Raw genomic sequence first — 72,089 nt, 5'->3', positions numbered from 1 at the left:
GCCAGCGAACCCCGGGCCGCCAAAGCGGAACACATGTCCTTAACCACTATGCCACCGGGCCAGCCCCACTTTTTGCATTTTTTTAAGACACTGCAAGTGGTACGACAGCAGTGAGCTGTATTTCTTTCAAGATAACATTATGAGAGGAAAGGCAGCACTGCCTTTTAAAGCCCTGAAATAGCAGTGTCTGTGCATCCTTGTTCCTGAGACTTGAGAGAAAAGTCCATTCAGCTGGGATCCCCAGGACACATCCATAATTTCACTGAATCTATCAGAGTTCAGAATACTGTTTCTGAGTAGAATATAAAAGGCTTTGCTCCTGAAGCAACAAGTAGGAAAAGAAAAACAAAAAAAATAACAAAAACATCATTTTTTTCTGTAAGCACTTCTTAGAAGTTTTACTATTTAAATGTTTAATTAATTTTCCCCAGTTTTATTGAGATATAATTGACGTATAACATTGTAGCAGTGGTAGGGGTGTAACAGAGTGATTTGGTAAATGTTTACACCGCAAAATGATAACCAGCACAAGCTTAGTCAACATGCATCATCTCACAAACCTCCAGTCTTTTTCTCGTGATGAGAACTTTTAAGATTTACTATCTTAGCAACTTTCAAATATACAATGCAGTACCGTTAACTACAGTCCCCTACTGTGTATGACGTCCTTGTGATTTATAACTGGAAATTTGTACTTTTGACCTCTTTCACCTATTCCCCCATTCCCCACACCCCCGCCTCTAGCAATCACCAATCTGTTCTCTGGATCTATGAGTTTGTTTTTTGTAAATTCCACGTATAACTGAGATCATACAGTATTTGTCTTTCTCTGTCTGGCTTATTTCACTTAGCCTAATGCCCTCAAGTTTCATCCATATTGCCGCAGACGCCAGGATTTCCTTCTTTTTTATGGCTGATAATAATCCATTGTGTATATATGCCACATTTTCTTATTCATTCATCCATCAATGGACACTTAGTTTGTTCCTTGTCTTGCCTTTGTGAATAATGCTACAGTAAACATGAGGGTGTAGATATCTTTCCAAGACAGCAATTTTGAAAAATGTCAAATTTTTAAAGAGATCAGATTGTTGTAGAAGCAAAGAGGACTAGATGAATTAAAATTCTAGGGCCAGCTCAGTGGTGCAGCAGTTAAGTGCGCACGTTCCACTTCAGCGGCCCCGGGTTCGCCGGTTCGGATCCCGGGTGCGGACATGGCACCACTCAGCAAGCCATGCTGTGGCAGGCGTCCCACGTATAAAGTAGAGGAAGATGGGCATGGATGTTAGCTCAGGGCCAGGCTTCCTCAGCAAAAAGAGGAGGATTGGCAGAAGATGTTAGCTCAGGGCTAATCTTCCTCAAAAAAAAAAAAAAATTCAGAGAGGGAAGAGCCTTTCATAAGCGAGCTGAGATCACCAGCCACTTTCTTTGCCACACCCAGGCACAGGCGGAGAGTAGGCTTTCAGACTAGGCAGAAAAAACTCCATATGATAAAAGATATTAGCAGAAATTCTGATGGCCACAGGGGTTGATGTGATGGATTAGAATCTAGAGGAGTCCCAAACACACAGCCAGTTTTCTACCTAGGACATCTGCTTTGTGCTTTTGCTGCACAGGGGCTGGGCATGTCATCTTGAATAACTGAATGGAATCTCCAACAGTCTGCTGTTCTAAGCTGTCCTTGATGGCTTCCTGAAAAGAAGTCTCTAAGACAAAATTGCTGAAGAAAGCAACCAGAAGAAAAGGGGGAGGCTTCCCATGGCCTCGTCTCTATCTGGAGCATGAACTCCTTCCAGAAAGGCTCGAGTCTGTCTTCCTTCGCCATTCCCTCATGTCCCCATCACCCAGGCACTGATGCTCCAACCAACAAAAGTCCGAAAGGGAAAGAGGGGTGGAGGTAATTGAAGATCCACTGATTTCCTTCTCTTTTATTGCTGGGTGTCAAGTGATATCTCTTAAAGATGTTAAGTCTGGTTTACCGGTAAAAGTATTTGAAAATATTAAGAAAGATGCTAAAAATATACACATATCAAAACTGAATTTGAGAGAGAAAGTAGAGAAGTAGGGAAAGTAGAATATGTTACACGCATTATAACTCATAGTCAAGAAGGGACATCCTTTAAAGCAATAATGGATAAAATGTATAATAAAGTCATAGTCAGAAAGATAATCACTAAGGCAAAAATGCAACCTTCAAGTTAATGGGGAGGAACACAACCACAAACTAAGACAACAGTGAAAAATCACACAGGCTAGGGCCCATCTGGTGGCATAGCAGTTAAGTTCCGCCTCGGCGGCCTTGGGTTCGCTGGTTCGGATCCTGGGTGCGGATCTATGCACCACTTGTCAAACCATGGCTGTGGCAGTAGCAGGTGTCCCACATATAAAGTAGAGGAAGATAGGCATGGACATTAGCTCAGGGCTAATCTTCCTCAAAAAAAAAAAATCACACAGACTATATCTTTTAAAATAATAAAAATAGAAACCGTGACATAATGTGATGAGATGACTAAGTTGGGTCATTTTCTTTTCCTCATGTACAAAGATCTGGAGATCCGCTGACCAGCCTGGAACTGTGGCTCCAGGATTGCATCAGGGTCTCAGATCCTTATACATTTCTGCTCAGCCATCTTTAGCCTCTGGTTCTCATCCTTTGAAACCTCATGGTGACAAGATGGCTGCTCAGACAGATGGCATAAAGAGGAGGGGAAAGAGCAAAAGGCATATGCAGTTGTCTGCCCTCTTTCCCTGGAAGAATAACTGGCACATCATAAGTATTATTCATTGAGTGAGCACATTTTTCACGACCCTGCTGACACCAGGTTAGGTGCCACCGTACAGCCCCCCAAGTACCCTATACTTAACCCCACATTGTACATGTAACACATGTTTCTAAATGTCCCATTTATTTGTCTCTCTCCAGAATAAGATTCACCTCTAGATTCCCTAACATCTAGCAGAGCGACTAGCATACAATAAGCACCAAACAAATATTTGTTGAACAGTTGGATAAATTAGTCTAAGCCCTTAACCCCTTATTCATACACGTCATATGATTTTTTGTACTTTATATGCGTCAGGAATTTTTCTGGACATTTGAGCAAAACAGACTCCTTCTCATCCTTTGTAAAATCAAGTCAAAAAAGTTTGTTCAGAAAAATTTTGCTCTGTTTGTAGAATATGACTGAAAGACTATAGATTCTTTTCGAGCTTGGGAGACAGGACCCTCCGAAGCCCTAAGCTTTCAACTATCCATTCGCGTCCTCTCTTCTTCCTTCTAATTTCACAAAAGAAGACAGCGAATCAAAGTAAAGTTTTCACAGTGAAATCAGGTAGCCATCGGCCATCTGTACCTTCAGAAGCCAAGTAAGTTAGGGAAGAATAAAGACAAGAGAGAAGAAAAGGGTTTTGGGGTACAAAATGCCAGGGTTTTAGCAGGAAAGGCAAATTAAACACTGAACTGTGTTTCTGAAAAAAAATAAACAAACTTGGATAATGGCTTGTTTACTATATAATGTTGGGTACAGTTTTAATCATTGATTAATATCAATTATTGCCACCAAGTTAGGCTGCGGTTAAACTAGACTTTAATTTGATGTAATCATGGGGGCACTTTCTAAGAGATCACAACCACCTGTATCAGCATCCTCATCTTGCAGCAGTTCTGCACACGGTGGCACACTGGTAGAGAGCTCCACAGCTGCCCAGACCCTCTTCCTCTGGACTGTCTGATGTTTGATTTGATAGTTGGGTATGGTCTCTGCCAGAAAAAAACCCAACAAACTTCAGCATTTCAAACCTTTTTCATTGTTGGTTCTGAAGTGGTAGATTGTGTAAAACAACTTTTCTCAATTAAAAGGGAAGTGAAATGGTGACCTTCTCCCTGGTATTATACTCCATTGTCTTTGAAACTGTCCCAAATCAGGGGGAATTCTGCATAAAGGGGGAAAATCCTAATTTACCGATCATTTGCAGATCTTCTCAGAAGCTTTTAATTTTCTATGCAGGGTGAATCATGATTCATTTCGAGATGTAAAGGATGAATTATAAAACGTAAGCCTCTACAAGCTACTTGTTTTAAAGGATATGATTTCCTGGATTGACTAGGGTCGTGTAACTCAGGATGCAATTGCCATATTCTAAAGAGGTTTCTGGTTTTTCAGGAATCAATTGCTGTTTCATAGTGAACAGTGGAGTCAGGAGAAGGACTGATCAGTTTCAGAGATCATCATGGACATTGCCAGCCCCACTGTGACATTTCCAATCCTTACCCCATTCTGACCTAGCTTCCCTGCTTTCTTGCACACACCCAGCCTTCTGCTGTAATTTGGTGCAAACATCACTAACCACCTCCCTTCGTTTGTACTGCTTGCTCCCTCTTTCAAACGGGGGAGGCTAAGACACCTCAACCTTGCTTAAGTAAAATGTGAGAAAAGAACCTCCAGGCTAGAAGAATGGAACAAACTCCCACACACAGCAGGCTGCCTTTAAAATTTCTATACACTCTCTTTGGTGTGTTAAGATCTTACTGTCTCAACTAAGAGCCTGGGCAAAACAGAATCACAGGGGAAAAAGCCAAAGACTCATAAACAAGACACCAAATCAAGACGAAGTAGAACTTAAAACCTCTCAATGACCAAAAAAAAAAACACACACACACACACATAAAAATTTCTCAGAGTAAAAGTTACCTGATTTTCACAGAAAATAGTAGCAGTTTATAAGTTTATCTCTCCTGATCTTTCGTATCATCTGAGACAAAAAACAAGATTATGAGCTTCTTCTAACTTTGAGTTCTCACCAAATATATTGCCCAGCTGTTCTGCTTCTAGAAATCTAATTGAAAACAAGACAAAATACACAGGGGAAAAAAACAGCGATAAGAAGAGACTGGAAGAAGGGCTATTTATACTTTAAGAGTCTGCTATCCTTGGAAGTGAGGAATATGAACTTCATTGTAGGTGGCAGCCATGTTTCCTCAATTTGTACCTGTCCCTGGTCCAAAGCAAAGTCATAATTTACAAATATTCTGAGGCCTGGCTGAGGTTCAGCTGACCTTTGAAGGATTAGTTCATTCAACATTTCCTTTTAGTCCTTGAAGTCCCCTCCAGGACATTTCCAGTTATCTTCTTGTTTGTCTAAGCTAGTTATTGCTCAAAATGGGGTTGCTGACACTTGCAACCGTGAAAATTCTATCTTAACAGCAGACCCCACAGCGGAAACTTTCCACCAATCCTAATTCAGACTGATATGACTTAGCTCTTTGCAGTCTCAGAATGGATTGGCTCAGAAACTGGAGCTGGAGAAGGTCTGTGGGCGGGAGTGATCAATATTTCCAGCTATGAGTATCTGTAAAAAGCAGATGGCAAGAAAATTAGATTGGGGTTGGCAGAAATAGGCTGATATTTCCACATCACTAACATGTGAACATACAATTGTACATTTGTTGAACGTGTTAGTTTAGAGAAGTACACTAGCTAAGAGAAAAGGAGATCAGGACAAATAAATATTGGTTGAGAAAGGAACAGTCTGGAAGATTGGCCCAGAGAATGCAGAGCTACAATGCCAGAAAGAGCCCTGCATTTGGAGCAGTTGGGTTGCCAAATTCACTGAGTTTTAGGACAGAGAAGTCTAGGCAAAGGGAGCTAACATAGACATGAAAATGGAAAACATACTACCTATATAACAAATTCTACCGAAATACTCAATTGTTTGGGTCTAGTTCTGATCACTGTAGAACCTCAAAAGGAGCAAAAATCTCTCTACACCACTGCTCTATCTATGAGTTGCTTAATGATTGCCTTTGACTTCTGTACAGAGGAAACCGACAAGAAGTCAGCTGATTTAATCAAACTCACAAGACAGCCCAAAGTTATAGCTTGGTATTGAAGCCACAGACCATGAAACGCAGCCAAATCAACACTTCACTAGGATCCAATGGGCTCGAAGACTTTGGGTTAATTTAAAAAATAGAAGATAAATAGGATAATAAACGAAGGCTATTTGAAAAGGACAGAGCAGACACAGGAAAGAGTGGAACACCACACACCATTTGTACCCACAATAATAGTAGATTCATGCTCAGAGTGGCTGCTCTCTACTGACTTAAAGGTGCTTATGCAAGTGGGAAGAATATGACTTATTTTGAGAGTATGCCATTTATTATGAAATAAACGTCCAGTATGTCTGACATGAATACTTGGTAAAAAAAAAAAAAAAGTAAATAAAAACAAAATATTCAAAAAGACATGGAGGAAGCGCTGATAACGTAGCCACGAGAAATAAATGGTGTGCCTTTGGAAAGAACAGGGCATGTCAGGCAACCTGGATAGATTTTTCTAGGAAAAATCACATAATTAGTGGGGAAGAACAAAGCAAATAAGGCAATGTTGTTGACTTCTTTAATGTGTAGTAAAAGCAAAAGGAAATCACTGGAATGGTGTTATTGGAAATTTGGAAAATTAAAAGTCATTTATTGAAGTGGTTCCCTAATAATTCAAATATACTTTCCTTTACAAATTGTCTCTCCATGCTGACCTTTGAGTATCTTTGTTTTTGCATTTATGTCCTGTGTTATATAACAGAATTTTCCAGTCCAACAGCAAATAATGCGTCAATGTTCTTATAGCATAGTTTTCCATTTATTTGAACTTAGGAATAAGACACCTGCTTCAGTACTTGGTAAATTTTATTTGCAAAGCATAGTCAAATAGAGTCTGACATGACTACTCTCCTTTGTTGAAATGATAATAGAGCCTAGAGCGGTAGTAAAGGAAAATGAGTCCATTGTGGAAGAAGCATAATATTGTCAGAGACAATATTAATCAAAGATTTTTTTAGGATTTTGAAGAATGACTTGGAAGATGGGCCTATTAATGAGAACTTTGCTGTAAGATGAGATCTAGAGTGAGTGAGGTTTATAGAATTCCATGAACTCAGTTCACTGAAGGTCCCACATTCAGTTTTCTTATAATCTCTTAAATTATAGAAAGGAGATGTTCAGTGTTGACTATAAACTGATTAGAACAGAGTGAGAAAAAGAAACTAGATTCTTATCTTGCTCAGTTGGCAGTTACTGAGATCACTGAATTTCACCAAGTTGCAAATATCTCCTCTTTAAAATCTATCAGCTGATTTCTTCATTTAGAAAATAAAATCATAAGTAAGGCTAAAATGTTTAATCCTCATTCATAAACAATATAACATTAGGTATCAATGTCCCCACCAACATTCTATCTGGACATAGAGAAAAATCCTTCCAAATTCATCTTTGTTGAAGCTTTTCCAACAAACTCTGAAATGGAGCTGAAACACTGTTGGTGGCCCTACCTATAAGCCTGGAGGCTGTCAGAGCCAAAAAAAGACCCAGTAGTGAGCTTTGTCTTAATTCCCTAACCATTGAGTGGTTATGCTAATTCAACAGTCTTTCAGAGCCCCTTTTAAACTCTGCAAAGCTTTGTGTTTACTTATAGGATCCATTCTTCCATGATCTTTCTACATGTGCGAGATGTCTACTTGCTGAAGACCAGTTTCTCCATTGTAGTCCTTTGTACTTTCCAAGGGATGTTGATCTTGAATGCAGAAATGGGCAGAGAATAGACACGGGCTGATTGTGTAGTAAGTGGCAACAGCACTTTTCTTCTGTCTCAACTTCCGGAGTTAATCACTCCTCTGTACGTTCCTCTCCGATGGCATTTTTCACTTTGATTACTTGCTTAAATACTTTCTGCCCTACTATACTGTGAACTCTTTAGGAGAGAGATTCATTCATCTCTCTATTTGCAGTAACTAAGTCTGACACATTGTAGGCCTGCAATTAAACTTTGTTCAATCAAGACATCTTGTTTCAATGGATCCAAATTGCTGTTCATGTCACTGACTCAACAGTATAGATACATTTTTACTTTTAAGACACAATCTTGTACTCATTATTGTCCTTTTCCTCATAATTCCTAATGTCCACAACAAAATTTCAGCAATCTTATAAAGGCTTAACATCAGTTTAATCAATATTAAGTTGGAAAAAGTCATTCAACCAAGTGCTCTCTACTAGGATTCAGGCAGTTGGAGTAATTGGAACCAAAATGTAAAATCAAGTTAGCAAAGAGTAAAATTTTCCCTATTGAAATTGATAGACACAGTCTGAACCATTTTATTGAACCAATCTCCTAGACACTTTAAAATATAACACTGGGATTTCTAGGGCAGGGAAACTATTCTGTATGATACTATAATGGATACACGTCATTATACATTTGTCAAAACTCATAGAATGTACATCACCACCAGTGAACCATAATGTTAACTAAGGACTTTGGATGATAATGATGTTTCAATATATGTTCGTCATCGATATATACCACAAATATACCACACTGATGTGGGATGTGGATGGTGGCAAAGGCCATGGGAGGTAGAGGGAGTATGTGGAACTCTCTGTACTTTCCACTCAACTTCAAATTGCTCTAAAAATAAAGTCTATTAATTAAAAAATAAAGATGACATGAAGACTGCATGAAGTATTCCTTTTCTTAAGACTCCAACCTAGTTATTTAAGCACAGTTTCACAGAGGAAATACACAAACAAGACTATGTTTGGGAGAGCCACTCTTTCTTCTATTGGCTTTTATCAAATCCTCTACAATTTCAGCCAAAGTCCTTGATTCAGTAAAGTTACCATTTGATCATTCATCTTTTCTTAATGAGTTTTACAAAGAAGGGCCAGACAGAGACACTATGCACAAGTGAAGGGAACTTCCAGTGCCCAGTCACAGGTTTATCAGCCCTTGCTGATGCAGCTTCACCAAATTTGCCTACCTCTGGCACATAGAGGCTTCGGATGTGCTAGCGAGCAGCTCTGAGAGAGCAGCTCCATTACTGTGCCCTTGAGGTGGCTTCAACAGCCAACTGTGATATGGGAAGTTCGGCTGGACCCTCTCTATCAGGAATTTAGCTCTCTGTTTAGGCTTGGAAGAATGCAATTATAATTGTTTGCAAATACTTAAGCTTGAAAGTCTATATTGAGGTAGCAGAAGGTTGGAGATTTAAAGGAATTATTAATGTATAAGAAGCAAATATTGATTTCTATCTCAGACCAGAGTTTTCTAAATAGGGTGTCAAGAGAACATTATTTCTTCTCTTTTTTTTTTAGGAAGATTAGCCCTGAGCTAACATCTGCTGCCAATCCTCCTCTTTTTGCTGGGGAAGACTGGCCCTGAGCTAACATCAATGCCCATCTTCCTCCACTTTATTTGTGGGATGCCTACCACAGCATGGCTTGCCAAGCAGTGCCATGTCTACACCTGGGATCCCAACCAGCAAACCCCAGGCCACCAAAGTGGAACATGCACACTTAACTGCTGCACCACTAGGCCAGCAGAAACGTTATTTCTGCAAACTATTTTTCCTACCTAATGAGGGTTCAGTTTTCCAAAATGTTATGAAACTGCTGCATATTCTACCCTCCTTTTAGAGACCCACAAATGTGCATTAACTTATCAAAAGCTCTCAGAAGATCTGCATTGATCAGTTTAAGAAGCTTATTTAACTTTAACCCAACATTTCCCAGACTAATGCGACCCCGTAACCTTTGCAACTGCTGCTGCTGTAGTTGTCATTATGCTCATTAACATCCAAAGGAACTTGTTACAGAAACATACTTTGGAAATTGTCAGTATATTTGGATATTAATAATAGCGGGTCATTAAAAGTAAACTATAAATCATTTTTCTGTGACATAACTTACCCACAATTATAGAGAGGAATGAGAGATGACTAGATAAACAAACATGAGCCAGAAGATCTTAACATAAACGTAAGCATGGACTGAACCAAAAGAAATACACAAACAAATCTCTTTATGTCATCAGTCTTTGAACCCCATCATTTTTTTTGGGTCTCTTCCAAAGTGGCCAGTTCATCTCACTAGTTCCCTTTCTTAATGCATCATGTTATTTTTTTGAACATCAAATGACGCTTCATACAATATACATACAATTATATGTTCATGACTGTGTAGTAAGTGAATTTGGAAACGTCATAAATGTGATTCCTTCAAATATCTTTTATCCTGGTGATAGAACCAAGATAGGGCAAGTAATACTCTTTTCCTTTTTGTTAGTTTTACCTAATTCCATCAGAAGCCTCTCTAAGTAAAATTTGTTTTATCTTCTTGGGGGGCAAAAATCAAAGGAGGTTTGAGTTAAACTGGGCACTCTGTAAACAAACCACACTCTATATTTAAACTCCATAAGAGCTCATATTGCACTAATTCCTCTACCCTGATCAGTGACTAGGCATCTAATACCTTGGGGTTTTAAAAAATGTTTTGGTGAAGAAGATTGTTGCTAAGCTAACATCTGTGCCAATCTTCCTCTATTTCGTATGTGGGTCACCACCACAGCATGGCTTGATGAGTGGTGGGTAGGTCCACACTTGGGATCCAAACCCACAAACTCCGGGCCGCCACAGTGGAGCACGGAAACCAAGTGGAGCATGCAAACGTAACCACCATGCCATCAGGCCAGCCCCTGGGGTTATTGATCAATCTCTAATCTTCATTACAATTAGACTATACCTCACCAGAGCTACTGCTGAGATTTGAAAGATCATCACCTCGGAAGTATGCATTATTGGCCTGACCAAATATACTCTTATTTTACTGTGAACACTTTTCCTCTGATACTGTGCAATTCTTTAGTATCAGTATATTTACATATGTGTCATATTTTTGTGTTAACTATACTTTTGTTTATAGTTTTGTTTTAATTTTACTTTGTTTTTATCCTAAGCAGTAGTACACAAAAAAATCACAGTTTGATATATTAATTATATTCTTAATAAATTTTAAAATCCATGCACCCCTCAAGATCACCTTATATATCATCAGTTGAGTATCTAGCACACGCCTTGGGAAACACCAACATGAAAATTTCTTGCCAGGGGGCCAGACCCGTGACCAAGTGGTTAAGTTTGCGTGCTCTGCTTTGGTGGCTCAGGGTTTCGCCAGTTCGGATCCTGGGCGCAGACATAGCACTGCTCATCAGGCCATGCTGAGGCGGCGTCCCACATAGCACAACCAGAGGCACCCACAACTAGAATAGACAACCATGTACAGGGGGGCTTTGAGGAGAAGGAAAAAAACAAAACAAAGATTGGCAACAGATGTTAGCTCAGGGCCAATCTTAAAAAAAAAAACATTCTTTCATGCTTTAAAAGAAAAAACTTCTTGCCATGGAAATAATGGATGAGAGTTGGAGTGGGGCAACGTTAAGATAACCTCTCATAACTCTGCTTCCTACCACATATCTGCACAAATAATCAAACAAAAAAGTGTTAGTTTTCTTCATGCTGAATACATCACTAATATTGAGCTTCTATGTGACACGATATATCCACCAAATGAAATATTTTATTGAAATACACAATTTTTATGAAGAAACAAGCATCCCCTGGAAGGAAAGACTCATACAGCTAATGCTGTAGGCATGTGATATATATGTGTGTGTCTCTGTATGTTTAATTCTCTTTCTTTCAAATCAAGTGACCTAGTCTCGTTCGGTTAGGTTTCAACCACAAAACATCACTGTAGGCTTTTTTTTTTTCAAGATACACGTCACAACACACCAAGAAAGAGGGAACTTCCAGCGTCTGTGGTAACATCACTTGATAAACAGTCTCGTTTGAACAGCAAGAGACTTTGCTATATAAAGCAGCAGAGACGGCGGCCAGCAGACACTTGCCTTGCGAGGACGATACGAGCAGCAGCCATCTCCACGCCAAGGTTAGACAAAATGCCAGGAATGTTCTTCTCTGCGAATCCAAAGGACTTGAAAGGAACAGATCAGTCACTTCTAGACGACAAAACGCAAAAAAGGAGGCCAAAGACTTTGTAAGTTCATTCAGTGTCTCATTTTGTGAATTTTGACTTAGATTATCTTTAATGGCAGAAGGATTGGGAATGAATGGAAGAAAATATGAGCATTTCGTTTGGCCAGATCAGAGCGATTATCCATTCTGAGCTATAAGTATATTCAGTTGCATTAAAAAAATGAATCACAATAGGGCAATAAATTAAGGTGGGAATTTTTCCAGCCTTTGGCCCATAAAAATGGGCTCAATCTTAACATAGCAAAATGTTGTATCAACTATTTTTACTATTGCCTCATTCCTTGGAGAAGTTTATTTCAGGCTCTTTTCTTTTTACAAATAAAGTGTATTCTATTGAGGAAGTATGAATAATTACTTTTGTGTCTTTTATAGTGGGATGGACGTGAAAGCATATCTGAGATCTATGATCCCACATCTGGAATCTGGAATGAAATCTTCTAAGTCTAAGGACATGTACGTATGCTAATACATTGAATTATCATTATAAAAGCAGCCTATGCCTTAGGTCTATAGACTAGCAAGAAATTCATATTGCACAGAATGGACTTCATTTCTTTTAAGCAATAAGCCTAAGAAGATTAGGCTGCATTAGTACCAATGTAAACTAAATACACACATGCATGTGCATATATTTGCTATTTATTATACTGTTGGAGGGTGTGTATTTGGATTTTTTCACATTTTCTTGGCAGATATTTTCATAACTATAGTAACTCTAAGGGAAATTTTGTTTTCTTATAGATAAATTTTAATAAAATTTATTAGAACTAGAGTCTTCATTTGCGAAGTTCTCAAAATGCAGCAGCTATTCTAATTTCATTTGTGCTTACATGAAAAAGTCTTTTACTAATTGATGTAAATTTTTGTCCTCTGCAGACTCTCTGCTGATGAAGTAATGCAATGGTCTCAGTCTCTGGAAAAACTTCTTGCCAACCAAAGTAAGTATAGATTAACTACTGAATGTTTTGGGTTTAGCTCAATATGCTAAGAGATTGAGTGGCTTCATTAAAACATAGTATTCTGGCTAGCAGAGTGTATGAAAAGCTGTATTTTGGTTTTTCTGTTGTCACTGATGGCTTTAGCATATTATGCCCCATGGTGGTGGAATGTTGACTTAACACCCAGTTCTGTCACTGTCCTTTAGACAAATTTGCCAAGACAATTTGGTGTTTCCACGGATCATGATAGGAGCAACATTAAAAATTATGCTGGAAGTTTAACGTTTTTAAAAGTAAACCAAATATCTTCACATGTGAACTGCTCTTCTGAAAGTTACCTAAAGAATGTCTTTTTGTATCGTTGGATGTGTGGAGTAGGATTCATCCAGTCAGTTAATGATTTTATCCTCCGTACATTCATGAACTCGCTCATTCAGCCCACTTTTATGTGGCAGGAATTTTAGAAGCACCCAGGATTCAAAACCCAAAACACAGTGCCTCGCTGCCTTACTGCTCTGCAGGCAATTGAGACCCATGGCACATAACTGCATTATATACGACATGACACATGTTATAACACAGATACGATACAAAGAATTTTGAAACACAGAGTCATGTGGAGAGTTTCCGATGAGAGAAGGTAAAGAATGAAACCAGCTTGCCTTACCCTCCTCACGGGCACTGCAGTTCTACTGGGGTCAGGAGCCTTGATTGGAGATCAGGAAGTTCAACCTGGTTTATCCATCTTATTATCTGACTTCGTTTATGATTCAGCCTAACAAATAAATGGAATAGAAATAGCCCATTTAAAAGTCTCTTAACACCGGCAATTATAATCACACATAGGTCGTATATAGCCATCACATTTTCTGACTAATATGAATTGGATGGGGAAATTATATTTGTTAATGATTAACGTGATGTTAACACCCTTTGTTAACGTTTGCCTCCCTAAAATACTCTACAGTCTGGCTAAGAGCTGGTATTTATAAGAAGAGAGATTGTTTCATAATCAGCAGAGGAGAATTTTAATTTAATTAGTAGATGGAAGGAAAGCATGGTTTCATAGCCACCACAAAGTGTGTGTGTGGATATGTTTGTTTGGCCCCAGATACACTACAAATGAAGGAATCTATAAGGCCTTCCCATCTCTACAAAGTATGACACAGCTATTTCAGCAGCAGCCATCTCTTATCTTTGTACACAGAAAATGCAATAGTATTTTTCTTGCAAATTTCTTCTTCAAGTTATTCATTTATTGGCTCAATCAATTTAATTATCTTATCCCTTGCCTTGTCTTTGTAGCTGGTCAAGATGTCTTTGGAAATTTCCTAAAGTCTGAGTTCAGTGAGGAGAATATTGAGTTCTGGCTGGCTTGTGAAGACTATAAAAAAACAGAGTCTGATCTTTTGCGTTGCAAAGCAGAGAAAATATACAAAGCGTTTGTGCATTCAGATGCTGCTAAACAAGTGAGTATTAAGTTCATTATCATGCGTTTATATGTAAAGGAACTTAGATACAGAAACAACATTCCACAAACATGGCAAGATGAAATCCTTTTTGAGTATCATGATTTCACTGCTATATATTTAGGTACATACACCTAGTTCAGTGCAATGATAATCTAATTTTCTATGTTTGCGAAAAGATTGGCTGCAAGATTGATTTTGCAAAATTAGCTAACATGATGGGGGTGGGGTAAGGGGTACCGGTGTTGCTGGACAGAAGTGCATGTCAGGGAGTCCTTAATGAGCTAGTTCATCTTAGATTAGGGTAAAATACACTATTACAATAGTGCAATATGTACAATTGCAGCAGCAAAAATATTTCCAGTTAGCAGTTGTGCCCACCTTCCAGTCAAATGCTGTTGGTTCAACCAGAAAATAGCTGCGCCACCTGCCTTCTCCCCCTGTAAATCTTAAATGTCCCCATCACTTTTTCTGATGCATGTATCACCTTGCATGGATATTTAATTTTTCATGTCTGCCTCTTTTGTATCTCTCAATGATGCTATGAGCTCACTTGGAGCGAAGACTTACTTGTGATAGTTCTTTTTAGCTCCTCCATACCTAGTATAGGGCTGGTTTAGAGTGGGCTTTCAAGAGATATTTGAGCTGATTGAAATGAGGGCTTAAAGCCACTGTCCTGAAAAGACACAGTAACAACAGAAAATAATGCAATAAATTGAAAGTACATATTAACTAATGAGGATTTCTTTTTAGATCAATATTGACTTTCACACTCGAGAATCGACAGCCAAGAAGATCAAAGCACCAACCCTCACATGTTTTGATGAAGCCCAGAAAGTCATATACACGCTTATGGAAAAGGACTCCTACCCCAGGTTCCTCAAATCAAATATATACTTAAATCTGCTGAATGACCTTCAGGCTAATAGTCTCAAGTGACCAGTTCCTGGCTGGAGGGAATTAAAGATGGTATCAAGAACAGAAGGAATGTGCCAGAATGGCTCCCTAGAAGAACAACTTGACCTTTGGAGGTGACTCAACATCAGTCCCAGGGGAAGAACATATGACTCAGAATGGGTTAACCTGGAAGTTATCCAGGCGCAGGGTTGAAGAAGCGTAAGATGAAAATTGAGAGACAGTAGGAGGAAGGAGATACTGTGGTTCTGTCATAGAACACGGTGGACCTACGTGCTAGAAAATCCCTCAGAACTGAGAAGGCCGGGTAACTCTGGTTACACAGAAACTGTGAATAAAGGTTTTGAAACTGATTAAAACATGCTATAAGCTTCAAGGCCAACTGACATTTATGCTGCGTATGGTTCTACAGTGGGTGTATTGAGCTGCTGAATTCTCTTTCACTTGGATGACTCTTTGTAAAAAAGTATGTGTTTGAAAATCTCTCTTGCTATCATTGACACAAAGTTTATGGTGTTGTTTTGTCTGTTGAATTGTTTTTGGCTTGAAAGAGAAGAAGAGAACAATGTATTTAACTTAAGCTATTGCTCTTATAACTGGGAAGTTAGAGTGTATTTGTAAATTAAATTATCTCGGTGTCGATAATAAATGTGGGTTTTGTATTAAAAATATATACGAGCAATTTCTGTTTACATTTCCTTGCCACTGTTACAAACTGTCTTTTATTCCTGAAATGTCATAAAACTTCAAGCAAGGGCCTTCTATTTTCTATCACCTCTTCAACATTTAAAAGCATCATCCAATTAATTCTACATTTTATGTATTATGTGTATTATTGGACAAAATTCATTAGTTTTCTCTCTGCTATCACAATGCATAAAAATCAGACAAATATGATATGCTTTCATATAGTCAAGCTTCAAACTGATGAAAAATTGAAAAAGTCTTTAAAAAAGGGATGGGGAGCTTATTTCAAGAAGTAATCTAATTACCAATTGATATCTTATTGTGATTTAACGTTTATAAAATCCAGGTGTATTTTCTCATTTGATGCTCAGAGCAATCCTATGAAAGCTGAGACTCAGGAAGATTAAATCACTAACTCCCAAATTTAGCTAGCTATCAAAATTACCTAGAATGTTAAAAAAAAACAAAACATCTATTTCAGGGCCCTACTCAAATCAAGTGAACCAGAATCTCCAAGGGATAGAGTTATGAGAATCTATATTTTAAAAGGAAACCCCAGGTAATTCTGAAGATGCTCTGGGAATCCAGGGTTGGGAACCCTGGGATTAAGGGACAGTCAGCCTGCCAGGGATTGTACCTAAATCTCTGACTACACAATTGTGCTCTTTCTGCTATGCAACACTGCCCCCTATTGACCAGCAGACATTTCCTAGGGATCACCTTCAGAGAGAAGAAAAATAATCAAGATGATGCATATTCCATAGGCTGTACAGCTGTATCTTCCCAGGCACCTGGGCCCCATATCTTATTGAATAATGAGCAATCCACACATCATAATGAAATGCAATGGATATTCTCAGTACAGGTGTGCCCATTCATCAGGCACACAACAAATGTATGGGGCAATATGTAGATCAGATTCAAAGAGCATTATTCTTGAGTTTCCATGGGACAGAGTTCAAACTGACTCTACCTTGAGCTTTATTTCATGGTTTAGCAGGTTGTTTTATAAAGGAAGTTTAGGAAGGAAGCTCAGTTCCATAACAATAATAATAATAATTGAGTATTTCTCGCCCTTACTCATTCCATCTCCAAATTCTGTCCTCTTTCTACAGTCAATGTGTGTAGTTGGCATATCACTTGCTCTTTTCCTATTACCGCTGCCCTAGCACCAGCTCTCATTGCTTGCTAATTCATGTGACTTGTTTTCCCTCTTTCCAGACTCTTCTCTTCACTCCATCTTCTGAATAGCCACAAATATCACCTTCTGAAACATGGATTTGGCCACGTCACTTCCCATGACATACAAAATAAAGTTCAAATTTCTCCTCCTGGAAATCAAAACACTCCCAGTGAGACCTTCAGGGTCTAATTCCCACTGTTGCCTTCTTGGTATCCTTCTACCTTGACATCACCGTGGATTACCTGCCTTTTCTTGAACGGGCCCCAGCCTTCACTATCTCCAGGCCTTAGGTTAATCTCTATTATCTCTCTAAAATGCCTTATTCTACCTGATTCCAGTTTTCAAAGTCCAACCAATTCTTCAAGGCCCAAGTAGAATAACCCTTCCATAAAGTCTTTCTAACACCTTACATCATTTTGTAGTTATTTTCAATGTCTAATGGAGGTGAACTGAGTCCATATAAATGCAAGACACTCTGCTCCTATTTCTAATCCTACTGTCACATTAAACAGTCCAGGCCCTTCAGACTGTGAGGGATGAGAAGCACAACTGCCCAACACATACACCAGGCATAAACTGAACGCTTCTGGTCTGTGTCTTGATAAGACCCCATGTTAAAGAGCCATCCAACTGTTGGACACATGGTCCAAAAAGAACGTCTAAGACACCTCTTCATTTTCAAAAAAGAAAAGTGCCATCATGACTGCCTAGACTCAAGGTATCGTAAAATAACTGAAATGATAATTTTCTTTTCATTGGCATTGTTTCTCATGATGTGATTGTTTTAGAAGACCCTTCACGGAAATGTGATGACCTCTAGTGACATCTACTATTTAAAGAAATCTCATCCAACTGTTCGATCTCAGAGTCTCAGATCATGACCTCTCTGCTGTTGTGACATTAAAGCAGTGGCAGTCAACAATACTTATGATTTAGAACTCATTCATGAAAAAGTAAAAACATTTATTGTTTTCGGACTTAACGTTACATTATTTCTAATATGCGTTATCTCAGAAAACTAGGAATCTGTGAAGGTAGAAATGAGGGTGATGCTATACCTCATGGTATCTAATAAAAAGTACACATCTAACATGATGTAATGTATCCAGAATTTGAAATATGATGTACATCTGAAAAAAATAAAAATTAAAAAAAAGTACACATCTACCCATTTAGTTCACATGGGATAAACTAAAGTTCAAGTTTCTTTCTATGTGCAAACATAGACTGTATTATATTAATAGGAATTTTTGATGATTTATTGTTGAAAATAAATTCTGAAATATGTGAAGGAAAAATAAAGTAAATGGTGATTTAAACTCCCATAGATAGAAATAATGGCTGTTGAATACAGAACTGCAGAATTCCTCAAGACCAGCATGAAACCACATCTGTAGAACAAAAAATACTCATCCACTGCAGAAACGCTTCCATCTTTTTGTTCAGACCAGTATCTTAGAAGCTAAAAATGTATCATCCTAATGGCAAAATCTTGTGTGTTACTCCATGCCTAACCAAAATGAAACTTTTCTACAAATAAGTCAGTGGCAAAATATAGAACCTTCTATAGATGTTTCTATATAGTCAATATTCGACTGGGTGGTTACTTCTCAGTGGCTCTTTTAGCTTGAATTGGAAAACAAGACAAAAAGAAAAAGAAAGAGAGAGGTGAAAAGGAATTGGCTGAGCATCTTAAATGTTTATATTACCTTACACCTCATTTTATAACTTGAATATCCTGAACGACCACACATAATATTTTACCTTCTCAAATTGAAATTTTAAATCAAAAAGGATTATAACTTAGGGGCTGGCCCCGTGGCCGAGTGGTTAAGTTCGTGCACTCCGCTGCAGGCGGCCCAGTGTTTCGTTGGTTTGAATCCTGGGCGCGGACATGGCACTGCTCATCAGACCACGCTGAGGCAGCGTCCCACATGCCACAACTAGAAGGACCCACAACGAAGAATATACAACTATGTACTGGGGGGCTTTGGGGAGAAAAAGGAAAAAAAAAAAGGATTATAACTTAGATTTGTCTACATAACTTCACTTTAAAACTCTCATAACTGATGGGATATTAGGCTAGGAATTTGAATCTAACCCCCAAAGAACTAAATTTATAAACTCAGGAGGACCTTGCCTTGGTCTGGAATCTTGGGAGAGATCTATGCTTGTGGGTTTGATGATTGAAAAAGAAGTCAAATTCATAGGATTTGGGAGTTAACTTGTTTAAATAAGAAGAAATGGTGCATTGTAAGCACATTTATTAATTTAGAAAACTGCGTTGGTCATGTCCATTACACTTCAAAATTACATGTTCACCTCCTCTGCCCTCTCTCTCCTGTCAAACTCATAAGCCAAGTCAGATGTTTTAGGATCCATCCAGCTGAGGATGCACAACTTCACAGAGTTTGGGAACGTTCCAAATAGACACTCTTTTATGTCACCCAAGAGAAAAATCAACCTTCTATTTCTCAAGTGAAAAATGTAAGACTTCTAAAAAGTTCTGTAGCTCCAAGTTTTCTTAGCAAAAAACAGTTATTCAAATAATAATACATTATAATAGGCATTAGATTTTTTCATCCAGGAAAAGTATTTAATTTTGTTCTATATTTAATATATATTTTTACTCGTTAATGATATTAGCTGGCTGATTTTCTCCATCTTTTTCAGAGGGAAGGGATAATTAGAGCCGATCTTGAAGAATAAATACAACCCAACCAGAGGAGAAAGGAGGTGAGAATGTTTCAAGTACAGGGAAGAGTCTGAATAAGTCAGGAAATCAAGAAAAAAATTACGCTGTTCAGCAATGGTGATTTATTTAGTGTGGTTGGAATATATGGGGGAAGAGAGAGTCTAAGAGGGAAAGCTAAAAAGGGAGTTTAGGGCAGATTCTGAGAATAAATATAGTCCATTCCAAAGAGTGTAAATTTTATCTTTTATACGATAGGTAACTACTGAAGTTTCAAGCACAAGAGCAAAAGACTTAACGGCTTTTGAGCGTCTATTATGATAGATACATGTTACTTGTTTAGTCCACACCAAAACTCTTTGATACCAGCACTCTTAACCTCCTTTTATTGATCAACAAATGTAGAAACAAAAAGGTGAAAAAAACGTATCTAAGGACACGCTAGTGAGTAGCCAACCCAGAATTTGAATCCAGGTATATGTGTTTCCATGGACTTTCCATTAGCTCATGCTTCTTCCCAAAAGAAGATGATTACTTTGTGTTTTAAAAAGTGAATTCTAGATTTAGTGTGGAAGACGCTTTTAAAAGAAGATATAATGGAGGAAGGAAAGCCAGAGAGGAAGCGAGTTTTGTAGCCCAGCGGGAGACAATCAGAGCCTGAACTAGGAGAGAAATCAAGAGAATGGCAAAGAGACGGCAAACAAGCAATAACTGGGTGAGCTGTTTGCTGTGAGGAATAATTACGACAAAAGAGTATAGGATGCCTCCAGGGTGCCTAGCCAGCGCCCTCAAAATTACAGCAAAGTCCTTTCTGGTTGAATTTTAAATATATTGACTTTGAGGTCCTTCCATTACAAACGCACCTTAAATGACTTGGAAAAAGAAGATGGCCGCCCTGGAGGAAGCTAAAGGCAGATGCTTTTAAGAGGTGCCAAATAGAAGAAGCAGTGCTTTCAATAGATAACAGCTTGTTGATAATTAACCTCCAGAGGAAGCATTCCACGTGTTTTCTCTCAAAGCCCACTTTCCTTTTGGACAAAAGCAGAGGCTTGCAAGCCATCTTTCAGGCTGAGAACAAAAACCAAGGACCGAGAGATTCAAAAGATTTGCAATAAGAAATTGCTGTAAGATTCGGAGCACCTTTTAAAGACAGAAGACAAAATTGAAGTCTAGGACCCAGGCCAAGAGACAGGCAGAGCAGCTGTCAAACACAAACAGAAGCTGCCCTGGGGACCAACCACACTGGACAGTATGGAGGACTGTGATGAAATCAACAGGGCCAGGCATCCTGCGTCCTTATGTGGAAGGTCTGGCCATCACCTTGACAGTGGGTCTACATGACTGGTGGCATGTTCTAGGGTTCGTTTCTTGTTGACAGAGACAAAAAAGAGGACCAGAGACCTGAAGGTAGCCAGTCTCTCTTTTGGCACATTTCTTCATTCAATCCTCCTTACTTTAACTCCTCAAAATAGGCGAAGTCATTTTTATCCGTTATTTCTGGATAGAAAAAAAAAACATAGACATATTATGAGTTTCAGATAGCCTCTTATCTGCCCCAAACTATCTCTTGCTATTCAGGTCAAACCTAGAATGTGAAAAATTCAATGAGCTTAGTTTCAACCACTAAAATCAACACACTTTCGACAGGTCTTATCTTCTGTACTCTGTCTTGAAACCCCAGGTTTGAATGAAATATAAAAACAGATTGTATTTCTGGTCTAGTGGTTTTTTTCTTAAATCTGTCAGTTAATTCAGTGCTTTCAAATGACCCACTGTGAACAAGTAATAGGTAAAACATGTTCCCATATTAAGAATTAAACTCAAGAACTTAGAATAGATACTTTCTAGAATGTTTATTTGGCATTATTTTGTCTAGCATGATTATAATTCATACTATTTATGGGTGTAGTTAAAAGTGGCAAAGTTGAGGGAAAAAGTTCAAAATATTCCTTGCTCAGAGGTTTCTTAACTCCTCTTCAGAATTCTAGACTCCATCCATACTCCTAGAAAATGGTCTAGATTATTGCCTCCTTAATATACTCACAAATTAATGACACCTGCTCTGTGCCATAAGCTATGCCAGGTGCTAGGGAAACAGAGATGAATAAGAGACAGCCGTCAATTATTGACAGCCTTATGATGATCTTGGAAAGAGAAGAGCAAAAGGAATTGCAGTGGAGTAGACTAAGTATCATAAGAGAGGTGTAGAGGAGGGACAAAGAAGATTGTCTGATAGATGACTTTCCATGGTGGCTCTCTCCAGGTCCCTGGCGAAAAGCCAAATGGGACTGGTGGTCCTTGCTCCCCGTAATGGGCAAGGCTGCACAGTGCCAACTTTCCAAAAGGTCTCTAGGTGTTATGGCACCATAAGCAACTTCCTTGGGCATCAAGTTTGTCTCCTTTAGAAAGTTCTCTCCCTCCATTGTCACAAACTTAGTTGGGTGCTATCTGCTCCCTTCCGAAGTTCCTACTAAAAAGGAAGCAGTGAAAGCAACCTACTCCTCCCCCTCCAAGGGATGCTGTGAGTCTAAGGAACCTTGGGCATCCTGCCGCTCCCCATTCTGCTCCTATGGAATTCTTGGGGTTTATCCCAGCCTCCTCTCAACAGAGAGGAACGATGTACTATGAGAGCTCAGAGGAGGGAGTAGGAATTCTGTCCTGGAGGAAGGATATGGCTTCAGAAGTGACAGTTGCACAACAAAATGTGGATTAAATTCTAAGTAACTCGAATTACTTTTTGAACTATTATATCATTGGATTAATTGCAAGCTCTGTAACTTGCAAATAAATGTAAATTCTGGCATTATTCAAAAGGGCTGGAATAAGTCTGTCCCACTAATTACTAATACTGTATTATTGTGCCCACATCAATATCTTTTTACTTTAGCTATTGTTATTGTCCAAAAATAATGATTTCCTTTTCTCTTTCATTTTAGGAGGTTGTGATAGAGATTGCCTAGATGGTCACCAATCTTAGGCCTTCTCTCTGGGAACCAGAAAGACTACATTATCCAGCCCCTCCTAAAGTGAGTAGAAAATACGGAATCTTCTATGAATGTTTCCATACAGGCAATATTTGACTGGCTATTTACTTCTCAGTAGTTCTTTTACTTGAATTTGGCATTTTATCTTGAATTGCAATTTTATATTTTATCTTGAATTATCAGAGTCACAAAACTGAGCTCTGTTTGGTGAGCAGAAGGAATAAGCACCAGTTCCAGGGCTGGCAATACAAGACCCCCATTATCTCTTTTCCACGCACGCTGCTAGAAGCAAGGACTGACGTTGCAAAGCCACATGAAGGTATTACCACACCCAGAATAGTCAAACAACCCACAACGGCACTTGTGTATGTGAAAAATAAGCCTCTAAAATTTGAGGATTATTTGTGAGAGTAACTATGGAGTTTTATCCTAATGAATGCAAAGACATTGATACACATTTATGTTTCCTTCAAAAAGACACAATTTCTTGGGGCCTGCCCAGTGGCATAGTCGTTGGGTTTGCACACTCTGCTTTGGTGACCTGGGGTTCACAGGTTCAGATCCCGGGTGCAGGCTCATGGATCTTAGCTCAGTGACCATCTTCCTCAAGCAAAAGGAGGAAGATTGGCAACAGATGTTAGCTCGGGCCCAATCTTCCTCCAAAAAAAAAAAAAAAAGAATTTCCTATTTCATCTCTAAAGATATACAGAGACATCCTGGAAAAAACCAGCGCAATTTCTCTGTCATAACGCAGTGTTATTTAGTTCCCACATTAGGCAGAGGTTATCTCTCTGACCTTGTGATGTTCTTCGAGATAGAGCTGCCTGGAAAAGAGGACGTAAGCTATGGATGAGAACAATATGTGAAAAGCTTATTTCAAATGCAACTTAGAATAGAAAATGCCAAGAACAACACAAAAAAGGAGGTGAAGACTAAAAAGCAGGAAAAGAATAAGTGATGGAAAATTTTGCAACTGATAAAAACACTAAGTGAAAACAAGTTGGCCATGTAACATGTTTTTTCCACTCACTCGCTTTGACTCAATTTAGGGCTACATACTATACTGATATAAATACTTTGAAGTTTAAACTGACCAATTACCAAGTAAAAGCCAAGATTCCAAGGAAATGCAGTGGGTGGGCTCTGGAAAGCATACTGTGGTTAAGCTGGGATTCAGACCGGAAGTGTGAATTCAGTGCATACCAGGCACACTGGAGGGGTGACTCACCAGGGCCAATCTTTCTAAGAGAGCAAAGAACTACCCATGAGATAATTCATCCTAAAAGACGAGAGTCTTGTGATGTACAAATTTGGTCTAAAGACAGTGGGAAAGAGCTGGAAGAAACGGGCTACATTAAATACAGGTGGCTGACACTCATACTGCCCTTTGATGCAGGTCTAAATCAGAGGGAGAGGAGAGAGCAATAAAAGAGTGATAAACACGAAAAGGACAAATTCCCCGAATGTTCTGTGAATTTCTGAGAACACACGGGAACGGTGTATCGCTCAAGTGATGGTGAAGCACTCTCGTCCCCTGGAGTTGGGATTCGAGCACAGACAGGACAGAGCACATTCAATTGAAAATCAGTCCTCTCTACATCTAGAAAGGAGAAGAACGGGAAGGGGGTGTGGGGCTTTAGTAAATGTCACCACTGCTGTTAGCAAACATTTATAGCAGCCTAATGCTGTATGGTCTTGAAGGGGCTCTTGAAGCGGAATAAGGTCCTTCTGCCTCACCCAAGTTCCGATTATTTGAGAAATAAAATCAAAAGATTAAGGTGGAGGCCAAGATATTACTGATACAGCTAAGTCAGAGAACAGGGCATTGAGAGAGAGTCAAATGGCCTGCGAATTTAACCACAGAATTAGAGCAACCTGCTACCCAGTTCCAGGTAGTGTCAGACAGAGGCACAATCTCTCTACAGTGGATGGCCAATGTGGGGAGCAGATACCCAGATGTCTTGTCTCAATTCGCACAAATATGAAGAGTTGGCCCAGCTCAGAGCTCCTGGCATGCGACTGGGCCTCATATAGATAGAATGTCTGCTCATTATGAGCTGGGTTCTATCAGACCACCAAGCCATAAAATCAGGTGGGCCAGCAGCAATCCACTGAGAGATGGAAATGGCAAATCCAGGAACAAACATGAGCAGGGCTTACATGTGCCCTACGGCACCTTAGGGCTCCCTTATGGCTAATGATGGAAAAGTTCACACCAAGTTTATTTTGGCGTAGTATGTAGGTACAAACTGAAAATGGACTGATAACTGCAATACAGTCTTTCTAAGGGATGGACTTAAAAGACAGGAGTGAGAGGAAGTCCTCCCAATGAGCGGAGTTTTGGGCAATGCACCTGGTCATCTACTTCATATGGACAGAAAAGTGACCTGAGGTTAGAATAGATATTGACTAGTGGACAGTGGAGAATGGCTTGGCTGGTGGATTGGGGCCTGGAAGGAGAATGATTAGAAAATTGGGAATAAGAATGTCTAGGGAAGATGCACGTGGGTGGACCTAGCAGAGCATCCAAAAGTATGAAGGTCTTTGCATCACATGGTAACACCCAGCAGAGATCATCCACCACACCACAAATATAAACAACCGAGTAGACAGAAGGACTGTGCCACTTGACCTCAGACAGCTGCTGTCATCAGCCAGCCTGTGAAGGGTTCACAAACGGAATAGCCATGAGATATGCATTGACCCAACAGAATGGACTTCCGCCCATGAAGGCTGATCTAGCTACTGCCCTTGCCAAATCCAACCATTAAAAAAAAAAGGACAAATGCTGAGCAAATGATATGGTACCCTGTCTCAAAGAGGCCAACAAAGCATTCATGGCAAGTTGAGTACATTGGACTTCTTTCACCCTAAAAGAGGCAGTGATTCATCTTATCTTGAGTCAACGTATATCTGGGGTATAGGCTTGCCTGTCCTGACAGAAAGGCCATACCCAGCCCTACTATAAGAGGGCTTACAGTTTTTCATCCACCATTAGAGGATCCCATATGACATCACATCAGACCAAGGGACCTAATTCAAAGTAAAGCTGGTATAGCTGTGGGCACATGGCCATGGGATCCATGGGTCATATCACATGCTATATCACCCAGGTGCTGCCAGCCTGATGGAGCAGTGAAATGCTCCATCCATATGATAGCCCAGGTGAGGCACCATCTTGAGATGATACCCTTCAAGGGTGATATATCATCCTCCAGAACAAAGAATACACCCTTATCAATGACGATTGTACGGTTCTGTACCCCCAATACATAGAATACATGGGTCTAGGAACCAAAGGGTCAGAGTAGGAATGGCCCCATTTGCTATCACTCCCAGTGACCTTATTCCTGGAAGGTGAATGCTTCTATCAAGGGACAAAACCAGAGTCACATTAAACTTTAAACTACAGGCCCCTCTTGCTTACTTTGGGCTTCTTGTATCAGGAGACTGGGAGGCAAAGAAAGGCGTCATCATCCTGGAAGAGGTAATTGACCTTGACCATTAAGAGAAACTAGGGCTGCTGTTACACACGAGGGAAAAAGGAGACTACTTTTTTTTTTTTTTAAGATTTTATTTTCTCCTTTTTCTCCCCAAAGCCCCCTGGTACATAGTTGTATATTCTTTGTTGTGGGTCCTTCCAGTTGTGGCATGTGGGACGCTGCCTCAGCATGGCTTGATGAGCAGTGCCATGTCCACGCCCAGGATTCGAACCAACGAAACACTGGGCCGCCTGCAGTGGAGCGCGCGAACCCAACCACTCAGCCACGGGGCCAGACCCATAAAGGAGACTATTTTTGACATTCAGATGTTCCACTGGGGCATCTCCTGGAATTCAAACAGTACATAGACAACTGTAACAGGCAGGCCTGGGAGGGGCATCGTGACCAGGGAATCAGACCCCTGGACAATGAGGATCTGAGTCACCTCACCACATAAGCCACCAACACCAGCAGAAGGGCTGGCTGAGTGTGAGAGGAATCTAGAATGGGTAATAGAAAAGGGAGATAATGAGGACCAGTTGTGGCCTCTAGACCAAATGCAGTGCTGGTGTTGGTGGAGTATTTCATTCACTGACCTTCCTCTGATAAGTTTCCCCCAGGAAAAGAGTCCTTCTAGAACCCTCCAGCAGCTGTTTCCGGAGGCAGTTGAACATACTATCTGAAGCAATTATATTTAGGTGGTGGAAGGCGTGGATGGTGGTGGATACTATGGGGAACAGTCTGCCTTCAGAACTGAGCACTCTTTCTCCTAGCAGCAGGAGTTTTGGCTGCTGACAGCTCACTGACGAGTCCCTCTCTAGGAATTGCTCTTGGCCTCGGAAGCTACCTCACCAGCTTTCCATCCCTCTCTGGGAGAAGCCTGCAGTCAATGTCTGGTCAGTGCAGGGTCCCAAATTCTGGCCCCCTTGCTTCAACTGGATCAAATATGAAGGGCTATTCCATCTCCCAAATTCCTGCTCCAACCATCTGAGACCTCTGATGCAACTATGTCATATATTTGTTTAAGATTTATAATCCATCTGCTTCCAAAACAGGAGTTGTATCAGGTCATAAAATTAGCATATTCTATAAAAGAATAAATTACCATGAAATAAGGCAAAACTATTTACAGGGACTATTTGTTCATGGTTCACAACAAATATTCATTAAGTTTATTCTGCAAATAGGGAACTGGGTTAAGTGCTGTGATCAACCAGGCACGTATTCTGCCATCAATATGATTACAGATTGATCTAGAAGATGGCATGTGCAGAAAGAAGTATAAGGTAGGAAGATGAGGACCTCTCACAGTATTCACAACTCTAACATATGTCATTTCTTTGATTCCAGAACAGCATTATGAGATAGAAGGAGCTGTCACTATTCTTATTTCATAGGTAGCAGACCGAGGTAAAGCAATTTACTCAACTAGTGGCAGAATTAGTTAGTACTTTAAAGCCAATTGTTCTGTCACTGCATTAGGATAAATATTGTTTGTTTGGATCATGAGATCACCCAAATAGATGATACATTTTCTCTGTCATCATCAAAAAGCCTCTAAAGAACATCCATTTTATAACATTTAACCACTTTGGGAATCTGCTTCATTTTGCTTGGTATCCTGCGTTACTTTTTTAAGTAGTTTTTAATGATTCAACATCTCTGGGTTACACTGCATATTATCCGTTCAAGGGATCTTTCAAGCTTCATAGATTTGAGTGACAACGTGGATATTTGCTGACTCATTCCCGAAGTAATTCCACTGTTATGAAATTGCTCCTTCCCAGAAGGAAGTTTGCTTAAAGGTAATCAACCGCAAAAATCAAGGACCAGAATTCGATTTTCACAAGGTTAGATTCTAAAGTTTGGCTTTTGATAAAGAGCCCCGCGGTGGCAAGTGAATCATGAAATGGAGAAGGCTTATCAGGCTTCCCAAGAATAGAAAAAGAAGGAAGGAAATGGAACAGCAGGAGGATGGCTTGTTCTGGAGCTGGGCTAAGAGAAACAGAACAGATGCTGCCTTGAGGCAAGGAGAGTTACCGGAAAGGGTAGCTGACCAGAGGCTCATTGTTGACGGGGAGATGAGGCCACGCCCCTTGAATAATTCACGCATTTGCTTGGATCAGAACTCGGAGAGTCAATGCAGAGGCAAAAAAAATAGGAAAAGGATGTTGAAACTCTTGCTGAGCAGGACAGAGAACTGGGTCATGGGAACACCAGAAAGGGGACATGGGCTGCGTTTTGTGAAGCACAATCTCCCACAGAGGAGCCATCCTGAGATGCACAGTTGTAGACACGGGGCACTTGGAGCATCCTTTCAACTTGCTGGGCAGGGCTTGGTGGTAAAGTCGGTCAGACCCTAAAACTGCCATATCTCAAAGCTGATGGGGAAGCTTCTGGTTCCCGAACTAGCGCCAAGGGAAGGAACTGAAGCAAGGGAATCAGGGAAGGAAGGAAAATAAAGACCAAAAAGGGAAGGAAACGTGAACCCCAATACCATCCCCATCATGAATGGTCTGACACGTACCCATGAAATCAACTCTCTGGACACAAACAGCACGTACAGATGCTCATTTCCCTTTTCTCTACTTTCTTCTGTCTGAGTGCCCAGGCCACTCAGACTTTATTAAGCAGCATGTGTGGCGTGCGTGCATGTGTGACTAAATGAATTTTATTTTTATTTCCATTTATTAATCAACCGAATATATTTGTATTTATCACAAAAAATCTGGTTTCAACTAAAATAATAAGAAAAGCTCAAATGGATTCCTGACATTTTCTTTTGAAGAACTCAATGCATCTAGTCTAGTCTTTCTATGCAAATTTATCAAATGTGGATCATACACAAAGCTATTGATAAGTATATTAAAAGACAAACAATGGGGCTGGCCCCGTGGTGTAGTGGTTGATTTCAGAATGCTCCTCTTCAGTGGCCCGAGTTTGCATCCCAGGCGTGGACCTATGCCACTCACTGGCTGCCATGTTGTGGCAGCAACCCACATACAAAATGGAGGAAGATTGGCACAGATGTTAGCTCAGGGACAATATTCTTTAAGCAAAAAGAGGGAAATTGGCAACAGATATTAGCCCAGGGCCAGTCTTCCTCAGCAAAAACAAGCAAACATAAATCATAGAACAAATGTTTCTGGAATCAAGAAGTATCTTATGTAAGGTAAGTTCCTCCCATATTAACAGGAGAAAAACACAAAACCTCAGTAGTTTGACACAACAGAAGTGCATTTCTCAGGCATGTAAAGTCCATGTTATGTTTGTTGGTTTTATTGGGCAGGAGGGTTAGAGAGGTTCTGCTCTTACCCAGGCCTTCCAGGACCTGTCCGTCATCCTCAGCGGATGCTGATGTGATCTTCCTGGCCATCAATATCTAGCTGGCAGGTGAAGTAGGAAAACATGTGGATGACCACACAGATCTTCATGGACAGGGCCTAGAGGCAGTGTGATCATTTTAATCCACGTTCTATTGACCAGGACTAGTCACCTGGCCACAGAAGCCCTCAAGGGAGATGTACTCCCTGGTTAGACAGCCACTTCCCAGCAATAAATTTACACTATAAAAGTGAAACATGATGAGGCTAGCCCAGCGGTGTGGTGGTGAAGTTCACGCACTCTGCTTCAGCAGCCCAGGTTCATGGGTTCGGACCCTGGGCACGTACCTACACACTGCTCATCAAGCCATGCTGTGGTGGCATCTCATATACAAAGTAGAGAAAGATTGGCATGGATGTTAGCTCAGGGCCAATCTTCCTCACCGAAAAAAAAAGAAAAAGTGAAACATGAATACATAGCAGCCAGCCAGCTGTTTCTGCCTCAAGATGTTTAGTGTGGGAGACATGAGTATCCATAAACAGATCATTTCAGTACAGGATCCTTCCTATGGGCCAAATGTCCAGGAGGACTTTCTGGACAAGAAAAAAAAAATGGACTTATGTCTATGCCACTATTTGTAGTAACTGTTGCTAATAGCAGCAATTTTGTTTGACTCAGTTTACCCAATCTTTTCCTTAAAAGAAGCCATTCGTATTTGCAACATACCCCAAATGGCCATCTGCTAGTCATCTAACTACTTGAACATTTTATTCCAGTCCAAAAAGATAACTCAATATCTTATCAATAAACCTCACAATTTCTTACCTATATGCTTTCATTTCTTTAATAAACTTTATTAATGTGCCAAATTCCATATAAGTCCCAGAATATTGTGTTAGGGGTCTTGGGGGTTGCCTTTTTCCCCTATATAGAATAACTTCGCTTTGTCTTTGCCATCCAAATCTTACCATTCCTTTAAAATCCAGCTCATATCATTTTCTGATAAAGCCTTCATGGAACAATCAAAATTGCGGTTAATTTATCTTCTTCCAAATTCATATATTACTTTCTATCTCAGCCTTCCCTAAGCAGTTAATTTTATAGGGACTTACTTTGTGTCTCTTCTTTTTTTTTTTTTTTGAGGAAGATTAGCCCTGAGCTAACATTTGCAGCCAATCCTCCTCCTTTTGCTGAGGAAGACTGGCCCTGAGCTAACATCCATGCCCATCTTCCTCTACTTTATATGTGGGACGCCTTCCACAGCATGGCTTGCCAAGCGGTGCCATGTCCGCACCCGGGATCCAAACTGGTGAACCCCGGGCCGCCGAGAGGTGGAACATGAGAACTTAACCGCTGCGCCACCGGGCCAGCCCCTTTGTGTCTCTTCTACTGTTAACTTAAGCTGGTATTTTTTCTGAATTTCTATCTCCTATGGAAGCTTCTAGAGGGAAGGATCCATGTGTTAATTTTTTTTAATCTCCTAGGCATGCAGCATAAAGCTTGCAATAACAACTACTTATAAATATATTTTACTTTGAAAATATTTGTGAGAAATTCTAATTGTTTAATTGATATATCCATCCTTGTAGGGTAAAAATAAAGAAACACCCATAAAAGTGTTCTGTCAACTGTTAAGCTTTTCCTTAAAGGAAAGGAAAAAGTGATAATTGTGGTGGAGAATGGTGGACATTCAGCAGAATCTGATCTCTGCTCCTCCTGGGCAGTCAGATGTGGCTTCGTTCTCTAAAGTGGACTCTGAGTGGAAGTGACGTGTTCCACTGATGACCAGACCATGAGGCAGTGGGCGGGCCTCCTCCACCCTTTGTTCCACTTCCCGTGGGCGAGAACCTAGACAGGGACCCACCCAGCTTCAAGTGTGAAGATGACGCCAATGCCCCAGAGGAGGGCAGAGCTGCCCTTTCAGCCTCCTTGAAGGAGATGTTTTACCATTGCTTTTGGAGTCCCATTGTTATAACCTTTACCCTAGCTAGCACGGTAATATATGCATTATTATTGTATTTAAATTTCAGGTGAACAACCATATTTAATGGTTTGGCCCTCACGTCTGGTCAGGTTGGGCATAGGTGGGCCCAAGTCGCAGAGCTGGCCTGTCACCCTTGACAATGGACATCTTCAAGCATTTACCACAGTCATACAGACAAATTATATCTTTTTTTTTTAAATGTGCACCATGATGTGGAAAGCGTAGGAAGGTATCAACTTAGAGTTTTCTGAACGTCTCCCAAATTCTTAATGACAAATTCTTAACGACTATGCCATTAACGCCTCAACAGCATACATGTGGCCTCATGCCAGATATTGTATATTAAAAACAAACAAAAGTACTAGCCGAAAGCTATTGCCCTTTTTCAATGGATTCCTCATCCCTTCTTTGATTTTCTCTCTTTTCTGCATGAGCAATATGCAACAGGACAAATTTTCCTTTTGACTAAAATTGGAAACTAAAAGACCCTCCACCGCTCATTTCCCTTTCAGCCAAGCTCCTTGGAAAACACACAAAGGGAGATTTTTGTAACTCTTCTTGTAGTCACAATCCAGGCCCTTCCTTTCACATTCTTCCTGCTTCTTAAGGGTCAGAGCCTTCTTCTATGACCCGTGGTTTCTGTTCCTCCCTCTGGGTATTTGTTCAAGTTTCTGAGGTGGGATGGTGGTGTATTTCCACTAGGTTCTCTTTCAAACATGAGTCTCCTTGGCCTGCATGACTTTACTTTTCCGTTTATCAAAATGAACCCATGTTCCAGCCTCTATAACATAATTACAGAAAAAAATTCCAATTACAGCAGTTCGATTTATTCCAGGAAAATGTCTGACCAAAACAACTTTGCTCACATACCCCAAAAGCTAAATCGATGCTTTTAGTGGTATCATGAAAGGAATGTCATTGACAAAATGGGGCATCCTCCTTTAATACTCTGGAGTCCAGATCTGGAGAATGTTTGCAAATATCTCCGAGGGCTCCTGACCACCCTGAATGAACATGACTCAGTCCACAAGAACTTCTTTTTTTTTTCCTGTCCATTTTTTTCTTTTTTTTTTTTGTTTTGAGGAAGATTAGCCCTGAGCTAACATCTGCTGCCAATCCTCCTCTTTTTGCTGAGGAAGACTGACCCTGAGCTAACATCCGTGCCCATCTTCCTCTATTTTATACGTGGGACACCTGTCACAGCGTGGCTCGCCAAGTGGTGCCATGTCCGCACCTGGGATCCGAACCGGGGAACCCCAGGCCTCCGAGAAGCAGAACATGCGAACTTAACCGCTGCGCCACCAGGCCAGCCCCAACACAAGGACTTCTTAAATGTCTGTTCCACTCCAATACTATCTGGGAGGAAATCATGAGATGGGAAAGCGATAAAATTGGGCTTTCTGGCTAGCTAAGTCTTCTCTCATCTGCTCTGTGGGGGAGAAACAAACCCCACATCATTATATTCCACTGTCTGTAATCATAGAATGTCAGATCTAGGGCTATTGAATTTACCCTTCCTATTTGTAAATTATGAGGCCCCAGTGCAAAAAGGTTAAGAGCTTTATCCATAGAGACCCAAGTAATAAAGTCACAAAGTTAAAAATCCACAAGTAGATAGTGCACTGGAGCCTGCATCAGATCTGAGTTTTATAAACTGCCCCAGGCTGTCTCCCCAACTAAAGCTGGTCAACTTTAACCCGGTAACACTGTAACCTGGTAATAGTCCAGTAATACTTCATCAATACAATGCTCCCATAATACTTGCGAAACACAATGCTGCAGGCTGGTCTCTGTTTTCATTAAATGCATTAGAACAGGGCAGTTTACCACGTACAGAATTATACATCAGTAGCAAATCTATGGCTTACGAAGCTTGTCGAGGTGGAACAGAAAGTGCCGATAACACCATACGAATATTTTATTGAACAATAACTTTTGAGGCCTCGCTTGCGTCCAGCCAATGACTCTTCTGGACACGAGCATCACGTAGATGACCTCGTCCTGACTCCACATAACAGCCACTAATCGCCAGCTCGCTGATCCACCATTCCGTCTCCCCATTAGCTCGTATTCTGTCAGTGTAAATTTGGAAAGCAGGAAAAGAGCAAAATTCCACTAGATCCTGCTGAGAAAATTGCTGCCGGTAATTCACATGTGTTGCAGTAGACTGCATAAATTGAGAAAAAGTTCTCTTCTCTTTTACTTTTCCCTCATCTTTACTCTAGGTTTCTATCATTTCTCTCCTCTCTCTACACCTGGCCTTCCCCTTACCCAAAACCTACCTTCATTCATGAAAAAAGCATCTTCCATTTTCCCAGCGTTGAACTGTCCACCTTGAGAGCACTTAATAGTTATTTGTTTTTAAAAATAACTTGTGTCACCCACATCCAAACATTGTCAGTGAAAAACTGTCCAGACCCTCTTGTGTGGTCCCTCTCTACTCAAAACACAGGCTTATCATAATACTGACAACACGTATAATTTATTTAAATGATAATCATTGGACTGTAATGCCTTTGAAGGCAAAATGTCTGATTTATTTTTGCATCTCCATTTCAGATAAACATGTCTGTTTGCTGAATGAATGAACATGTCGTTCAATCTATTAATAAGCTCAAACAACAGTGCTCACTATTACTGTGTATGGGAATATAGGACTTAGGAAGAAAAACACTAAATAGTCCCTATAGTTAAGTGAAAGAGAGCAGAAAGGGAAAGAACTTTCTCCTTTGGTTCAGGAGGAGCTTTCCAGAGAATGGGAAAGACTGCATTCCTTACCTGGATTTTATATGCTTTTCTGGATGAAAGTCTTATTTTAGTTTGCATTATTTTCATCACTTGCAATAAATATGTGCCCTTTTTCTTAGGCGGTCTTTGTGTTTACCATTTCATTGTTTCCTTATCATAATTATAGTATATCTGATAAAAAGTCAGCATTTTCCTTAGGGTAGATTAGAATCTAAGGGAATTGGGAAGGAAGAATTTGGGAGGAGAAAGATGTTCCATCTAAGAAAGGGCAGAAAGTTGCTGTAATAGCTCTTCAAAAGAAGTGATGGCTGTAAATGCCGAAGAAACAGGAAAAATGAGAAAGGCCAGAAAAACAGAGAGGGGCAGTGAGTGAGGTTACAGGTGGTGAGGTAACAGGGCATATTGATCATCTGTTGTTTCATTTGACGTTGACTTGTCAGGATGTAAACCTTTTCATTTCATCCAATTTCCCAGACACACATACACCCAGTTGTTGTTTTGGTCTCCTCGGTAACATCTGCTTACTACCTAATAAACGCTTCATGTGAATGGAGAAATTTGTTGTTATTGTTGCCAATAAAGCGAGGAGGAGTCTGAGCTTGTCTATGTTGAGGCGCCAAAGAATAAGCAAAACCTATAATGAAACAGAGAAAAAAAACAGGAAGAGTGGAAAGCACGAAATTTAAGATCTCCAACGGCCCTTCACCCCCCAAATTCACAGAAAAATTGGTACGGTTTTTAGATCACACAGACTGAAATTCAAGTTTCAGAGACATTTTTACCTAGAACTCGAGGGACAAAGAAAGCCCCAGAGAAGCATGATCTGCACGTGGTTTCTGAGAATGAACCCTCCAGTGTAAACTGAAATAAAATGATTAAAAGATGGTTTCAGAGAACTAGACTGATGCACAGAGATTTTGCTAAACTAGACTTGGAACGCATCTTGACTCTACATACTGGACCGGTATTCATCCTCACACTGAAAGGTAATTAGCAAACGTGCTGAAGAAGAGTTGAAGAAGTTTTTGGTTGGTTTACAGGAAACTGTTTCAAGTGACGAGCTACAGAGGATAGAACTCAGCTCTGTTTGTTACAAGAAGGGGTGTTTGCTTCAGTGAGCGACTGTGAAGGGGTAGGACAAAGTGGAAATAAAATCTCGACAAAAACGGTATCTTTCTCAATCGTGTATTACGAAGTTTCCTAGAAGTGTTTACCTTAACATTCCTTGGAAGGACACAATCTTTTACTTCTTCGTTGAAACCAAAGTATTACTTTTCGCTCAAGAACTCTATGGCTCCTCTTGGAGACTCATATGCCCAAAATTTAATCTGGAGGTTTAATATTACAACCCACAAAAGGAGTTCTTTACAATTTGCAAAAATGAAAAACCATTTATTCTATTATTTTGGAGATTTTCTTCATATCATCAAAGGCGACTGTGATGATTAGTTTCATGTGTTGACTTGGCTAGACTATACTACCCAGTTACTCAAACAAATACTAATCTAGGAGTTCCTATGAAAGGTATTTGGTAGATGTGGTTAACATCTACAATCAGTTGACTTTAAAAAAGGGATATTACCCTTGATAACGTGGGTGGGCCTCACCCATCAGTTGAAAGGCCTTCAGGGCAAAATCAAAGTTTCCCTGAGGGAAACATCAGCTCCTGGCTGAGAGTTTCCAGCCTGCTAGCCTGCCTTTGGACTTGCCAGCTCCCACAGTCACAGGAGCCAATTCCAGACAGACAGATAGACAGATAGATAGATAGACAGACAGATCGATCCTACAGTCACAGCAGCCAATTCCAGACAGATAGAAACATAGATACATAGATAGATAGATCAATAGATAGATAGATAGACAGATAGATAGATAGATAGATAGATCCTACTGGTTCTGCATCTATGGAGAATTCTGACTGATACAGTAGAAAAACACAGGTTTGCCTAATACTGACGAGAATAGCTGTGAGAGAGAGATGGTTAACCTAGCAAAAAAATTTAATTGCTGAGTTTCTTAGATAGTAGACACATAAGAATATCTCCTTGAGTTGAGAAATTAGATAAAAGCCAGCTAAAAAAAAGAAGCTAAGCAATATCAAGAGTTACTAGGGGGCCGGCCCCGTGGCCGAGTGGTTAAGTTTGCGCACTCGGCTGCGGCAGCCCAGAGTTTCGCCGGTTCGGGTCCTGGGCACGGACATGGCACTGCTCATCAGGGCACGCTGAGGTGGTGCCCCATGTACCACAACTAGAAGGACCCATAACTAAAATATACAACTATATACTGGGGGGATTTGGGGAGAAAAAGCAGAAAGGAAAAAAAAAGTTGCAAAAGACAATTTGATTATTGCCCAGTCTACATTTTAAGAGAAAAATATCTTTAGAGAGAAAAATTCAGTCTACGTTTGGAGAAAAATACGCCACGTCATATAGTACTAAGATATGTGTCTTAACCACCCCCCCCCCAAATTGTAATCTCCTGTAAGGCAAGGAACATGTCTTAGAAAGCTTTGCTGACAGCAGGTACACAATAAGTGGTGGCTGGATACAAGAATAAATAGGGGCTGGCCCAGTGGCACAGCAGTTAAGCACGCACATTCCGCTTTGGCGGCCCAGGGTTCACCAGTTCGGATCCCGGATGCTGACATGGCACCGCTTGGCAAGCCATGCTGTGGAAGGCGTCCCACATATAAAGTAGAGGAAGATGGGCATGGATGTTAGCTCTGGGCCAGTCTTCCTCAGCAAAAAGAGGAGGATTGGCTGCAGATGTTAGCTCAGGGCTAATCTTCCTCAAAAAAAAAAAAAGAAAGAAAGAAATTAGCATCCTGACTATGAGTCATTCGGCACATATTGACTGGATGCCGTCTATGTTGCAGCCCTGGACTGAGTGTGGGGTTACAGTGGTAAACACACACAGCCCTTCCCTCAGGGAAGCATGCCATGGTTTATCTAACCCAGTGTCTGACAAAGGTGCCCAGGGATATACTGAAGAAAAAGAGATTATCCTGGTTTATGTCAAACTCAGACAGCTGGCAGTTTTTTTCCCAGAATGTTTAGTTTGGCTTCTTAACCACTATACGCTTAAATCATCTTGTGGAGACAATAAGGTAATTAAAGGCATGGTGGGAGTTGTCAGACAGCCCCAAGCCTGTAGCTTGCCATCACCACCACCTATGACCTTGGCCAAGGTGTTTAACATCTCTGAGCTTCAGGGTTCCCGACTACAAAATGAGAACAATACCTAACTGACAGGGGGTGTGCATGTGTGTGTGTGGTGTGTAGAATAAAGCACGGTTAGTAAAGCTTGCAGCTCAGGGCCTAGCATGTGGAAAGTTAGCAATAAATGGTAGCAGGATTTGATGTATTTTGCATTTAAAAGCCACACAATCTCTGGGGTGACAAGTGTCTTAAAGTAACCACTACGCTAAATAATACTTCCTTCTACACAGCAAAGCTTACCTCCACGAGGCTCCGAGGAGCGTCCCTTCTTTCAGAATGACGTTAGGACGTGCTCAAAGCTTTAGTTTACCCGAGGGAAAATCCCCAACATGTGATGGTAACGCTACACAGAGAAATTTCAAGGAAAAAAAATATAGATATAAATATACATTGATAGGTTTATATATTCAAATATAACTGTGTATATACAATTTATAAATATAAATAATAGGCACATAAGATTCATGAGAATCATAGGCTATTAGCTCTGGAAGAAGTGCTGGAAATCACCTAGATCTCATTTTATAAAAGTCTGGAAAAGCAAAATAACTTCCTCGGGCACTAATTAGTTAGTGGCATAGTGAAGACAAGCCATCAGTTCAGAGAGGTGATCCTTTATCTATCACATTGTTATATTAATTATATCATAATATTTATCACTTACCTATCATTTATCTCCATACTTTGCAATTATTGTTTCTCAAAGGGATAAATGCTATTTCCAATACAAATCCTAATACTTAAGACATTCTCTGTAAACATAAAGACAATGCTTTGTCCTCTAACATAACACACACTTATTAATAAAAGTCTCTGGTCACTCCATGAGAGGCGCAGGGAACCATGACTGGGGGCCAGTCTGTCTGTCCTTCCTGTGGGGCAGGCACTTGGCTAAGGGCTTTGCTTGGGTTTTCTCACTAATCCTCACCCACGACCCTTTAGGATACATACTTTGACTCTGAATATTGTCCAGCTGGGTTCACTCAGGCTCAGCGAGGTTGGGTGATTCATACAAGTTCACGCTGCTGCCCATTGATAAGGCACGACTGGAAGCTCTTCAGCCCGACTCCAAAGGCTGCAGACATATGGGAGTCTCTTGGCATTACGAATTGCTAAATCCCTCTCTTTTATCTTATTTCCTAGTGTCTAGGCTTCCCTGCCTAACCCATGATCAACCGTGCTAAGCGCTTGACTTCATTCTCAAGCTGGTTGACAGGAGATTACAGCCACATAAATCAGAAAAAACAGCCCTGGGTTTTGTGCTGATGCAGCGAAGGAGTGGTATGTGTCAGCCTGGGCCTTTTGCACCTGTAGATGATGACACGGGAGTACAGTTCCTTGGGGTGTGAGGGCAACTGCCCAACAGCAGGGCCCAGTGTCCCATGGACCTGAACAGAATCAACATTTCCCAGAGCCCTTTTGAAATCACTAAGGAGATAGCATTACCCAAATATCTTTAAAAGGCCACTGCCTTTAGCAATTATCTTCCCTAATCTGGGATGCTAAATTCAAACAGAAAATGGGTACAGAATGTGACAAAGTCATCTTTTCTCCTTCAAATTTACAGCAGAGTACGTTGATGTCCGCACTGTTCATTTGACAAAGAGCACAGAAATTGAAATCGGAAACTGGCGCCCACTTCACATTAGCTACATAACCTAGGGCTTGTCAGGGACCCTGGAGGAACTTCAGTATCTTTTATATAATGGAACTGGTTCCATCTACTTTTATTTACTTAATGCATATATTATGCCCACCAAATGAGAATGTTTTGGACATGGATGTGAAAAATATAAAATGCTGTACAAATCCCTGATGTTACTAGCAACTAGCAGTGTTCGAAAAGAAGGCTCTGGAAGGTTTTTGATGACATGTTCATAGCAGGTAGTTTAGTGAGGCGGAGGGATTTCAGGCCTGCTCTAAATGGAATGGTAGAAACCACTGAGGACACTGTGCTCCCCATTGTTAAGGGGAAGCCCACCTGTCCAGCCCAGGTCTCAGACTCCAAATGGCAGAGCTGGAAGGGACTTTTAGAGATGATCCATGCAGACCCTTAGATTATTTAGACACTTAGGGAACCAAAGACACAGAGACACAAGGGCTTGTCCAAACCCGTCCAGCGTACCCAAAACAAAAGGAGACTAGAACTCAGCTCTCTGGGAGTTAAGTCTGGTGTTCTTTTAATGTTGCCTTACTCTCTTCTGCATTTTGATTATTAAAATCTAAATTTTCTTTGAAAACAATCTAAAAGTAGAAATTTTCATGATTAATCCAGTGGCCTCTAACGGCCAGATAGTATTTTCAGAAAGCATCACAGGGTAATTCAGACAAAAAGAAAATGACCTCAGGGCAGGTATGGGACCCTGGCTCGCAAATCACCACCCAAAGATGACAACCAACAGTTAATCTTGCCACTAAATGCCGTAACCACAAACAGTGTGACTCTTTTCCTTCTTTCTCTGGTTATTCCAGAGACAAGAAAGTACCAGCTTTTGGGGAACTTCTGGAAAAAAAGGAGACTAGGTGAGACATTTTTTTCCGTCAAGTTTATTTAAAACCCAAGGATGGTGATGGGCTTTTGAAGGGTATTAAACCCATCCTTCCTTCTCAAACACCCTATGTTAGCTCCACCCACTCAATGCTTTTTATAAATAAGACCACGTAGTCACACAACAAAAGGAAGTAACCAAAACTGGTGGTTGCTTAACTATTTCACACGTTTAAAAGCTTTAACTGACTTCAACTGAGATACACACTTGCAACTGAAACTTTGAATATGGCACATAAATTCTTGCAGTTGGAAGCTCCATTAAGAGGCTCACTTACGCAATCTTGCACCTGAAGAAAATATTCTCCCTGTGAGATCCTGCACAGAAAGCCATCGGGCAGCTCCTAGAACTAATCTTGTAATGAGGCATTCCTTACTGGAGGAGGCGGGTCAGGGGTTGGCAAGGCCACTTCATTTATGTATAATAATTATTATTTAAATGCCTGGCTCTCCATATCTTCTACCACTTGGTCCCGTTGCCATATGCATTCATGGTATCCCATACCTCCCCCCTTGGCATTCACCTCATTTTCTTCTAGGTTTCACAACCTCTCCCTCTTTGAATGCAGGGGCTGTGTCTGTCTTATTCCTCCTCTTTCCCGGGCATCTGGCACTCCACCTAGCAAGAGACAACTAATAAATATTTCATGATTTCCCGCTTAATGGTTTTGGTATATTCCCTAGAGATTTGCAGAATAAATCAAGTTATTTTTCCACGTGACATCCTTTACATATTTTAAGAATAACAACCTCAAATCCTGTGGCAACTCTTGACCTGACTGGTCCCCGAACCTGCCCCATTGCAGTCACTGTCCCCAGAATGTGCCTGCATTCGTCAAAATCCCCTAAAGAATGTTACAAAGACTGGGAGCAGAGGATGCCAGCAGAATACAATGAAACTGTTCTCTCTTGAGTCCACCTCTCCTCTGTCAACACAGTCTGTGTCTGCATCTTTTTCTCACTTAATCACATCATATGTTTGGATTATATTGCATTCAGGTCCTATTTATTTTCATGTGAATTTATTTGAAGGAAGCACTCCTTACTGCTTGAATTAGATAGAAAATTTGAATGTATTCCTGCTAACTTTTTCAGTCCATATCCCATGTTATTAAGAACATTGTTTATTCTTTTTTTTTTTTCCTTTTGAGAAAGATTAGCCCTGAGCTATCATCCGCCGCCAATCCTCCTATTTTTGCTGAGGACAATCGGCCCTGAGCTAACATCTGTGTCCATCTTCCTTTATTTTATATGTGGGATGCCTGCCACAGCATAGCTTCATAAGCAGTGTGTAGGTCTGTACCCGGGATCCGAACCGGTGAACCCCAGGCCGCCAAAGCGAGCTCGTGAACCCAACCACTATGCCACCAGGCCAGCCGAACATTGGTTAGTCTTGGTTCTCTCATTTGATTCTTGAGATGCCCCCCGCCCTCCCTCCAACTGTCCACAATGTTAGTGTCATATGCACCTTGAAAAGGACTAGAATTGAAAGAGTGATCCTGGTGACAACAGAAACCCAGAATTTTTTAAATTGTTCTGTAACTTTAGAGAAAATGGTCCCTAACTATGTCCAGCACGGATGTGAGACCATCCTATGTAGGAGGCCCCTAGGAAATGCCAACAGACATGAATCATCACCATCCTTCCTCTGAAAGAGCCCATCTTTCTGCTCAGAATGGCCCTCCTCCTTGTAAACAAACTCAAAAATGAGGAATGCAGGAGGCATCATCTGATAGTCAAAAGGTTGAAGCCTTTTACATATGGTAGCCAATTGGAGATTCTTCAAATCTAAGCTGATCATTTTTCTATAAATCTGCATTAATTTTTTTTTTTTTTTGCTGAGGAAGATTAACCCTGAGCTAACATCCATGCCCACCTTCCTCTACTTTATATGTGGGATGCTGCCACAGCAAGGCTTGCCAAGTGGTGCTGTGTCCACACCCGGGATCCGAACCGGCAAACCCTGGGCTGCCGAAGCGGAACATGTGAACTTAACCACTGCACCACTGGGCTGGCCCCTCTGCATTACTTTTTAATACCCACCTCTACTCCAGGTATCCCCACCAGAATTCCAGATTAGGACCAATCCTTATCTTTACTCTTTCCTGTCCCCACTGCCTTTCTCCAATCTATTAGTAACCCCTGTCACGGCATCCTTCAAAATGTCAAGGAGATTCCTCTTTTTCCTCATATTCTATGCTCGATTTATTTAATCCACTTAACAAATACAAATTAAGATCTTACCCCGTGCCAGGCAATATATTTGTTGTTAGGGGTACATCTCATTCCAGAAAGTGACATAAATGAGTCATAAAGTTCCAAAACAAAAGAAAGAAATAAAACATGACACGAAAAACAAGAGAAAATGGGAGAAAAATCAGACCAGGTCTATCAAACGGAGTGAGGAGTGAGTTTTAAAACCCATCCCATGAAGATCTAGACACCACAGTTGAATCAGAGTTACCTTGAATTTTTGGACAGTCAAGGAGAAGTGGAAAAACCTAACCCATTTCACAATCAAAATTGTTCCTAACATTAAAAACAGAATTGCCCAGAAAAACCGTTCTTCTTTGTCCTAGAAGCAGAAAAGCATTTTTCCTCAAGGGTCCCTATGGAAATAGAAATGATCAAGTGTTTCCTCTCAGAAAAAAAAAGAAACGATACCAAGTTTCTCTCTAATGACTTTCCTATTTATTTTCCCTTTCACCCAGGCATCCCCTTGACTCACTTCCTATTCACTTTTCAACCCACTGCATTTGAAACTTCTATCCTCACAACTTCTCTGAAACTGCCTGACATACGAGGTTCACGTGCCCGGTGACTTCACACTTCCATTTGCTACAAAATATTCTCATCTGCTCCACCTTCCTGACCTTGCACGTTACTGCTAGAAGAGTTTGCATAGAGAACTACCTTGATGTGGTTGTTCTCCAGCTGAGGAACCTACTGAACACCAACCACATCAAACTAGAACTCTTCTTCCAGTTTCTAAGGTGTTCAGATCCAACTTTATTTCCTGTACTCAACACACACTCACAAGTCCAATCACAGAGCATGCTATGTTTGGTGCCTAATCATTATACTCCTCCCCTCTTGAAGCCTCCGTGTCCCTACCCATCTGTTCAACCCTGGTTCTAGGCTCTGAGCAATCCTACGCTTAAAACAAGGGGAAACAAGAATCTCTCCATTAATAATTTACTGGGGGTATGTTGAACCAGTCTTGCTGCTTACTTCCACTTTGACACAAGTAGCTTTCACCTTTTCTTCTGATCACTAGTGCCTCATACTGACTTAATTTACTTTTTATCAACCCGATGTACCCAGGCACTAATATTAGACCCCCACTAATGGATCTCCACTAACTTCCCATCTTGTGGGTCTTCCGTTTGTTGACTGCTGCTTCGGCCTCCGTCGACAGACCCTCTCCTGCTTGATGTCTACTTGTTTGGGACCCTTGATTAGAGTGACCCACCTTCCTTTCTCCCCACAGTCGAGCACCCTGGTTTCACACACTGACCAACATGTCCACTTCTCAGATGACCTTGATTCCATGTTTTAGAGCTGGCCTAGACTTGAGTCCGTCAATTCTAGTTCATAGATTTCTTCAGTCTGGCCCATCCTGTAAATGGATAGATTCAGCCTTTTCATTATAGGATCCACAACAGTATTTATCCCACTCCAGTGTTTTTTGTTTCTTTCTCTTTTTTCCCAGTTTTTATTGAGATATAGTTGATACACATATATATTGTGAAACAATGACCACAATCAAGCTAATTAACATATCCATCATATCACATGGTTATCTTTTTTTTTATGAGGATGATTATGATCTACTCCCTTAGCAAATTTCAAGTGTACAATACAGTATTACAGTCACTTGCCACATAACGATGTTTCCCGTCAAGGACAGACCACATACATGATGGTGGTCCCGTAAGATTAGTACCACAGAGCCCAGATGTGTAATAGGTTATACTTGCCACACAACGATGTTTCCCGTCAAGGACAGACCACATACATGATGGTGATCCCGTAAGATTAGTACCACAGAGCCCAGATGTGTAACAGGTTATACCATCAAAGTTTGTGTAAGTACACTCTATCATGTTCACACAATGATGAAATCTCCTGACAACCCATTTCTCAGAACGTATCCTCATCATCAAGGGACACGTGTTTGTATTAACCGTAGTCGCTGTATTGGGCATTAGTTTTCCAGACCTTATTCATTCTGCATAACTGAAATTCTGAACCCTTTGACCAACATCTCCCCATTTTCCCCACCTCCCAGCCCCTGGTAACCACTATTCTATTCTAGTCTCTGCTTCTAAGAGTGTTTTTTTTTTTTTTTGCTGTTCACCATTTTTAGAATGCTATACCTCTCTTCTCAAAGCCAAATCCATCCTTTAAAGCCCACTTCAAGTCCTACTTCACTGAGAATATTATAGTTTTTCACTAGTATATCATCTTTGAACTTTATAGTAGTTTTCATCTGTACCACATAAAATGTCTTATAATTCTCTGTTCCCCCAAGTATATAACACAATTGTTGCTAACAACATTGCAGTTACATAGCAAATATTTTATCTCAGCATGAAATTGCATTTCAAAATTCAGAATATTTCAAAATAGGAGAGTTGTATGGAACTTTTATGAAACAAATTATAAAGTGCTGGACTGTAAATTTAACCCATATATAGATGGAAAGATAGATAGTAGATAGATAGATAGATAGACTATTTACATGATGTCAAAGCTGTAGAAATACTTTAGTCCCAAGCTCTCAGTCATCTTCCAACATAAATTCTATTCTGTTGTTGGTGTTTATCTAAAAAATATATATTAAGTAAAAGACAAACTGGGAAGAGTAAAATATAAACCCCATAATGGAAGTAGACTTTGAATTAACTTCTTTAGGTTAAATTCTCTCTTAAAGATTATAATGATTGTATCAATATACCTTGTTGTGACTTTTTTGTACATTAAAAAAGTATTTAGCCTCATATGACCAAACTTCCTATAAATTATGTTTATTTAATATTTTTTGACAAATATGAGCAATTAAAAGTTGGTTTTGATGGATTAACAGAAAAGAACTATCATTGCCACACAAAACAAAGTGAAATAGCTCGATTGGATCTCTAGAGTCTTACCTAGCTTTACCACTGTAGGATTCTATGAAATACTAAAGCATCTGCTGCCGACAGATTCTTGAGATAACTTTCTTTTTGATAATGTATAGACTGTATACAAAGAAACGGACCCGGATAACTTTTTCTTATGGTTTTTAACTTTATTCCAAGTCTACAGTCTTTGTGATTAGAAGAATAGATTTAAGTCTAGGCTCCATCAATAAATAGCTGTGTGACCGAGGACAAGTCAACCTCTTTGACTTTATTCCCTCATTTATAACATAGGGATAATAAAAATACTTACCCTTTCTTCCTCAAGATAATATCATGAAAAACATATGAGAGAACATATATTAAAGTGCTATGCAAATAATGTTTTATATAAAATTTAATTATTATTTTTGTCAATAAACATAATCACAAATCTTTCAAGATTACAGTCATTCAACTTGAAACAGCTAAAATTTTGCATTCACATCCGATGACTTCTTCCTGCCTTGGTTACCAGCGAATGGCCAAGCTTGTTGCTGTAAATAAATGGGCACTAGGCTGTTTCTAAAAAATACATGTGGCTCAAGATTAGACTTCTTCCCCTTTGTGGTCTCACATGTCTGACCACACAGCTATTTTTAATCATGGCCTATGCTTTTGGGTGACATCTAACACCACACGTAAGCGTCATCATCCTTATCGAGATGGGGAGATATATGACGTTTTGTGGATTACAATGTACTTCTTGTTTTGTTTTCTTTTGTTTTCCTTATCATTTTAATATGTGGGTGTTTTTTTTCTCTTGAGAAAGATTAGCCCTGAGCTAACATCTGCTGCCAATCGTCCTCTTTTTGCTGAGGATGAGCTAACATCCGTGCCCATCTTCCTCTACTTTATATGTGGGACGCCTACCACAGCATGACGTCCCAAACAGCGCCATGTCCGCACCCGGGATCCGAACCGGCGAACCCTGGGCTGCTGAAGCGGAACGTGCGCGCTTAACTGCTGTCCCACCAGGCCAGTCCCTTATCATTTTAACATGTGCTTCTACTTTGGTAACTTTGAAAACATTCAGATCACCTCACCATATTGAGATAGCCTAGACCACTAGTTCCTCAAGTCTGTAAAGTTCTGATATGAAAGTGGGCTAGCCAACTGTACTTGACCTAATTTATTTAACTAATAAAAATGTTTTCAAAGAAAGTTTATAAAACGACAATGAATTCCCATTATTTTCAACTCTAAAATAAATTTTAAAAAAGCACTAAAGGCTGAATGATAGTATTTTAATAACCATTTGGAATCCCAACTTAGGCTGCGTCTTTAATGCTACCGCATAATGGCTGCATGCTCTTCGCCATTTCAGCTGCTTACAAAGTCTTGATGGAGAAAACATGACAAAGACTCATGAATATGTGGCCTATTGGATTGGTTAAAACATCATTAATATTATGAGCTTATTAGTTCTGCATAGTGTTTTAGAGTTTACAAAGAGCTTCCATAGACGGCACATTGTCCTGGACTGAGCACCAACTTGGAGGTTCAAATCCCAATCATCCTATCTCCTGGCCCTGTGAACTCGGGCAACTCAATTATTTATATTACCTGTAAAAAGGAAACAATAATATTTATCATGAAAGATTATTTCGAAGTGTCAACGAAAAGCTGACAAGGTATTTATAGCAGTACCTGCTATCTTAGTAAAACGTTATCTTGCCTTTCTTCCTGTTATCTGGAGAACTTATGAGTTCAAAAAGGCAGGCATCCTTATTATTCTCATTAAGGATAAGACTCAATGTTTAATGACTCGCTCAATGTCATATTGATTGTAAACAGAAATGGGACAAGAATCAAATCTCCCAGACTGAATCCAATGTCTTTACAATATCAGAGTACTAACCTGTCTTTCATGAACTGGTTTTATCATTTGACCCCTGCCCCCCAAAATTACCAGCTGTGTATAAGATGTGTAACTCACTGTAAAATCTACATATGAGCAATGAATCAAAATCATGAATGAGCCAATACCCAATATTTTCACTTGTAGGTATAGATGTAATGTAAACGGTTGCGTTCTGACTTTTGATAATGTAATACAATTATATCTCTATTTCTATTCCATTCTATTTCTAAGAATTGATACAAAAGTTGTGTCTCTATTTTAATGCTGTTGTATTACCATATAAGAAAATGACACGCATTAGAAATAAACACGTCAGAGACCCAAAGTTGTTAAGGCTCAAAAAACCTTTTCTGCTGCAATTTTTACAATATGTGAAAACATCTATTACTGAAATGTGATTACTGGGAGTCTGTGAATATGCGCCAAGAGAATAAATTTCACACACACTGAACCATATGGACTTTTTACGTCCATAGACTATCCCAGAGAAGATTGTTTTGACAAAACCCTCTGAGAAGTCAGAAAGAATCTATGACCCAAATAAAATTCCTACAATCAGAATCAAATCCCTTACCCATATAATACTGTCTGCTTCTCTTTTTACATACGCATTCAGAAACTACAACTCCCAGAACACAGTACGGCTATGAGAAGAGAAGCATCCTAAAATGAGTGTACTCCACAGGTAAACAGTGAGAGGAAAGGTGAGACAAGTTGCCATGGGGACTAGCTGCCCACCCCACAGGATGGGGTCAGCCTCCAAGGCCATTTCATCCTCAAAGATGGAACAGAGTGGGTTGGGGGCCGGGGGTTGTCAGCACAAAGGTGTCTGCCATTGACTCCATTCCTCAACATCACACTCCCAACCACTAAGGCCTCTCAGTAAATTTCCTCCAAATAAACACAGCACAGTTCAAAAGAATTATGATGGATAAAAAATGTATCTTTCTTACCAGGCATATGTTCCTTCTAAAGAGAATAAATGTATCTCTTTTGAAGATGAGAAAGAACATTAGAAAAGTTGATCACAAAGAAAATCGTCGATAAATTTCCCAAAGAAGAAATTACACAGACCACAATTCAATAAAATTTGATATTAGGGGCCAGCCAGGTGGCGCAGTGGTTAAGGTTGCACGTTCTGCTTCAGCAACCCTGAGTTCACTGGTTCAGATCCCGAGTGAGGACCTACACACTGCTTGTCAAGCCATGCTGTGGTAGGCATCCCACATATAAAGTAGAGGAAGATGGGCGTGGACGTTAGCTCAGGGCCAGGCTTCCTCAGCAAAAAAAGCGGAGGATTGGTGGCAGATGCTAGCTCAGGGCTAATCTTCCTCCAAAAAAAAAAAAAAAATCCATAACCAATCCGCTTTTTGCCAGCATAGCTTCCTTGTTCCTGCTCCCTTCTGTCTATAAAAGTCTTTCATTTCCTACAGCTCCTCAGTGCTCCTTTCTCTCTGCTAAATTAGATGCTGCCCAATTCAAATAGATTTTGTTCAAATAAACTCTTAAAATCTTTAATATGCCTCAATCTATCCCTTAACACTCCCTATCCTGATACCACAGTTCTATGGAAACCCCCAGAACAACCAGAGATTTGAATTCAGTTAGAGGAGATGAGAAATTTCAGTTTCTTGAATACCTCAGTTAATGGATTGAAATCCACGTTCACTCACCTGTTGAGGGAAATGAGAATGCAAATAGATATACAGGCTTGTGCCACATCATGACATTTTGGTGGACAGACCGCATGTATGAAAGTAGTCCCATAAGCTTAGCACCACATAGCCTAGGTGTGTAGGAGGCTATACCATCTAGGTTTATGTAAGTACCCTCTACGATGGTCGCACAACAACAACAAAATTGCCTGACACACATTTCTCAGAACATATCCAGGTCGTTAAGCAACACACAACAGCATTTCTATACAAATGTAAAATACACACTTGGTGTGGAATATATACTTTGCATGCCAAGACGTCTTTTTTCTTGCTCTATTTTCTTTGGGATTAAGGTTATCTAAACTCTGGCTATCTCATCAATCTCGTACAGACCAAATCCTGGATGTGCTAGGTAAATAGCCTTCTGCTGTAACTCAGGCAATAAGTCAGCTATGAAGCTGCTATGAAGAAGTCTGCCTGTGGGAGCAGAGAGCAGGGAAATCGGACCTAGCCTGGGGGACCAGGGAAGGCTTCCCAAAGCAAGTGGCATTTTCACACAGGTTCCTGGGTGAGGGAGCCTCCCCTAAACCTGTCCAGTAGGTTTTATCACACCCTTTCTACAGCGAGGAAAAGGGTGATCGAGTTTGCCTGGGGGAAGGTCAGGTACTGGGGCACTGAAGGGGTTCAAGGAGCTTTATTTAGCCTTATCTATAACTGTTCACTTTTCATAAGGAGAATAGCTTTGTGTATTACTTGTGTAATTAAAAATCCATTTTTAGGGCCGGCCTGGTGGCGCAGCGGTTAAGTTCGCACGTTCCGCTTCAGCGGCCTGGGGTTCACTGGTTTGCATCCCAGGTGCGGACACTTGTCAAGCCATGCTGTGGCAGGCATCCCACATATAAAGTAGAGGAAGATGGGCATGGATGTTAGCTCAGGGCCAGTCTTCCTCAGCAAAAAAGAGGAGGATCGGCAGCAGATGTTAGCTTGGAGCTAATCTTCCCCCCCTAAAAATCTATTTTTCCATACATCTAAATACCTTATGTCCGAGATCACCTAGCAAATAATTGCCAATGATGGGATTCCAACTTCAACTCAAGTCTGTCAGACCCCAATGCTCGTAACCAATATGCTCTGGAAAACACCTAACCTTCCAATAATAAGCCAATGGGTATGGAAATCACAGTAAAAAGAATATGGAATGGGATATTTTCATTGAGGTGTCTGAGGCTCAGATGCTTTTGATGCATAGAGAGGTCTCCAACAGATCTTCCAGCATTTGGGACTCAAATCCTGCTCCAGAGCAAGAATCCAATGCTCTTCTTCCTACTAACGTATGTTCATCCATTTTTCCACATAAAAGCTGTGACATTCCTCTGGCTGCAGGTACTGTAACTTGTACATACTGTTCTGAACGATGAAGAAAAGATGCAGAACTTAAACAAACAAATACTAAGGGCAGGACCTGCATCCTTGGCCCATAATGGCAGAAATTTCTCCCTGTTGTCAAACACACACACATCACACTCTCTCTCTCACACACACACACACACACACATATACCACTACCATCACCACCACCACTTTATCCAGCACATTATTAGCAGCAAAGAGGAAATCTATGATAACCTGCTAAGAAAGAGTGATAGGCCTTATTTCACCACAATGAAGGCATCCAAGTTTTTCTGCCTTGGAAACTGGAAGCATATAAGTCAGAATTCTTAGTTGTAAGCAAAAATAAGACAAAATAAGCATAAAAGAAATTTATGTATTAGAAGGCCAATTATTGGGTAGCTCTTATAATCTCTAGGCTGCCCAGAGTTTGGAAACTCCATCCCAAATCCTGCTGCAAAACTGTCCCACGGATTGGCCATTACCACCCCGCTGGGCACAGACACTGCTGCCTGCTGTGCTGACACTCCCAACACTGGGCACATATGCTGTACTGGGTCGTACTGGATTCCACAGCCCTGCTGCCCTGGAAACAGGCTGTGGCTGCCGCCCACACACCACTCTCCCTGGAAGGATTCTGCTGTTCCCCTTTATCGTGTGACTAGCTTCTGATTCATATTATGGTGCAGAGGCATCTGACTGGCAGGTGCTATGACATGTACCCATGTCCTAGCTGCAAGGGAGACCGGAGCATTTTAAATTTTCACTTACAAAGTGGGCCATGGGCTCTATCTTACAAGGCAGAGGACTCTTCAAGGGGTTCAATGCTGAGAAATCGAATAGAATGATGTATTGACCAAGAGCACCACGGTAGAGAAAAAGAGAACCCAAAATGTTTTTTCTGTCCTAGTTTTCTTTTCTGAAACAGGGGACTAAAAAAACCAAAGAAGTCAATGATGGATGTGACAGACCATTTCCGAAAACTCAACAGCTTCATTTTCGGCCAAGAGTAAATGAATATTTTACCCGAAGGAAACAAACCTTCATAGAGGTTAAAGTGTAGGATTGCAAACTGGTGTAGGAGAAAATAGATGCCCGGTTAGTTTCCAGTTAGCCAGGCCCAGTGAGGTGCCCTTTGGGTACCAAAGCTGAAGTTCCAGCAAAATCATCCAAGGTGGTCATCCTCCTCCTGGGCAGCCCTCCGACCCTCCACCTTGAAACGAAAGAGTCAGGGTAGATCTTGGGTCTTCCTCCACCTTCCCTCTCTTGTGAATAACGTGTTTGACAGGTGAAATCCTAAGACATGATAAATGTTGTCATTATTTAACGTTGATAAAACATACCATTCTGGTCCCTAAAATCCTCAGTACCACGATTACTCCTAGTTCATGAACTATGAAAATAACTATGGGAAACCTATTCCTAATTAATCTTTCCACCTAGGGCCTAGATAAAGAATCCCAGGGGTGAAAATAATGAGATCTATAGAAGTATCAACGCTTCAGCAAAAATGTTGCTCTTGACTTTTCCTACAAAATTAACATTGGCTTTTAACTATAGTGGCTTGTGGTGACATCTAGTGGCTAATGGGCATATTTTGAAATCCCCAATTTGATCCATTTCATCAATTTTCCTTTTTTTTTCATAAATACAATCATAATCTTTTCACTTATGGATTCTGGCCCATTTAAAGAAGAAAGTAAATATGTAAAATCTCCCTTTCTCATCACAAAGATAGAAATGCTTAGAAGAGCGATCTGTAGTTAAGAAAGGCCACCTTTTTGAAATTCTGCTTCAGTGCTCTTCAGATATCAGCTACCAGTCACAGATAGTTAAAAAGAGAGAAAATAAAATCATGCAAGCTCAGAAGGAATGCATGCACTGTAATCCATTAACCCCCCAAAAGTATAGGAATACGAGGCAGAATTATTAAAGATAAAATTACTGGCCTGGAGGTCACAGATTGATAGTCCTGACTCTGCCACTAACTAGCTATTGTGACCTTGAGCAAACTGTAACTTCTCTGTGCCTCGATTCCATAGTTGGCGACCTAAGGTTAGAATTGAGATGACTTTCAGGACACTTCCAATGTGAGACTCTGCAAATCGCTGTCAGTCACATGGTCTTTCTCACCTAGGCCCTGTTCCTAACACCACGGAATATTGACATGCTCTGTTCTGACTCAGGACTAAAAATTTAATATATCAGTGCTCTGGCACATGAATTTTCTTTTAGGTCCCAAATTTATAATATGTCTCTGAGATTTAATTCACTTATAATCTCAATCTGTTTCATAATTATATTAGCTATTGAATAAAGCAATATGAGCTTTGGATGTTTCCTCAACTCATTTCACTAAAAGGAAAAAGGACCCATTAGCATCCTTCACTCAATATTTAATAAACAGATCTTTTCTCACTTGATCCATGAAATTCATAATTTTGTGGAACTCCATCAAGTCTTCTCATACTCTTCCAGTTTCTACATTTGAAAAGCCCTAGTCCTTTTTGTTTGAACTCATTTTATAGCTATTGACCTCCTCCACCATTTTTCTGATCTTCACTTTCCTGTTATTTTAGTTTAAAAATATAAAATTTGCATCTTTTAAAAAAATTTGTTACTGAACATTTCGAGCATGGAGAAAATTATACATAATAATATGTCAAAGACTCATGGATCCACCACTTTTTTTTGTACATCATTACATTTCGCCATATTTGACTTGGTAAAAGTAGCCCACTGCATGGACAATGGTGACCCTGTGTATATATCCCAATTCCTAACTCTATCGAAAATCACTCTCTAGGGGCCAGCCCGGTGGTGCAGCGGTTAAGGTCTCAAACTCCACTTTGGTAGCCTGGGGTTCACCGGTTCAGATCCCGGGTGAGGACCTATGCACCGCTTGTTAAGCCATGCAGGGGTAGGTGTCCCACATATAAAGTAGAAGAAGATGGGCATGGATGCTAGCTCAGGGCCAGTCTTCCTCAGCAAAAAGAGGAGGATTGGAGGCCAATATTAGCTCAGGGCTAATCTTCCTCAAAAAAAAAAGAAAAAGAAAATCACTCTGTAGATTTAGGGTTTTATAATCTACCTGCGTATCTTTATATTTTTATTACATATAACTATAAATAATATGTGTATAGGTTTGTGTGTTTTTAAACATTATATAAATTTTATATACAAGTATATATCCTTTTGCAATCTGTACAGAAGTGCTAACTTTAACTTACTAAAATTTACCAAACTTTTCCTTTAAGGTTTATTCCTTTATCTTTTTCTTTAAGGATCTTTCTCTAGCTCAGGCTCATAAAAATATTCTCCATTAGTTTTTTTTTAAAGTTTTAACATTTATGTCTTTAGCCCATATTTTTGTGTGTTATGTGAGGTTGGGGTCTAAATTTATGGATTTTTTAATGCGTATAATCAATTATCTCAGCACTATTTATTGAGTAATCTACATTGTCTGCTGATTTCCATCTCTGTCATTTTATTTTTCAATATGAGTACGACTGTTCTGTGCCAGTTAATTTTTCTATTTGTCTTTCTTTGTTCAGATACCACGCTATTTTAATTTCTGTAATTTTAGAGTAAATCTAGATATGTTCTCTTGACCTTTATAAAAAGTGCCTTTGCTATTTTTGACCTTTCCTTTTAGATATGAATTATAGCAAGAGGTTGTCAAATTCAAAGAAAAGAGCTGCAATGTAAATTTTTTTGCAATTATAAGGAATATAGAGGTTAATAAGGGCAGAGTTAATATGTTTACAATATTCTCCTCCGTGAACATAATATAGTTCTTCATTTATTTAGGTCCTCTATTTGTTTTGTGAAAAACACTAAATTTTCTCTAGCTATTCTTTCATATCTCCTGTTAGATTTATTCTGAAGTTCTACGTAATTTTTGTCACTATATAGTTTTCTCATTGTTGAAACTATGTAAAGAAAAGCTCTTTATTTTTACATGTTAATCTTGTATTTCAACAACCTTATTAAACTTTCTTTGATGTCAAATAATTTGCTTGTATCATTCCTTGGATTTTATAAGGAGAAAATTAAACCCTATGATAATTGCAGTTATTTTGGCTCTTCACTGCTAATAGTTATACTTATTTTTAATTTCTGCATTCCAGCAAAACGTTATAGAAATAATGATAGTAACATCACAGGATAATGCTTTAAAGGTTTTACACTTAATACAACATTTGCTGTAAGTTTTTGGTAAGAAACTCTTCACAGGATTAAGGAAATTCTCTATTGTTATTTTTTCAGGAGTTTTATTATAAGTGAGCATTGCATATTTTTTATCAAATGCTTTTTCTAAACTTATTGAGATGATGACAGGATTTTTATCTATTATTGGGGTGAAATACGCTAATAGAGTTCATAATGGTAAAACGCTGCATTCTGAAACAAACTCAATTTAGTCCTAACGTATTCTTTTACACAATATTAGATTGAATTTGCTACTATCTTAGGAATTTTGCTTATAAATTCATAAGAAAGATGAGCTTGCAATTGTCCTTTCTGGTGTTGTCTTTCTCTGGGTTTGGTATAGAGGTTTTACTAGCCTCATGAAATGTGTTTACAAGGGTGCTGATTCTCTAGTCGTTAGAAAAGTTTACGTGGTATTGGGATTATCTGTTGCTGGCGTATTTGGTCAAATTTACTTGTAATCTTATCTGGGGCTGGATTTGCACGTTTGTGAGTGTAAGTGAAGGCGGAGGGGAGGAGAGATGTATGTCCATGCACGGGAAGATGAAGATTTTCAACCTTTCACTCAATTCCCTTAATATAGATTTATTCAAATTTTTTATTCACTTCTCAGTCAGCAAGGTAATTTACATTTTGATAGAAACTTCACCATTTATTTCCTGCATTCATAGTCCTCTCCTATGATAGTGCTAAACACCTATTGGATCTGTAGACCTGTGGCCATGACCTTTTTCCATCCCTAATATTGTTTTAGGACATCTCCCTTTTTTGTTCCTCCATCAGAGACTTCCTTGTTAACTTTACACAGAAATGGACAAATTTGTTTCTTTTTTTTAAAGACTGGCACGTGAGCTAACAACTGTTGCCAATCTTTTTTTTCCTGCTTTTTCTCCCCAAATCCCCCCAGCACATAGTTGTATATCTTAGTTGCAGGTCCTTCTAGTTGTGGCATGTGGGACGCCGCCTCAACATGGCCTGACAAGCAGTGCCATGTCCATGCCCAGGATCCGAACCGGTGAAACCCTGGGCCACCAAAGCAGAGCTCGAACTTAAACACTCGGCCACGGGGCCAGCCCCCAAATTTGTTTCTTAATCATTTCTATGTTCCCTTTCTATTAAATTAGAATTACAGTTGTTTTTTATTCATTAATGTTTGTTTTCAGTTACTCTATTCCTTTCCTTTGGTTTGTGTGGGTTCTCCTTACTGTTATTTCTCTAACTTGTATTGATCACTTAGCTCATTATTTTACAGTCTTTCTTCTTTTTAAAAAATAAGCATTTAATGCTTAAAATTTCTCTTAAGAATCACTTAAATTTTATCCCACAAACTTTGACACATAACATTTTTATCTTTTGTTTACATTTTCCAGTTTCCATTTTGATTTGTTGTGTGCTTTTTATTGATTTATTTTGTTTTCGTTTCCAAATGCATGAGGAATTTTTAGGTATCCTTTAAAGATTGAATTCCAATTTATTTTTATTTTATTGTGGTAAAAACATTTGACATGGGAGGTACCCTCTTAACAGATTTTTGAGTGTAAAAAAAACAGTATTGTTAACTATAAGCACAGAGCAGATCTCCAGAACTTATTCATCCTGCATAACTGAAACTTTACACATGCTGATTAGCAGCTCCCATTTTCCCCATCCCTCAGCCCCTGCCAACCACCATTCTCCTCTCTGCTCCTATGAGTCTGACTATATTAGATACCCTGCATAAGTGGAATCCTACAGTATTTGTCCTTCTGTGACTGGCTCATTTCGCTTAGCGTAATGTCCACAAGTTTCATTCATGTTGTGTAATATTGCAGGACTTCCTTGTTTTTTAAAGTTGAATAATATTCCGTTGTATGCATACAACACATTTTCTTTATTCATTCATCCATTGATGGACACTTACGTTATTTCCACATTTTGACTATTGTGAATAATGCTACGATGAACGTAGGAGTGTAGATATCTCTTCGCGATCCTGATTTCAACTCTTTTGGAATAATATCCAGAAGTGAGACTGTAGGATCATATGGTAGTTCTCTTTTTACTATTTTGAGGAACCACCGTACTGTTTCCTATATGCATTTCTACCAACAGAGTACAAGGGTTCTAGTTTCTCCACATCCTCACCAACACTTGTCTTTTGTTTTTTTGACAACAGCCATTCTAACAGGTTTGAGGTGATATTTCATTGTGGTTTTGATGGGCATTTCCCTGATATTGACACTGAATATCTTTTCACATACCTGTTGGCCATTTGTATGTCTTCTTTGGAGAAATATCTATTCAAGTCTTTAGACCATTTCATAATTGGGTTATCGGTTTTTTTGCTGTTGAGTTGTAGGAGTTCCTTATATCTTTTGGAAATTAACCCCTTATCAGGTTTGCAAATGTTTTCACCCATTCCGTAAGTTGCCTTTTCTGTTGATTGTTTCCTTTACTGTGCAGAAGCTTTTTAGTTCGATGTGGTGCCACTTGTCTATTTTTGCTTTTATTGAATGTGCTTTTGACATCATATCCATATTTAATTGAATTTCAGCCAGAGGACAAATGATAGCAATTCTCTGATATTTGTCCCACTTGTTTGGGAAATCTTAGGATGGTACATTTCTATTTTTTATTCATTCATACTGAATTTTATATATGTCTTGTAGATCAAGTTGTTAATTTTACTATTCAATTTTGTAAATCCTTACTTAATTTTTAATTGTTTGATGTACAGTTCCAGAAAAGGGTAATTAAAATTTCCCATTGTTACTCCTGGATTTGTCCACTTCTCAAGATTCTTTCAAGAATCTTAAAGATTCTTTTAATTGTTGTTATTAAGTACCTGAAAGTTTTGGATTGTGATATCTTCCTGGTGAATTTTTATTTTTATCATTACGCAATGGCATTTAGATGTCTAATAATGGTCTTTGCTCTCAAGTCTGTTACATCTAATACCAATCTAGTGTTAATTGCTTTTATATTTAGCTAAAATTTGTCTGACATCTTTTTTCAGCATTTTACTTTCAAATTTTACTAGGTTGAAATTTCTTGAGGTTAGTAAATCGGGTTTTTTTCACTACTTATTGAGTACTAGGCAATTAATAAATATTTTTTAACTTAATAGAGAAATATATTTCAACCTGTCCTTCTGTTTTAGGTGGATCTCTTGTAAGTAGCATATGTCTGGAAATTGTTATCATTGTTCTTGTGCTAAGTTGTTTTAATTCAGTCAGACCACCTCATTCTGAAAACTGAAATGTTTAATTAATGCTTAATTTTATTGTGACTTCTGATATATTTGGATTAAATTCATCCTTTTTATTTTAAGCTTTATATTTGTCCTTTTATGCTTCTTCCTATTTCTTATCTTGGATTGGTAGGGTTTTTTTTTTTTTCATTTTTTTATCTACTGGTTAGAAAAATATATACTCTTTCTAACCTCTTTCAGTTATTATCCGTAAAACCTTGGCATGAATACCCAACTGACAAAAGTATAAGGTTTATTTTAAAAATATCTACTTTCTTCCCGTTACAAGAATGCAGGAACATTTTAACTCTGATCGAGCCCCTCCCAACCTACTTGTTATTCTTGGCAGCATTTAAGTTCTGCTTTGTTTTTTACCACTCAAATTATTATTGGGGCCTGCCCTGTGGTGTAGTGGTTAAGTTCATGCACTCCGCTTCGGCAGCCCAGGTTTCGCAGGTTCGGATCCCAGGTACAGACCCAGCACTGCTCATCAAGCCATGCTGTGGTGGCATCCCACATAAAACAGAGGAAGATTGGCACAGATATTGGCTCAGCAACAATCTTCCTCAAGCAAAAAGGGGAAGATTGGCAATAGATGTTATCTCAGGGCCAATCTTCCTCACACACGCAAAAAAAGAAATTATTATCATTGTTCATACAGTCAACACTTGAGTAGATGAATCTCCACATGTTTACCAATTTCTTTGTTTATCATTTCTTTTTGAATTTCAATCTTCATCTAATTTCTTTTTTCTTAAGTGTATCTACTTGAACTATTTCATTAAGAATCGAATAGTCACAGATTTTGCAGTCTTTGTTTAAAAACCTGTCTAACACTTTAACTGCACATAGAATGTACAGCTATTTTCTCTTAATGCTTAAAGAAAATTTTCCATTATATTATTGTTTCTATGCTTGCTACTGAGATATCTGCAATTATTCTTTCAAAGATAATCTGTCATTTATATGCAGTTATTATATCTAGAAAAGAGTAAGCTTTTTTCTCTTCCTTGATATTCTACAGTTTTATGCCAAAGTTGTCACAAATATAGATTAAAGTCATAATAAAACATGCAAAATGCAATCAAAAGTAGAGATTGTGTTTTATCTATGTAATTCCACTTCCTTGTGTAGTACCTGATTTTGCTAAATAAAGTTAGAGTTATCTGGAAAGATTTTCTCTCTTTAAGCACTTTGTAGGATACCCTGCAGTTCATAAAAAAAATTATAAACATAATCCTTCTTAGAAATTACTGAACCTCAGCTCTTAGCAACTATGTCTATAAAAAACTTTCATTTAGTGTAAAAATAAATTTTTTTCAAAAAATAAATTTTTTAAGATCTAAAAATTCAAATCATAATTCTCTCGTCTAGCAATTATGTCAGTCAACAAATTCGAGTGTGCCAAAAAAATCATTTTTCTAAAGTAAACTTACTGTCTATATCAGTAGGTTCAGACTAACTATGAAATAAACCAATGAGACTTTTTACCACAATATAACTTAGGCCAAGTACTTCCTGGAGGACAAGGGCATCTTGCTCTTTTCGATGGTACTCAGCAAAAACTAGGGCACATTTCTATCATCCTTAACCCTCTATCCCTTCCAGGATTGGCCTGGGGCAGGAAGGCACAGCCCGGCTCAGGAACTGACTCTGGCTCTTCAGGACAGAAGGTTCTTGCTGCTACTGAAACTTTCATCTCCTTCTCTGTTACTGAGAAGCTTTAGTTAATCTGAGGATGGAAGTAGCAGAATTTCTACTTGTGCTCAACATCTATATTTTAAACTCTGATTTAAGCATTTGAACTTCAAAGGCCAGGGATGGTATTTTCTTGTGGCCGGTTTTTCTCTGCATGTGTTGTGTACCATCCTTCTCCAAAGCAAAGAATGCTGCAGGCCTGCTGCGCAAATGTTTGAGACAGGTTGGGGGCAGAATATGGAAGGGTAAAGAAATTTCCAAAGAAATGAGGTGACTTGGGCCTACTTTATCTACACAGAAGAGACAAGTCTTAGAAGCCAACAAAAGTTGACTTTAAACATGAGTAAAGATAATAGCTTGAAATTATGAATATGCTACCATTTTCTACCTTATAAAAAGACAATTTCATATGGCTCAACCTGATATAAGTGTACACATGTTATAATCACTCAGTTCATCAGCTTACCATATTCTCTCTTTAACAGGGAAATCAGGGACCATTCTGAATCTATATAATCTTTATAATCCACATTTCTGTGTAGAGGAGGAATATAATTCCCTTCATAACACCAACCTAAGAGATTCCCCATCATCAGTGAATTTTTCTGATGTAAAAGCCATTGGACAGCTTGGGAAGATCTAGGTGACACAGTGTGCTTTGGTGTGAAAGAGTTTGCGCACTGGAGCCAGACGGCCTGGTTTCTAGCCCAGGATCCGCTATTTGCTGGCTGTGTGACCTTTCTGTGCCTGAGGGTTTTTTTGTTTATCTATGAAGAAGGGATAATAATAGCATACATCTCACAGGGTTTTTATGAGGACTAAATGAGTTAATGTTTGACGGGCTTGGCAGAACAGTGCTCCGCACATTCTGTGCTATGTGAGTGTTGTTATTATTACTAGATGTAACGGGTTGGATTATGCGCCTCAAAGATTCATATGTTGACGTCCTAACCCCCAGTATCTCAGAATGGGGTCTTATTTGGAAATGGGGTTGTTGCAGATGCAATGTCATACTGGAGAAGGACGGGGACAAAAGGGGACATTTGGACACAGAGCCAGACATGCTCTCGGGGGACACCCTGTGAGGATGAAGGCAGAGATTGCAATGACGCTTCTAGAAGACAAGGGGTGGCAAAGATTGCCAGCAAACCACCAGAAGGCAGGGGAAAATTGTGGGACAGATTCGCTCTCACAGCCCTCAGAAGGAACCAAGCCTGCCGACATCTAGATCTTGGATTTCCACCCTCCAGAGCTGTGAAACTATACATTTCTGTGTTTAAGCCCCCAGTTTGTGGTACCATGTTACAGCAGCCCTGGCAAATTAATACATTAGGTATATGACCAGGGAGTCTAAAAATAAATCTACTTTCTCTTTTAAAAGACACCCACGTTCCTTGAAAGACAGTGCAGTTTGACAGACAGTAGCCTCCCCAAGTATTGACCACAGCTGGAGGGAAGACTGGCCTTGTTCCACATGGACAACAACTTGCAGACAGCGATATGACACTGGCAGCCCGTGAATTTTCCATACTTGCTAAGCAGGCTTTCTGCACTCACACATAGGGCCAGGATAGGCTTCAGAATGCTGTGTGTTATGTGTCCTTCCAACTCAGAAAAATACCTGTGCCGACACGTCCAAGATCAAGATCAACTACAACCCAAGTTTGACTGAACATTATCCTAAGAAAGATTTCTTTCCTCATTGAAAAATCAAGTGGAGGGATTATCATAATATTCAACCAAACATTTTCATCTAAACGATTTGGACATTTCAGGTGAAATGTCTTGGTGTCTAATTTGTTTGTTTCATTCCTTCCTCTCTCTCCATGTACAGCTCTTGCCATTTTTCATTCTATATCTAGACAGAATTTAGCCTTTAATTTTAAGATTCACTTCTGAAACAACAATGTGAATCTCGCCATCCCGAGGAGTCTGTCAGATTTTTCAAACATGCTTTGCTCTTTGAAAAATATATATGTTCCCCATAGTCACTAACTCAGAATTCACTGAAGAATAATTTATTGTGAAATAGACAGAAAAGACGAGTCCATGGGGACATAAAGTAGACTAGGGCTTGACAGGGGCTGTGGAGAGACCACATGTGGGCGCAAGGGATCTTTTGGGAGTGACTGGAAATGATCTAAAATTAGATTGTGGTGACAGTTGCATAACTGTACATATTTACTCACACCACTGAATTTTACAATCAAAATGAGTGAATTTTATGGTATGTAAATTATTCCTCAATAAAGCTGTTAAAACTAATAATAACTTGATCATTTTTAATAAAAATTTACCTCCGTACCATTTGCATTTTCATAGGCAGCTGTAGAAGCTGAAAAACGAATGGAGAAGCTTAAGGTTATAAAAAAAAAGCTGTTGCCACAGGACAGCTGATTAACATCTTTAATATCCATCCCATTTTCCTTCTATTACCAAAAGGATCTCTGGCCATCCTCGCTGGGAAAACATTCTTAGTGTGTGATTATGTGTTACTTTATGCCGTTTTATCTTCATCTAAGGCATGCAGGTTGATCCCACGGCAGACTGGTTGCCTAATATTTATACAGCTCCCACTATATTTTACGTTCAAGATACTGCCATTTGAGAAAGGGTTATTTACCGTGACAAATCTTAAACGAGAAACGAAACAAAATTTAACCAGAAAAATGTTTCTGTGCCAGAGTCATATGTGCATTGCAAGAGGGAAAACAAACTTCCCTTTAAAGTGGTTTTAATTATTCAGTCTCTGACGTGATTTCAATATAACTCAACCCAAATGCAGCCTGATTCTTCTTTGCCACTTCCGATGAGTAGTGTAACAATACACTCCACCGTTTAAGGAAGAATCCTTTCCCTTTCCAGACCCTTTGAATTTCATACTCAAAGCAATCTGACTTCTCGTGAAAAATGAGTCACTGAACTGGGGCTTACATTAATTCCGTTTCCTACTTGTCTAAAAGCACGTTCAGGTCGTTTTTTGGAACAAACTTTTAAGGACCAGATCAACACCATCTAAAAGCCCAGGCTTCTGGGCTGCTGGCCACTCATACCTGACGTCTTTACCACCCCCCTAGAAAGCCATAAACTCTCCCATTATCTTTTCAGTGTTATCTTGTCTAGTTATTTCTTAATTGCTTTCTCTAGTCCACTGTTCCCTGACCTATGGATACTCACTCAGCACTCCTTTCTGCCCAGGAGTCTTGGCTATTCTTAATGGCAGAGACCATGACTTTACTCATCTTCAAATGTCCAACAGATGAAATTGTTAGATTCCACCCACTTTTCAAAAGCCATCCTAATCCTACCCCTTCCACGATAGATTTCTATCACCAACCAGACAGAATGTCTTACTCCTTTTATATCCTCTATATATTGTACATTTATTATGTTCTCATTTGTTATATAGAAATGCGATCAGTGTTCTTACTCCCCATTATACTGTAAGTTTGTGAAAATAAGAGGTAGGTTGTACTCCTATATAATCTCCATTCTGCCCCCAAACCCCAGTCTCACCCAATATTATTCTTAGAATTGGAAAGTGCTCAATAATATCAATTAAATCAAATGGTAATGGTTATGCCATCCTTAGCTTTAATTACAGCATCCACGTCTATCAATTCACATGGCAGAGACGATGAATAAACATGGCTTATCTAGTTTGTCTAAGGAGCAAGAAACATTTGTACTCAATGAAAAGAACTTCTCTGCGAAAATTCTGAAGGGAATACGTCTCTTTGTCAATATATCTACAAACTTCCCTGTCTCTCATGTTTTGCAAGTTTCCATCAGCATCTGGAATGATGGTTACATCGCTCTACCTTCTGATAGGCAAAGCAGGGTGGGGTAGTAGATAAGGCGTGTACTTTGCAGTCACACAGACTCAGTTCCAAACTATGTAGCTCAGTCAGATGACCAAAAGCAAAATAACAACCTCATATGGTTATTGTGAGGATTACATGGGAAAACAGTTTAAGACACTCTTTACAAGGTCTGGCATACTAAAGATACTAAAAAATCTTGAATTAAAGGCACCAATTCAAATAAACAAATATTTATGGAGTGCCTGCCAAAGGCCATGCACTAATTTGTTCTGGAGACCTAAAAATGAGCAAGACTGGCATAGGCCCTATTCTCAAGGAGCTTAGAGTCTCATGAAGGAGACAGACAATGGAACATGCAAATGTCGTGCCTTGTGACAAGTCCAGTAATGCAGAAATAAGTTCAGAGTGCTTTTAGGGTACAAATGAGGGCACCTGTGGAATTAGAACAGACTCTTTCACTTTTCTGATGTGTTCAAATTGCAGTGAAAACTCAGTACCTACAAACTATGGTCCTTATTAACAATAAAATCTAGTTGATAGTCTGGTGCTGGGGGCACAGTGCAAGGTGCCCAGTACCAATTAACTGCATTAGAGACCATCATGTCTTCCAGGGTGCGCCACATTCGAGAATCCACTAGCACAGTCCCCTGGAGAAACAGGAATCAGATCTACATGCAAATATCCGTCGTTTACATATGGAGAAGAGCCTCAAGATAAAGGCATAGTCAATACACGTGTCTTGTATTTGCATAGTTTCCTATTTTTGGAATAACTTAAAACTCAGTGTGAAGAGACAAAAGCTGATTAGCAGTTTCTGCCAAGCAGATGCCCTTGTTACACTCCTAAAGCCCGCTTTCTTTATGGTCTAAAATAGCACACTAATTTTAAAAGGCGAAATAATGAAAGCCATAGAGGGCGGTGGATGGAAACGTTTTCAAAGCTCACAGGCCAATTTCTCATGTAAGTGGCCCCTGGGGAGTGATGAGAAACTTGCGCTCCACTTGTTAAACAGGAACCCAGGTGGCTATTTCACACTTTGGGGCACTTATAGCAACCTTAGCAGACCAAGAATGTGAAGGGGGAAAAACAACGCGAGTTTAGGGAAATGAACTCTAGTGGCTTTACTGTTTAATATGAATGGCAGAAGGACCTTGAATTCGTTTCCAGGGGCCATGTCCTCCGTCTCTGAACAGGGTTGGCAAAGAGCTGCAGGAGGAGGGCACAGCATGTCTACACATTCCTTCCCCAGGCTGGCATCCTTTACACTCCTCCTAATCCTGCTCTGCTCTTCTCTGCACCCAGCAGAGGGGTGAGTATGCATGTTCTGACTTGTAGCCTAATTCTAACCATCTTGGACAAGCACAACCTGGAAAAACCTTTTATTTCCCTTAGTCTCCTTCAATTTCCAGTCAGCTCTACTTAACGTGATTTCAATTCTTGTCCATCCTTATAATCAAAATACTTTATTCAACTATGTCTTCCAAATAGTTGACAAATATACACAAGTTGCCATTATATTTCCATAAAATGTCACCCTTATAGCTCTTATGCACTCCCATCTCTGTCACCTGGATTCTTTGTAAAAGTGAGTATCCTCCCCAACCATGATTTGACCAAGAAGAGTAACTTAAGTCTTGCACGTCATCAACTGGAAACAAGAATGAAATTAAGGATCATGAATGAATGTATAGAACAAAAGGCTGAACGCTGTAAGAGAGATATCCTTGTAATGAGTGCCCTGGTTCTTGTTCAACAGTGAAGGATAGAACGGAAGAGCTCCGACTAAATGCACCAGGGTCTGCTCAGCGATGAACAGCTACTAAAAACAGCTGGAAGGCTGAAGTCCTAAAATAGATCTAATTAAGAGCCATGTGATATTGAGTCCCAATTTCCTCTTCTGAAAAACGAAGACAACAAGACTTACCTCTTAAGGTCGTTGAAATGATCGGGTGAAGTTCCAAGCTCACTGTGCCCACCGTAGGCCCTATATAAATGGTACTTGTTATTATTATTACTCTGATTAATAAACACTCCATAGAAACCGTGGTACATCTGTAAACACAGAATGCAACAGAACTCCTCATACGGACCTGACTGCCTAGAAGTCATGTGTGATGTAAGGGAAAACCCCTGAGCCACAAGTGGATCCATCTGGTCACTAGACACGGCTCTACACACATGGCTGTGAGACCTGGGCCATCTCTCTTTCAATTTTGTCATTTGAAAATTTAAGGAGTCGACCTAAATTGTAATACCCTGGAGAGCTCAGACTACCGTTCTCATGAATCCTCCAGATTAAGCAAGGCCCACCCACAGTGTCTGAGCGATCCGATGTCTTGGGTCTGACCTCATACTCAACTTTAGGTGGAAGCATAACTAGATAATATACTGGAGCTTTGTGGGGAGAAGGGTGGCTAAAGCACACAAGATGTCTCACCAGAGAATGACTAACTAGAACGCTTGAACTCCTAAACTTCTTCAGACCACATCCTCCTGGGCAACTCTACTAGACCCCCAAATTCATTTATTTCTGTTGAGAGGAAGAAGCTGCTGTACCAATTGATAAAGAGCCTATCTCTTAGGAGCTCGGAGCACTTGACAGATACTATCACATTAAAACTGTTAGTTGTTAGAGGGCAGCTAGTAGGAAAAATCATTCTACTGATAAGGAATCTGAAACTCGGAAAGTCAAGTGACTGTCTCTTGGGCACCAAGTGAGTCGAAAGCAATGTGACTCTCCAAATTCTATTTACTCTTCAGGCTTCTTAATTAGGTCAATTGCAACTGTCCAGGCAACTTTGACATCCTCGGTTATGGATCTCCCACCTGGTGGCCCCTGCTGTGCTTCTCCCTGAGACCCCGACCCTGGCTCTGCCCCCTCCCACCACCACCTCCCCACTCCCACCACGTGAAATTCATCACTGCCCTTCACGCGACCAGGAGCACATCATTATCAGCTCCACTATCATCACCTCTGCACTCAGCATCTCCATGGTCAAATGCCCTCTTCACATTTTATGCAATTATAATGTTAGGAGGATAATTTAAATACCTTCCCTCTAAACCTCATTATAGAGAGAGAATTTTCCCCAGCCCAAATTGAAACGTACACAAAATTTGCCTTCCGGTATCTACCCCCTGACCTTTTATGTTTCCTTCCCGCAAGACCTGACAAATAATTTGTGGGGCCCAGGGCAAAATGACAATGACAGCCCCCTTGTTAAAAAGCTATTAAGAATTTTAAAACAGGGACAACAAAGCATGAAACCAAGCTCTGGGCCCTGGGTAACTGTGGGACATGTCACGTGATCATGAAGCTAGTCCTGTCTGCCAGTGTCTCATCCTCTTGAGTTCTAAATGCCTCTGAAGATGTACACTCTGGTATCTTCAGCAAGCCTGAAATATTTTCCCTCTCCCCACAGCATCCTCCAGTGCTGTTTCGTCAATCCCTCGTCTCTACAGCTTTACCTTGTGCACCACTGACACTTGCTGTTTTCCTGCCTCAACCCGTCAGAGACCAAGCTATGAGCTAGTTAATTCACTAAATTAACTGTGCCCTGTGTTACCTAGAAAGTAGTCCTTGCATTTCCATTTCAAAGATGGCCTCCAACATCCCAGCTGCATTTTTATTGACTAGTCCATCACTAATTGGCCCTGGGGAAATCCTGCGTGTGTGGACAGTGTGAATCTCAGTATCTTTCGAGTAACCTCGCATGTGGTCCACCTAAGAAGAGGACTTGACCCAAAGAAAGTCTCCTCAGTCAAGGAATTGGTTTCTTTTCTCCAGGATGATAGACAAAACATTTAATTTCTCACTATCTAGAACCAGTAAGACATCTGCAGACTAAGAGGAGCTCTGCCAATTAGCAGAGGCCACAGCCTGAATCAATAAACCGCAGCCTAAAAATAAAGCCACATGGTCCCTCTGGAACACTGCTTGACTTAAAACAGACCTAAGTGGAATATTCCTTAATGACCATTGTTTCATAAGACTTTTTTTGACCCTTTTTTTCTCAGGCATATTTGATTCTCCAGGGTATTTCTAGGCATTGCAATTTAGCAATTTAAATCTGTTTCTAATCTACAGATAGCATCGTTCGTCCTCCCAAACAACCCTGAGCCTTGGCAGAAAGTAAAAATAAAATGTTTTATTAAATAAATAAAAATAAAATAAATATACCATTAAGCATATTATTGTTTACATTTTCAGCTACAACTAGTGTTTTGAACTGAGAAAGTTATTTAGAAAAGTTTGAGTGCTTTTCTTTTGTCACCTAATTCAAATGCCTTTTGCTTTATGTCATGTTCTAGAAATATTGGGCACCGACTGAATTTCAGAAATTTAAACTAGAGAATTCATTAAAGGAATTCCTATGAATGTTTTTGTAAAGTAAATCATTATTTTCAATGTGAATACTCATCCCCTCATGTTTATTTTTTGTCAGATATTTTATTATATTCCAGTAGCAGGTGGCATCTGCCTACTGCATCATTTGAGACAGATAAATTAGATTTAGAAGCATTCCATGCCATTTATTCAGCTCAATAGAAACCATGTTAAAAGCACTTAAGTGGCAAGACCATGTTGTCAATATGAAATTAATTAATTACAATGAATATAATGCAGCAAGCATGGGGCCGAATTTGTGTCATTGCAACATCTGTGTCACATAATATATCCACACGTGTGCCTGAAATCTTTAGCTATTACACAAATGGAAATGAGAATATAAGATATAATTCTTTGGTTTTCAACCAGAAGGAAATCAAAAAGGGGCTAAGAGAGCTTATAGGAAAAGGAGCACCGGAGTGGTGGGTTAGGAGGTCTCAGTGTGTCACAACTAGCTGTGTGATTTGGGGCAATGTACGAGAGATCAGTGTCTTTGTCAATAAAATGAAAACTTTGAACTAGACTATCTCCAAATTTCCTCTAAACCCCAAATTTCTGTGATAGACCTTCTGCTTTAAAATGAGCTTGGAGAAGCAGCTTCTGATACCAGCTCTTCAACGTCCTATAATGACAACCAAGACGTAAATATAGAAGTCTTATAAAGTCTTATAAAAATCTCTTCACAAAGCTGTTCAGCAACAATATTGAGAAAACAATCTGTTAATATAAATTTCACATTTCTATTTACCCTCTGTCTACTCACTTAGCAAAGAAGACGGGATAACTATCTACTAACCCAGGGGAAAAAAAAAAAAACCAAAATGCCATTTTTCCTAAATGACTATATTTGAAATTTTTCAATAAGGTTAAACAAGTTTCATGTTTTATTAAATATTATTCTCTGTAGTCTTTGAAAATGTGTTTAGGAAAAATGGATGCTTGTGATTGACGTCCACAAAGTTTTCCTTTTCAAACTACACTCATACGTCTCGTGTCTCGGTCCTCCTCACCTGCTTCCCATTCTGCCCCCATCCTTGGCTTCATCTACAAAAGTCACCTGGTAACATCTATTGGTCTCAAGTCCTACCTTCAGAATGCCCTACACGATTCTAGGCCCCCAGGATTCTACCTTTTATAATGGCAATTTCTTTTCACTTTCCTTTGGGCCAATTTATTTTCCCCTTCTGTAAAAATGTCTAAAGGACACATTTTCTATAGCTGAAAAAAAAATATTTACTCGATGGACTAGTTCTAGAGTTGTCAGTGCAACCCTCAAATATTCAAACGTGAAAGGGAAAAAAAAAAACACAAATTTTTTTTATGGAGGAAAACATACCAAAGTAGGATTCTAAAGTCTCTGAGATGGCAATTTTTTAATTTCTTTGCCCTTCCTAGAAATTAAACACGTCTGAACCAATCTTATTTGCATATCACGCCCTTCCAAAGGTTTTAGACTGTTTCTTTATGTTATTTTCGGATCCTAAAGACAAACATTTGCTTTGTGCTTTATTTTATTTCCTTGTTTGACAGAATCATAAGGACTCCTTTGTTCAAATTTGCATGCTTCATAAAAATACATATTTGAGTAAATTATACTTACAAAGCTTAGCATTTCCAGATATATCTCCTTAACTACTACACTATTGTAGGTTCTAAAAAGGTTACGGCAGAGACGGAACTCTCTTTAAGGAAGGCTTCCAATGTGGGAAAACTTATAAAATATAATCCTTCTTCCCAAACTCCACTCCACAATTTTTATGTAAGCGAAAATTGGTTAAAAGAAAAGAAAAATTGGTTAAGAGTAGTTTTTATTTTGGATGCATCTTGTTAGAAAGGGAATATATTCATTAATTGCTGAAATATTTATTGAGCGTCTACAACACCAGTCTCAGGGCTACGTTCATTGATGCAGCTGAAGTGAGTAGGAGAAAAGCAGGAGATTTCTTTAGCAAAGGAGGGAGAAGGCATGCAAGGGAATCCTGAGTTCTCTACCCTTTTGTGTACCATCTGCCAGACAGAAGGACCTGTCTTCTCAAATTGCCCTTGTGTCAGAGTCACTATGGAGCCCTCTGCCTCCTGAGTCCCTGGACACCACACAGACCTCCGTGAGTGGGCGGGATGGGGCTACACATCACCATTCACCATAGCTCTGGGGACAGGTTTGTTTCAAGATTGTCAACAAGTTTTTAAATAGTGATCTGCAGAAGAGCCATTTTAATCTCTGCGATTAAGAAGAAAAAGAAACAGGAAACATGGCACAAGCGTTTTTGTTCTGCCCTTCTCTAGCAGAAAATTCATGCATCTTGCAGAAAGTGACAGGCTCATATAAGAATAAGGGCAGTGAATTGTTTAGGTGATGAGAAACCAGACAGGCCTCAGCTTTGCAACCACATACCAGCATGGTTAAGGCCTCCTTCACTTAAAGAAGCAAATAATAGTGCTTTCCGTCTGTGATAATGAGGAAATACTGAAGGTCCAGTTTCCTTGACATTTCATTGAATTTGGTTTTATTAAAATGTATTAGTGTATTATTTCATATAAAAGAAAATATGGATTACGGTAGACAAGACATATCTTGAAAGATCTTTTCACTACCAGGCACCTAGAAATGCTAGAAAAAAATATAACAAATACCCCCATTTACATGCATAGCTGAGTTTGCACAAAGTAAGAAAAGTCCCCAAGGAAAGAGGGAATCCTAAACCAGAGCGGTAAACTTGTATTGATCCTGTAGCTGAGCTCAGCATTTGCCAACCTCAGTTACCTAGAAGGCTGGCTTTTAGGAGTCCTTTGCAAGCCAGAAAAGGAGAGCTCAGGCTATACCAGGGTGGGAGGAGAGCCAAGGACCCCCAAAGTTACAGCCTCAGTGAAAGAGTCAACAGGAAAAAGAAGTTACCTGCAAGACTGAAGACAAGAAAACAGGTTGGATTCAGCATAATACCAGGTGTGTGCTCTCTTGGGCTTATCATTTAAATTCACCCTGTCTGTGTGGTCCAGGAACCCCGACCGCCCAAGCCAAGAAAATAACAAAGCCGTCCCGAGTTGGAAGGGCCTGGGTGGCCTGATGAAGTTAATGCAAATCTTCTTCAAAGGAATGTACCCTCAACTCCCATCCTCAGAGGGCTCCACAGATAAACAACGTGAATGTACGCAAAAGCTAATGGACACATCCCAGGCCAAATTAAACAACTGTGGGCTGTCTTCTTTTTTCCAGGAAAAGAGTATCCCTTTCCTAGTTATGTCAACGTTGCCTTCAATATATTGAGGGAAACAATAAGATTCTAACTGATCCCCTGAAATCTAGTTGGTAAGGACAGGTGGAGACCACTAAGTGCTCAGGAGAAAATGGAAACCAGGCAGAAGCGCTGTTCCTTTTCAATTACAGACTGCAGACTCGAAACCTGAGAACTTGACTGATTTCCTGGGAAGGCCAAGAGAATGGATTTAGAGCAGCTGCCAAGTGGAAACTATAATGATCGGGCGTTAGGGACTGAAGTTTATAGTTGGCAGAAGCATGATTATAACAAAGGCATCTTTAGAGTAAGTAATTTGAATAAATGCAGACAAAATTGGTAGCTAGTTTTAATTGCTATTTTGCGCTGGCAACAGTGTCGGGTGCTCAGGAATCTGCTTCTCATTTATGTTGTCACTATGTTTCTGGGTCACACAAGGCAGAAGGCAAAGTTAGATTGTTTCTAGCGGGCCACGAGCCAGAGAGGACAGGACGAGGCGATGAGTCAAGTCTCCAGGTTATAGAACGTTAGGCCACACTCTAAGATAGGAACGTCGAGTCTCTTAAGACAGACGGAGATGCTCTGCAAAGATGCAACACAGGAAGGAAATGCAGGCAGAAAGGACCAGTGGAAAGGCTAAGGGGGTCAGATTCAGAGCTCAAGGAAAGCAGGAGCCGGCTCCAGTCACCCTGACACAGAGCGTGCAGGTGGAACTGGGAAGTCCACAAGGAAACCCAGATGGATGTCCCAGGATCTGGTGAAGGGAATCCAGCGGTCGCAATGTGCAGATGATGCATATCTGTTCACTTCAGGAGAAGGGCCATATCTCTTGCTTGGTGATATAATGAAGATTTTGGTGAAGAAACTAGTATTTTGGGTGGTTTCTGAGAGCACGGTACTATCCACAAATGACACAGAACTCAAACGTTTCTTAACTTTTCAGTAAAAATCCACAAATGACACAGAACTCAAACGTTTCTTAACTTTTCAGTAAAAACTCTATATCTGTAAATAAAGACAAATAAAATTTTTTTAAATTCCTTGATGAAGGAATGTAGAGCTAAAAGAATTGTTTTTTAAAGAAACTCTTCTGTTAAAGACTAAGGAGGCAATATCTGACATATTCACATCAAATATTGTCTTTGATAGATTGTTCTATCATCTCTTTCTTTTCATTTTGTCTTTTTAGATTACTAAGCAGGAATAACATTTTTCCACGGTACTCAAGTGTTAAGCGCCATCATGAAAGTTTTCATAATTTATCTAACCACTTAATTTTCACTTGAGTTAAAAGAAACAGAAGCATATTCTAAATAAATTTACTGAAGTATCAGACGTACATAGCTAGAAATAGCTGTTGAATATGATT

The 72,089-nt window shown here is 39.7% G+C and overlaps 1 protein-coding gene and 1 long non-coding RNA gene across 2 annotated transcripts; one reads left to right on the top strand and one right to left on the bottom strand.

Annotated features, from left to right (window-relative positions):
* Nucleotides 1-11,353: 11,353 nt before the first annotated feature.
* RGS1 (regulator of G protein signaling 1) lies at nucleotides 11,354-15,882 on the top strand. Its single transcript, XM_014849892.3, has 5 exons — nucleotides 11,354-11,890; nucleotides 12,262-12,342; nucleotides 12,766-12,827; nucleotides 14,133-14,296; nucleotides 15,050-15,882. The coding sequence occupies exons 1-5, from the start codon at nucleotides 11,793-11,795 to the stop codon at nucleotides 15,233-15,235; spliced, it is 591 nt and encodes a 196-aa protein (XP_014705378.1). The 5' UTR covers nucleotides 11,354-11,792; the 3' UTR covers nucleotides 15,236-15,882.
* A 14,889-nt stretch (nucleotides 15,883-30,771) lies between these two features.
* LOC139042578 (uncharacterized) lies at nucleotides 30,772-65,606 on the bottom strand. The gene is made up of 4 exons (XR_011499478.1): nucleotides 65,022-65,606; nucleotides 40,586-43,680; nucleotides 37,754-37,856; nucleotides 30,772-34,929 (listed from the first exon to the last, which is right to left on the bottom strand). It is a non-coding gene; the product is annotated as an uncharacterized lncRNA (long non-coding RNA).
* Nucleotides 65,607-72,089: the final 6,483 nt, after the last annotated feature.

Source organism: Equus asinus, chromosome 30, assembly GCF_041296235.1.
Source record: "Equus asinus isolate D_3611 breed Donkey chromosome 30, EquAss-T2T_v2, whole genome shotgun sequence".
Lineage (NCBI taxonomy): Eukaryota > Metazoa > Chordata > Mammalia > Perissodactyla > Equidae > Equus > Equus asinus.
Note: the sequence above shows the minus strand (reverse complement) of the source record. Positions and strands in the feature narration are given on the sequence as shown.

What these genes read in the sequence shown, in the direction of transcription:
- RGS1 (XM_014849892.3), top strand. Translation starts at nt 11,793, where the DNA reads ATGCCAGGAATGTTCTTCTCTGCGAATCCAAAGGACTTGAAAGGAACA. An exon ending in AAAAGGAGGCCAAAGACTTT is followed by an intron (nt 11,891 to 12,261) that starts GTAAGTTCATTC and finishes TGTCTTTTATAG; the next exon opens with TGGGATGGACGTGAAAGCAT. An exon ending in ATTCAGATGCTGCTAAACAA is followed by an intron (nt 14,297 to 15,049) that starts GTGAGTATTAAG and finishes ATTTCTTTTTAG; the next exon opens with ATCAATATTGACTTTCACAC.